The 72,089-nt window shown below is 43.8% G+C and overlaps 1 protein-coding gene and 1 pseudogene across 3 annotated transcripts; both read right to left on the bottom strand.

Annotated features, from left to right (window-relative positions):
* Window positions 1-13,356: 13,356 nt before the first annotated feature.
* On the bottom strand, window positions 13,357-70,667 carry GRK6 (G protein-coupled receptor kinase 6). Of its 3 annotated transcripts, none has more exons than XM_077265916.1 (16): window positions 70,437-70,624; window positions 68,293-68,388; window positions 63,192-63,304; window positions 63,027-63,104; window positions 47,440-47,540; window positions 47,193-47,285; window positions 46,612-46,675; window positions 40,981-41,121; window positions 39,052-39,242; window positions 36,887-36,924; window positions 36,449-36,538; window positions 36,163-36,371; window positions 25,732-25,869; window positions 24,944-25,081; window positions 24,468-24,602; window positions 13,357-16,909 (listed from the first exon to the last, which is right to left on the bottom strand). In XM_077265916.1, exons 1-16 carry the CDS (start codon window positions 70,486-70,488, stop codon window positions 16,859-16,861), a joined length of 1,728 nt encoding a protein of 575 aa, XP_077122031.1. In that variant the 5' UTR covers window positions 70,489-70,624; the 3' UTR covers window positions 13,357-16,858. The 3 variants fall into 3 exon arrangements, with proteins under 3 accessions (XP_077122031.1, XP_077122030.1, XP_077122029.1); XM_077265915.1 differs by having other exon boundaries at window positions 16,587-16,909; window positions 24,451-24,602; window positions 70,620-70,667; XM_077265914.1 differs by having other exon boundaries at window positions 16,587-16,909; window positions 24,451-24,602; window positions 70,437-70,590.
* LOC143777293 (18S ribosomal RNA) lies at window positions 48,102-48,403 on the bottom strand (annotated as a pseudogene).
* Window positions 70,668-72,089: the final 1,422 nt, after the last annotated feature.

Below are 72,089 nucleotides of genomic sequence, written 5' to 3'. Positions count from 1 at the left end.
CGCATACGAGAAAATAGTTTACAAGATTCATGAAAAGTAACAAATTTACTGCGTTCCCCAGCAAACCTTTCAGGTAAAGGAAACTTTGGCTCAGCAACTCTGCCTGCAGATTCAGCTTGCACATTAGATACTACTAGACCCTGTTGCTGAACTGCCCCCTTAAGCTCAGTGACCTGCAGGGACAGCGCCTCCAACTGGCGGTTTATGGAAGTCATGGGATCCATGGAATACAAAAAATATGGCCGATTATAATGTCACGGGGGTACTGGGTAGACTACAGCTGATTAATCGGGCCCCTGCAATATCCCTCAAACTAGGGAAACCCTGTCTGTCCCTCTCCCAGAGTTTACACTGAAGGTGTGCATGTCTGGGCTGCCAGGCCTGACTCTGAGTCCTGTTTCAGTACTAAGCTGAAATCTTCACCTGCCACCCAGTGATAAGACCTCTCACCAACCCCTACAGAAAGCACAGACAGGGAAAACTAAAAAACGCAAAACGCCGCAGACACACAGGAAAACACTATAATGTGCACAGGGCAAAACAATACAAATATAGGAAGGAGAAATATAACGCAGGATAATACACCACCAGATACGATATTTCCTCTCCTAGACCACCACTCCAGACCGAGATCACCAGGCACAAGACACACGCTATAATCGGCGACGCCCAAATCGCAAAAAAACTATTTAAAGGCAATGGGCGTGACTAAGCCTCCAACCCGAGTACCAGCCACATTAACCCCGGACAATCTGGATCAATCTAGCCAGCACCACTGAGCATATAGTGGATGAATGAGGAATTACGGCTGTCTGTCGGACGCCCTAGTGTGAACAGCGTCCGACATGACACCTAGCCAAGTATGACTTTACCATCCGTTATCGCTCTGCTACTGAAAATGCAAATGCTGATGGGCTGTCAAGAGTGACTGTGGAGACTCTAATGGGGGATCTCGATGAGCAACTCGAAGAGGAGGAAACCCCAGACTTTCGTAAGTTTAAGCCCCCAGTGGTTGCGGCCCAGTCAAGAAGGGAGGCCTGCGCATTACCCCGGTCTCTGGGGAGAACCAATGAGGAATGGGGGGACATGTTCAGGATGAAGACAAAGGGCTGAGACAGATGAAATGGTGGGTAACTCAGAACCAGAAGCCTGGCAAACAAGAGAGAGATGATCTGGACTCTGAAATGAAGAGTGTGTTACACCAGTGGGATAGACTGGAAGTGCGAGAGTCAGTGCTATATCGTAAGAGACAACAGCCAAAAGATATGAAAGTAAGGTGGCAGGTGGTCATCCCAGGAAGAATGGCTCAAGAAGTAGCTAATGAAGCACACGAATTTGGAGCTCACTTCGGGCCCACAAAGACCTACCAATGGTTACAGCGGTATGTGTATTGCCCCCGGATGGAGTCTGTGGTGGAAGAGGTTTGCCGGCAATGTCGATATGTGACCTCATTAAGAGTACCGAACAGAGGGCACCCATCCAGACCATACAAACTAAGGAGCTGCTAGAAGTCTTGATGATCGACTATCTCCTCGTGGGACACTCGGCCCGGGGGCTACAGTATTGTTTGGTGATGACCGATCATTTCTCTAAGTTCGCAGTAGTCACACCGACTAGAGATCAGACTGCGGAATCGACTTCATCCGGGTGTATGGGTGCCCAAAGCGCATCCAATCAGATCAAAGTGCATGTTTCCAAGGCAAGGTGATGGAAGAACTGTATCGTATGTATGGCATCGAGCGGTCCTGGACCACCCCTTACCATCCTCAAGGACACGGAGCATGTGAACACCTCAACCGAATCTTACTTCAAATGCTGAGAACGTTGGAGGAGGATAAGAAGGCATGTTAGCCAGACTACCTGCCAGAGTTGGTCTGGACCTACAACAATCGGGTCCACTCCACCACGGGTTATGCCCCCTATCTACTGCTGTTTGTAAGAGCTGGACGAGAGATCATTGAGCTGAATTTGAAACAGCCAGAGGAGCTGATGTAGCGAACTGTCACCTCATGGGTGAAAGAGCATCGGCAACGATTACAAACGATATGGCGGTTGGCGGGTCAGCAGCTGCAAGAAAAAGAACATACGGGCCGTAAACTGACTCAAGAGTTACCGCTCCAACCCGGAGACCGAGTATTAGTCAGAGAGAAATGCCCCAAGGGAAAAATAAGTGAGAGATGGGAAGTACAGCCTTACAGAGTAATTGTCTACAAGGTGCAGATTGAGAGTGGGGTGCCACCCCTAGAGTACTTCACAGAAATATGCTGTGGCCCTGCCGGTCTGAGATCTGTACTAAGCCATTGTTGAAGATAAGGAGAATAGAGGAGTATATTTGGGTATCAAAATGTATTAAATATACAATGTATAAATACAAACGTTAATAACATGTATTCACAACCAAAAATAAAGACAACATGTAAGGTGCACATAGGATGAGGACAGGATATCCCACTGGTGAACGGGGCCCTAAAGATGAATCAGTCTGTGCTGAGACACAGATGAGTGGTAAACGTAGCCATAAAGTGCCATGTGGCTACACAAGTACAATATAGTGACACCGGTAGTCAATAATAGAAGCCACAGGGCACACTTACCGCAGAAGTGGAAGGGCTAAACCAGGACACCAGGCTGGGACCACGAGGAAGACCCCCGACGCGCGTTTCGCTGACGCGATGTGCAGCTTTCTCAAGGGGAAAGCCTTGAGAAAGCTGCACATCGCGTCAGCGAAACGCGCGTCGGGGGTCTTCCTCGTGGTCCCAGCCTGGTGTCCTGGTTTAGCCCTTCCACTTCTGCGGTAAGCGTGCCCTGTGGCTTCTATTATTGACTACCGGTGTCACTATATTGTACTTGTGTAGCCACATGGCACTTTATGGCTACGTTTACCACTCATCTGTGTCTCAGCACAGACTGATTCATCTTTAGGGCCCCGTTCACCAGTGGGATATCCTGTCCTCATCCTATGTGCACCTTACATGTTGTCTTTATTTTTGGTTGTGAATACATGTTATTAACGTTTGTATTTATACATTGTATATTTAATAAATTTTGATACCCAAATATACTCCTCTATTCTCCTTATCTTCAGTGGTATTACGGAGTGGGTGGCCTTGTGTTAGGCCTGGGGCTATTTTTTCATTATTATGTGTTAATTAGCCCCTTCGGTGCCGGTTTTTTGTCCCGGTAATATGTTGTCTGGTTGTGTAATAACTAAGCCATTGTTGCCTGAAGGCACTACTCTTCCTGAATCTGTCATGCCTGATGGTGAAATCAATAATGAGTGGTGGACCATCCCTGACACAGTAGGGGGTCCTCAGCCGCACAGAGACGGTAATCCCATGGATATACCGGTACCGCCATGTGAGGACGAGACCAGACAAGAGCCCATGATGACTCCTGTAGCAAGTATTCCTCTGGAAGATAGTCAAGCCTTGCCTGACAGCCAAGAGCTCCAGAGATCCCAGAGGTCTAATGCAGGGGTTCTACCAGTCCGATATGTAGAACAGTGTGCTCTGTCTGTTTTTCTAACTTTGTTGCCTCCTCTATAGGTGCTGTTTCTGCATTGCACGTTCCTTCATTACACTTTGACCTTGATGCTGTGATGGCCAAGGACGACCATCATTAAGAAGGGAGGCATGTAAGAGGGTGGTGCTGTTATGGACAGAAAGGAACACACTGTCATTTTAAGAGACTGCACCCCCTTGTCTGGCGTGATGGAATGTTCTAATTCTCCCCTGCAATAGACTGTGTGAATGAACTGGACTGAGCAGAGAGTGGGGGTGGAGCCTGAACAGCGTGTGAGAACTGAAGCTGCTGCAGAGAGAACTTTGTGCTGTTTGCTGCAAGAGAGGTCCCACAGCCTAAAATGTAGTGGACTTGTGAAATCTGACAGACTTTTCCTGGTGGAGCAAGGGTGGCTGTCCTGTGTGAGTTTGAGAAGCCACGAAGATACCGAGAAAGGGATTTACAGTTTCCAGGAGCACCTCCAGGACCCCGAAGCAAGGAGAAGACCACGTTTCACGGAGCTGGCAGAAAGCCATGCGCACCACCGTATTAGACTGCTAGGGGCCCCCCGGGACTGGATCTGAGTCCCCAACATCACCGTGAGTTTGTTCCTGTTTTGTGCACATGTCAGGGCCTAGTGTAGAATTCAATAGTCAGAACACAGCAGCTGTGAGGCCTGCTTAGTAAAGGCCAGGGAGGTTATACATAGAGTAGCATTATTCTTTATTTATTGTTTGCATTTACTTGTGTGACATATATTGAGTCTGAAACAGATTGGAGCACTGTGCTATTGTACGGACAAGCTAAAGAATATAACTCTTGTAAATTATCTTTTGCCATTGCATACCCCTGTTTGCATCTTCCTCATCCACTTCATTCCTTGCCTTCCAATAAATCTACCCTTTGTTGTTTGCACCTCATCTTGTGTACGGTAGTCTTCCTGCACCGTCGTGGTCCCCCGGTCATCACTTCATTGACACCACGGGTGTGTCACAGAGTTTCATATCATTAGACAGTGGAGAAAAAATAATTATATTTTTACCACAAAAAATTAGTTTTATCTCAAGATATTGCATTTTTACACAGGCAAATGGGTACAAATTGCACCAAAATTTGTCACACAATTTCTGTTGAAATATCCCATATGTGGCTGTACAGTACTGTTTAGCCACACAGCGAAACTCAGAAGGTGCGGAGCGCTACTTGTCTCCTGAAGCACAGATTCTCCTAGAATAGTTTCAGGACTCCATATACAGATGTTGCCAAGTGAAAATTACAAATCTGCTATTTTAGTGCCCGTACATTGTAGTGCCCTGTACATTGTAGTGCATAGTACCTTATGCCTAGCTCATGCTTTTGGAAACATGCACCAGTAAAGTAGGTGACCTCTCATCATTACAGAAATGCCAAACATATCGATGCTGAATGTAGTTTAGGCACATTGTAGGGCTCAGAAGGGAGGGGGTCATTTGGGAGCTCAGAATTTGCCAAATTTATTTTGTGGGGCACGTAGCCATTCGTAATGAAAAATGCGGGCGCATGCGCAATAGTGATTTTATGCTTTGACCACAGTTGTGCAAAGCATACTGCACAGGCACTAGAGGCCAATTCAATGCGCACGTGCAGAAACTGTACAGGATCTGTGCTACTCACAGATCTTGTGTTACGTCAAGCACGCCGAGGAGCGAGGGAAGAGACGGCAAATAAGCCCCGCCTATCGGGGTAATTTACATACGAAAGTGGAGTGATTACAAAGGTATTTTATAAGCAAAGGTTGGGAATCGGGGAATATGAAAGGTACTGCTGTAAAGCAGAGCTCAGGCACAATTGAACCATATTTTTATCTCAAATCGAAAAAAAGGGGTGACAGGTTCCCTTTAACAGAAGACATTTACATGGAACAACCCAAAGGATTCAAGGATAAAAGGAAGCTAAACATGGTTTGTAAGTGACAGAAAAGTATACATGGTTTAAAACAAGCAGCCAAAGCATGGAATGATAAAATCACAAAAATACTCATAAATAAACCATTTTCAAAGAAGCAAAGCGGATCCTTGTCTATATACAAAGAGACTGACAGACAGATGGATCTATGTGCTGATATATGTGGACAATATTTTAGTTTGTTTTGAAAAAGAAAGGGATGAAGCGAAGAAAGTGAACAATTTGGATCAACACTTCGAGATCAAAGATCTGGGAAATGTGAAATGGTACCTAGGAATACAGATAGAAAGAGAAGACGGGAGTTTCCTTCTCAATCAAAATCACATTATTCAAGACAATCAAAACACTTGGATTGAAAGATGCAAAACCAGTAAAGTCTCCAATGGAAACCAACTATCTGAAGAAAATAAACAGTGAACATAATCTGTTGCTGAATAATGAACAACACAGAAAGGCAATAGGAAAATGATTATATCTTGTGACTGTTACAAGGCCAGACATTTCAGCAGCAGTGGGAATTTTGAGCAGGAAGGTGTCAAAGCCAAACAAAATGGATTGGAATGCAGTGAAGTGAGTAATCTGTTATTTGAAAGGGACTAGCAGTGTTAAACTACCTGCAAGTGAGAAATACATTTTAACTGGATACATTGATGCACACTGGGCTGGAGATCCAATTGACAGGAGATCTACAAGTGGCTATATTTTATTGCTCTCAGGTGGACCAATTACTTGCCCTAGTAAGAATCAATCTATAGTAACACTGTCATTGACAGAAGCAGGATATGTCGCCGCAGCACACGCCAGTCAAGAAGTTCTATGGTTAAGACAACTGCTAACAGACTTAGGACAACAATTGGGACCAACAAAGATGTAGGAGGACAATCAAGGATGTCTAGTTCTTGCTCAGATGGAAAGAGTTAATCCAAGCACTAAACACATTGATGTGAAGTTTCACTTCTTGAGATCACCAGGAACAAGGAATCCTAAATTTAGAGTATTGCCCAACTGAAGATATGACAGCAGATATTTTCACAAAGGCATTGAATGCTGAAAGACATCAGAGACTGATGAAGAAATTAGGCTTGAGTAAGTCCTTATTGTTGAGAAAGGGTGTTGGCAGATATGCAACAGACTTATTTGTGTGCAGAAGTTTACACTTCTCTGACAGTAGATGGCGATGTTACTGTTATATGCTTAGTTGAATGTAATGCATATACTTGTACTTTGTTTTAACTTTCTCTCTGGTAAAAAGGTCTTTTAGACTTCCTGAAATGCTGTATTAAGAAGCTGATGCATGTACCTCATGTTCTGCGTAGGTAAAATAGGGATTTTTGGTACTCACAGTAAAATCTTTCTTGGAGCCTTCATTGGGGGACACAGGTAACCACGGATGTATGCTGCTTTCGCTAGGAGGCTGACACTATGCAAAAAAAGGAAAATAGCTCCTCCTCCGCAATATACACCCACCGACAGGCACAAAGTATCTCAGTGTTAAAGCAGTAGGAGAAGCAACCAAAAAACTCAACATACTGTATGTACCAATCCAACAACAAAGGCATATAGACCAAATAATGGTACAAGATATGTACCAATCCAACAACAAAGGCACATAGACCAAATAATGGTACCAACAGTTAGGGAGGGTGCTGTGTCCCCCAATGAAGGCTCCAAGAAAAAGGTTTTACAGTGAGTACCAAAAATCCCTCTTTCTTTATCGCTTCATTGGGGGACACAGGTAACCATGGGACATCCCAAAGCAGTCCCTAGGGAGGGAAACAAAGATTCAAGGAATAAATGGACTCAGGTCGGCCAGTGAAAAACCGCCGCCTGCAGCACCTTCCTTCCCAAGGCCTGCATCAGACAAGGCATGGGTATGAACCCTGTAAAAACTCGCAAAGAAGTGCAAAGATGACCAGGTTGCGGCCTTACAATCTGGAAAGCCAAACCCTGGTAACGAACAGCCCAGGAGGCCCCACCGCAGAGCGGAATGAGCCTTCACCCCCCGGCAGAGCTTTCACCCCCAAAAGAGGATGTTTGTCCTGAGCGCGGAATGCCTCCACGGCAATAGTGAACTTAGAAGCTAGTAGCCCATTAAGATAACCCTCAGAGATGATGATCAGGGTATCAGATTAACGAAAGGGAGCAGTCCTTGAAAGGTAGACTCGGATAGCTCTGACGGGATCCAGCTTGTAGAGGGATTTCTCCAGGAGACGGACCGGAGACACAGAAGGAAGGACAATGTCTTCAATAATGAGAAATGAAAAGACCACCATGGGTAGAAAGGAAAGAAACAGGCCTGAGAACTACCTTGTCCTGATATAGAATCAGGAGCGGGGAACGGCAGGACAATGCCGCTAACTCGGAAACTCTCCTGATGGACGTAGTTTAACTAAGACAACTGTACAAGACAGGAGAAAAAAACGTGATGTCTTGAATGGGCTCAACAGGAGCGCGCTGCAGAGTGCCAAAGACTAGGTTAAAATCCCATGGATCTATCGGAAGACGATAAGGAGGTACCAGGTGGGCGACACCTTGAAGAAAGGTCTTTTACCTGGGAACGAGAAGCCAAGGAACCTCGTAGTTTATCCGCGACGCCATGAGGACGACGTCCGGAGAGCCCTATTTTAGCATATCTGGATGAAGATGGCGGGGCTGAGCAACCACCTACCCAAAGCGAGACCCTGATGGCTCAGAAAAATCGGTTGCCCGACTTTCTACCCTCAGAATGTGCCCAGCTGATATGGCGGAAATGAGACGTTCTGCCCATCGCAGAATCCTTGTTACCTCTATGTTAACTTGTTTGCTGCGAGTTCCGCCTTGACAGTTTATGTAGGCCTCAGCCGAGGCATTGTCTGACTGTATGCAGACTGGCTGGCTCAGAAAGAGAGAATGCCAGTGGCGAAGAGCAAAGAAAAAATTGCTCTGATCTCCAGGAGATTGACAGGGAGAGAGGCCTCTTTGGCGTTCCAGTGGCCCTGCGATGTGGGACTTAGAAAAAGGGCTTCCCCAAACGAGCAGACTGTCGTCAGTGGTGATGACCTGCCACTAGAGAGGAAGGAAGAACTTCCTTCATAGGACTGATGCCGACAGCGTCATGGGGTGAGGGACTGCCTGTAGCTGAGGTAGAAGCACGGGATCATCTGGGGAGACGATCAGAGGGCCAGCTGAAGAGGACAGGCATGGAACTGGGCAAAAGAAACAGCTTTCATGGCGACAATCCCTTTCCCCTAGAACTCTCATGCAGGCCCGTAGGAGGAGAGAAGCTGGACGCTTTAAAGTACGGATCCCCTGGCAGAGGGATGAAAAACCTCTCCTTTGGAAGGAAGACACAGGCTTGGGTCATGTCAAACCTTATACCTAGAAACACCAGGTGCTGAGCAAAGGTGAGGGAGAACTTCTCTCTGATATAATGTAGCAGAGATGGACCAGAGTATCCAGAGTAAACTGGTTGCAGACTCTGCGGGATGGGTCCTTGATCAGAAGATCGTCCAAGTAGGGAAATATGAAAAAAACCCTGAAGAGAAGGATGTCCATGACCGTTGCCATGACGTGACTAGTCTGGGAGCAGAGGCCAGGTCGAAAGGAAGGGCCGCGAACTGATAAAGACCCTCCTGGATCGCGCACCATAGGAACCTCTGATGCTAAACACAAACGGGAATGTGAAGAATTCTCCCGAGTCCATGGAAGTGATAACCAAATGTAGGGACTCAGTCCTGAAAAGACACAACCGAACGTGACAGGTAAACCCCTCGAGCTCCAAAAACGGAGGTAGCGGTCTGTGTTCTTTCGTGACTATGAAAAGAATAGAGTAGAACCCCGAAAACCGTACGTTTCTGGGGACGGGTACGATCACTTCTGTGCGTGGTAGGAAAAAGATGGCCTGAAGACCTCCTGGGGCCGGCGACGTACGTCTTGGCGGGCGAAACAGAAGGAAACTTCTTCCTGTGGGGGGGAAAGATAAGTCGATTCTGTAGCTGGAAGTCGCTATCTCTCGAGATTCAAACAACCGTTTCCTATTAAAAGGACATTTAGACTTGGACCGGGAAAGCGAGGTGCTGTTCCCGCCAGTGGCATCCAAAATTATTTGATCCAGCTTGGATCCAAAAGGTCTAGAGCCTTGGAAGGCAAGATCAGTGAGGCCAGAGAATGCAGCGTATAGCGACGATGTTGCTGGTAGCTGAGGCGGATCAACCAGCCTCATCAAAAGGGAGTAGTCCCGAGATATTTGCCAGCCTGGGCAATCTGATCTGCCAGATCTGGCATCCTGTACGGAGAAGCTGCCGCTAGAATACCCTGAGTAAGCATGGATTTCGACACCCAGGTGTAGGCAAATATGGGACAGAAAGGCGCCAGCTGCTTCAAAGGCTGACTTAGCAAAAGATACAATCTATCTGTAGAATCCTTAAACAATGCACTGATCAGTAGACAAGGCTGTCTTGGAAGACAGGCGAGAAGCCGGTGGATCCACACTAGGGATTCTGCCCATTTATCAAGGTCTGGGCTAAAGGCGTAGAGGATGTGTAGCTTCTTCCTACCTGGGAAGAGCTTTTCAAGGTGTTCCCAGTGTTTAGACATAATCATGACAACTTCCCTGAGATTAGGGAAAACTCCGGGAAGGACATTTTACCCCTTAGAAAGCAATGGAGTGCTCCTGAGCAGGTGCCTCGTCCTCCCTTAGGTTCACAATTTTGGTAATTTGCCAAGATGAGGCTATTGAGCATATCTTGCATCTTTCAGGTCTGGTCCGTATCAGCCTCAGACTGGGAATCCATATCTGACCCCAAAAGCCGCCTTCGAGGAGGGGGCATGGGATGAGGAATGCATCCAGGAGAAAGTAGAGGGACACGCAGCATCCTTTGCTTTGTACCCGATTTGTCCCTGTGAAGATCGTGGTCAGGTGCGTGCGAATCACTGTGAGAGGTGTTCGGAGCACTGGTGGCAGAAAACAAATGTGGAGGTCGCTCCAGGACCTGGGACTGAGACTTCAGTCAGATCTGAGACCGACTGTGATATGGCAACAGCCCTCTCCGGAGGAGGGGCGTGCTTTCATCCCGGGCGTTAGAGGGTTTCTCTGAATGCAACTTTTCTTTTACAGATGGCACAGGCGTCACGGATTATAGGGAAAGGAATGGGCCTCCCTGAGATTGGACATAAGTGATAGACTAGGGCTACGGCTGGGGAGAGCTTAGCCCTTGTAAAGAGAGACATTAACCAGTCTGTGCTGCTCTTATCTGATAAAACAGACGGCGCCGTCACTAAAGCTGCAGTGTCCCCCAGATCCAGTGCAGATTAAGTGATGGATGCCTGTTGTGCCCTTTGGAAGCGGAAGACAATGTGACTGCACGATTCTTCATACGCTTTCGAATCTTCACACACTTTGCAGGCAGATATACACTATGTCCCCCCTGCGGGGGGGGGGGGGGGGGGGGGCGTGTCTCGGGAGAGAGGGATAGAGAAAACAAACTCTCTTAGTAGGCCAGGAGACGGGGCCTCATTGTACGGCGTGCCCTAATTAGCAGAGTCCAACAAAGGGGCGTGGCTAAGCAGATGGCGACCGCTTATTGGCCGGGGCCCGGTAAGCGGGCGTGGCTACAGAGTCCGGGAGAAGGCCCAAAGCCAGGGGCTAAATTAACAGAGGTCATGCAATAATGCGAAGCCTCGGCATCCGCAAAGACAGGACCGGAAAATGCATTAACTAAGGCCCTAGTCCGTCATGAAAACTGGCCACGTCTGACGGTATTCAGGGAGTAGGGGCCCATCTTATCAGCTGTGCCTCCGGGGGACTGCACCGGGAAGTGAGAGGAGGCCCCTTGATAGGGAAAAAAGTGCGCTTAATGCGGGGGTGTGGCTGTGGCCAGGACAGGAGGGCGTTAACGAAGCACAAGCATGAGGAAAAGATGGCCACTATCGTTCAGTGACGCCATATTGTGCGGCGTTCTGTCACGGGTAAACAGTGAGGCGGGCAGGTAGCTGCCGGGGACAGACAAAGGGACATACCTGTAAAAGGTGATTCCCGAATCCCTCTTCACTGATGAGGATCACATCAGAAGCCCTCAGGGTGGGTGAGGGTCACTGGAAACCGGGATCCTACTTCCCGTACAGTCTCCGGACGGTGAAGAAGACGGCATCAACCCCTTACAAGAAGGCGGGGAGGTCACCGCTGGTGACCACAGTCTTCCTCTCAGCCCTCTCCGAAAAGAGGGGTGAGGAGGGGAAAAGGCAAGGACTGGCCACCAATAATCACACTGAAACACCAGTAAAAAGTGACAGGGGATAAAGTCCTGCCTGCGGGTCCAAGAGTGGGCGATACCACACTGCTCTCTCAGTCGCATAAATGTGGGAAAACAGGGTGAGACATTACACCCTGCTACCCTGAAGCTGAAGAACCTGAAAGACAAAGGAAAAGATTAATAAAACACAACAGGTGACCTGAAAAGGAAAAGACGGATCTGGGATCAGATCCAGGACTGCCTCCTACAGACACTAAGCTTAAACTGAGGTACTTTGTGCCTGTCGGTGGGTGTATACTGCGGAGGAGGAGCTATTTTCCTTTTTTTGCAGTGTCAGCCTCCTAGCGACAGCAGCATACACCCGTGGTTACCTGTGTCCCCCAATGAAGCGATAAAGTTGAATTACCCCATATAATCTACTCTCACAAGTTTCTTCTGCGACCAAACTATGCAACAAGTGCATTGTATGACCCCCAAACTTTTCTTTAAAGTTGGGGTTTGTTTATCTCTAATGACAACCCATCCATTCAGTTACCTGATCTTCGAGGTCACAAATTGGCCAACAGATGCCCATACATGCAGACATACATACACACTTTGCCATTCATCGAGGAAATTCCTCTTATGCATCTAGCCTCAGAGCCACTTATCGATTGTAAAAGATTTATAACAGATGCAAAATATTGCAGTATATCGTATGTTTAATTCCCTGACCTTAAGGGGGTTGCGGGGGTGTATCAATCTTCAGGAGCACACCGCCTCCCAAAACAGCTTCCTGGGAGAAGGGGGCAGTGTACTCTTGCTTGTGCAACAGTTTGGGCCAGTGCTAAGGTTGACCAGCTCACCCAGACAGTGCACTCTCTGAAGATACAAGTAGAGGCAACATCAGAAGAGAAGAGGGAACTGATCTAGGCAGGTTTAGAAGACTGTCCACAAGCTCTATTGGAAAAACCTTGTCATCACTTAACTGCACAAATACTGAAGACGAGACTGGAAACCTAGGACACAAGCGGTAAATGATAAAATAAAAATATTGTAATAACCAGATTTAATAAAAAAAAAAAATCTTAATAAAATTACACAGCTACTGGTTTTTACGAGCACTTTGGAATTTCAAACAGTTATGATGAGAAAACCCATTTAAAATAATTTTTAGGAGAAGAGTAGAATACCTTAAAAAAAAAAAAAAAAAACACCAACTTTTTTTCTCTCTCTGTATATAGTGTACTGTCAGTGTGTCAATATACTCAAAGTTTATGGGAGGGCTTATTAAAAAGCTCTATGGAGGGCTCTACGGAACTATAAATATAACAACCTCGATAGGCATTTTTTCACTTAAATGTATGTTCTTTAGCTAAAAATATTTTTTTAGAATATTATGTTTCAAGAAAAATCTTAAATCTTTTGGTTTTGTCAGTCTCTACGCTTGACTGTACATAGTAGACTGCATAATGAGTTAGTAGCGAATCAGTCACTGAGGTTTCTTCTCTTGAACTTCTCTATGCGGATTTACGATCATATCAAACTTGAGCTGAATTCTAATGTGGCCATAAATCAGCTTAGCCGGTGTTCAGGAAGAGAGCGAAAGGCTACAACAAGACCACCAAACAACTTTATTGACAGACTCCATTCATTTATTTTGCAGCCAGCTTTCAGTAAAGCACAAAGCCCACAAAACTCAAATGTTTCAACATTTTTAATGAAAGCCAATTGCACAAATTATTTTAGCCCAAAATCCATGCATTTAAATAAAAATGCTCCTGAAGGCGGCTATATATTCTAAGGCCTTCCTGCTACATGATGTCCTGTTATGTCATGGAGCTGCGCCCATTCTGTCTTGAGGCTGAAGCATTGTGTGCCGTTTTTTCATCTTGATATGCATTTTGTCAACTGTAAGTATTTTTAGTGCCTTGGATATATCTGTTGTATTTTTTGGCATTCAGTGGAGAGCTGCCCCAAGAAAGGAGTAATGCAAGGAATGTTACTACAGGGCAGATACTAGCTGTGCTGTACAGCTGACACCTGCCTCTTAAAGAGAACCTGACAGCAGGACAGTGTGTCACGCAATGTTGGCATGACATCAGCCATGTTTGTCTGACAAATTCTATGGGGAATCAGGAAGACTTACTTTTAGATGCAGCTTGGGAAAAAGCCAAACAGGGGACTAGTGACACAGGCAGGTCCCTGGCAATTTCTCCCTGCTCGCACCCTTAAAGTGACAGGTCTCTCAGAGTGTGGGTGTATAGGGAGAGATCTGTCAGTCATTGATATTGGGCAGTAATGCACCGGGGACCTGCTTGTCTGTCTAATCTCCTGTACCACTTGGTCCCATGTCTGGATTTTAACGTATGTGCTTTTTCTCTGAAGCCCCTCAAGAGTCAAACGTACATGGATAAAAATCATACAGCCAATGTCTGATACATGCCTCCCACGGATCGGGCACCATGTGTCAGATGTCAAGTTCCCTTAGGGTATGTGCACACGTTGCGGATTTCCTGCGGATCCGCAGCGTTTTTTGAGGTGCAGAAACGCTGCAGATCCGCAATTGATTTACAGTACAATGTAAATCAATGAGAAAAAAAAAATGCTGTGCACACTGAGGAAAATCCGCTGCAGAAACGCTGCAGTTTAAAAGAAGTAGCATGTCACTTCTTTTTTGGGAATCTGCAGCGTTTTTGTACCCATTCCATTATAGAAAACCGCAGGGGTAAAAAACGCAGTAAATCCGCAAGAAAACCGCAGGAAAAACGCACAAAAAACGAGACAAATCCGCAGGTGCGTTTTCTGCCAGGAGAGACAGAATCCGCACCAGAAATTCCTAAGCCTAATAGCCTTAAAGTGCAAATTCAGAACTAGCTCCAATTGCTGAACCACTGAATCTTTAACAGCGCCAGCTAAGTGGCACAATCCTGGTGGCTTGTCTGTTTTAACATTTTAAAAATTAAATACAACATAAAACTTTGAATCACCACCACTTCCCCCCCCATGCAAAAATAATTAAGTATATTTCAATAAAATTTCAAAATATAAAAGTTACTGAACTCATGCAGTAAAAGATACAAGTGAAAACAATATTGAAATGTCAGAGATGCCATTTTATGGTTGGAGCACCTCCCTCCAGAAACTGCAGCACAAAGCAACCAGTGTTGCAAGTACCAGAATAGTACCACGATCTGTTGAGGAAAACATAAAAAAATGAAAAAAAAAAAAGTTATGAAGAAGAAGAAAACAAAAGAGCAAAAAAAAAATGTGCATGGGTTTTAGGGGGTTAAAACATTTGGACTCCAGTTTGATTCCAGTCAGAGGCAAACATATCACTGGTGCAACCTGTGCATCCACACAGGGGCCCCAAGAGGTAAGGGGGCTCTTTTCTGCATTCTGATGCACTACTGGGATGCAAAGGGCCCATACACTGTCCTTGCACAGAGGCTCCGATTGTGTCTGCCAGTGATTCCAGTACATTAGGATTTACCTGATTAACAGTTTTCATTGACAAAAAATAAATATCCTAGTTGATGCATTATCTCGTATTGTAAAGTAAAATCGTTATGCAAGAAATTCACCACTAGATGGCATAAAGCTGGTGGATATGAGATGTTCTGAAGCCAATAGTAAACATCAAAGACCTCTTACTCCTCATTTAGACCCATGACTTAAAACTCAGCACTGTAATATGTATAGTCAAGCGTTGTGCTCATCACATGGTTGTATCCCAAACAGACACGGACAACACAATTTTTTGTAAGAAAACCAAAATATATAAAATCAACATGTTACAAAGAAAAAAACAAACAAAAACAATTCAGGCATTTGGTGACATTGCTGCAGTGCTGTCAAGTAGTAGTGCTGTGGGAAAAGATAACACATACACAGATACAGAACCAAACATTCTTACAGACCAAGAATAAAAGATTGAACAACCCTGGTCAACGGTTAGCTCGGTCCTTCCTCCAGCCTGCTGGGAGGACATGTAGCTAAGAAACTGTTAGGTACTAAATAGGTACTAAGAAGCTCTGCCGCATCATGCAACGGCGACCTTAACAGTGTGTGACACCATAGGTAAGAAATCGCTACAAATGACTTGTGCTACACGGGCTATATATACAATAATAGGGGAGGTGGAGTTCATGGTCTACAGAAGGATTGTAGATAAATGTGATCCTTAATAAATAAATTACTTTTTTTTTTCCTGAAAACAGAAACGATATAAATGCACAGTGCACTACAAATCTCAACCCTTCTGATGTTTGACAAAATATACTAATGTCCGGCTCTCTTAATTCCCAGTGTGACCCTAACCAACAATAAATTATTGACATTAAAATGACACATTGCACTGCTTACAGAGTCCATATCATATATAGGGGTACTAAGAGCTCACCCTTTCTTCTTTAATTTACATAGTGCTATAAAAAAAGAAAAATACAAAAAAACAAAAAACAGTATTTAGAAAGATCCTTTATGATGATATTAAAAAATGTACGGACCCAGCACCTTTATCATGTCTCCATCATCTCCTGCTTTTGTCCCAATGACGTGGTCCACACCAATAAGATTTTATATGTGTACATTGGTTTATATTCATAAAAGTCCCAATGACACCGCTGTGCCACCAGAGTATAGGTCAAGAGTATTGTACTGCTGCTGGATCAGAAATTGGGCCAGGAACTTCAATTGGTAACTTTTCACATTTCTTTTTTTCTCCATAATAACTTTTATATAGCACTTCGGAGTTCTCCTTTGAGATGCGGAGAAAGATTGCGTTCAGTAATCTGCACATTCCTCTCTAAATGTTTATATACATATTTTCTACATTAAAAAAAAATACATTTTCTTCAACAAAATAAAAACATCTCTTTGGACAAAAGTAAAAAGAGGAGGACACTTGATATTGTGGATTTCACATTAGCCAGTCCTTCCTGAGAGGCCCGCGTTGGCCTATGGCAGCAACCAAGGAGTTATTGAAGGCGGTGAGGGCAAAACATTGAAAGTATATGTTCCCATATATATATATATATATATGTTAATTTATGCATGTACAATATATTTAACACATTTTCTTTAGCAGAAGACTGAGGCACAAAAGAGAGCAATAAGTTGTAATGCCGCTCTGCCAGGAAAGTGTGGGCCAATAAATGTGCAAAAAAAGTGTAAACTCGTTTAGGTTGGTTGTCCAGTCAGGGCTATAAGCGAGTGGGTTCATCATCACTGTCGCTACAATTGCCACAACAGTCCTGAAAAAGAAAGCAAACAGATATGATTGGAAGAAAAGCCACACATTCTCACTTGTCATATGAAACCTTACCTTAAAGGGCTTGTCCACTACTAGGACAACCCTTTCTCAATATGAATGTTTCCTCACCTTAAAAATAACATTAACAGCATATCTGCAGGTTGACAGGGTAATTCCTGGTGACAGGTTCCCTTTAAGTATAATTGTGCCTTTTATCAGCTGTAAAACATTTTGAGCTTTGAATAAAATTTTGTATACTCCAATGGATGATTTTGTACATGGCAACACACATATATATATATATATATATATATATATATATATATATATACATACATACACTCACACACACACACAGTCATGGCCAAAAGTATTCACACCCCTGCAATTCTGTCAGATAATACTCAGTTTCTTCCTGAAAATGATTGCAAACCCAAATTCTTTGGTATTATTATCTTCATTTAATTTGTCTAAAATGAAAAAACACAAAAAGAATTGTCCTAAAGCCAAATTGGATATAATTCCACACCAAACATAAAAAGGGGGTGGACAAAAGTATTGGCACTGTTCGAAAAATCATGTGATGCTTCTCTAATTTGTGTAATTAACAGCACCTGTAACTTACCTGTGGCACCTAACAGGTGTTGGCAATAACTAAATCACACTTGTAGCCAGTTGACATGGATTAAAGTTGACTCAACCTCTGTCCTGTGTCCTTGTGTGTACCACATTGAGCATGGAGAAAAGAAAGAAGACCAAAGAACTGTCTGAGGACTTGAGAAACTAAATTGTGAGGAAGCATGAGCAATCTCAAGGCTACAAGTCCATCTCCAAAGACCTGAATGTTCCTGTGTACCTGTGCGCAGTGTCATCAAGAAGTTTAAAGCCCATGGCACTGTGGCTAACCTCCCTAGATGTGGACGGAAAAGAAAAATTGACAAGAGATTTCAACGCAAGATTGTGCGGATGTTGGATAAAGAACCTCGACTAACATCCAAACAAGTTCAAGCTGCCCTGCAGTCCGAGGGTACAACAGTGTCAACCCTTACTATCCATCGGCGTCTGAATGAAAAGGGACTGTATGGTAGGAGACCCAGGAAGACCCCACTTCTTAGCCCGAGACATAAAAAAGCCAGGCTGGAGTTTGCCAAAACTTACCTGAAAAAGCCTAAAACGTTTTGGAAGAATGTTCTCTGGTCAGATGAGACAAAAGCAGAGCTTTTTGGGCAAAGGCATCAACCTCGAGTTTACAGCAGAAAAAAAAAAAGAGGCATTCAAAGAAAAGAACACGGTCCCTACAGTCAAACATGGCGGAGGTTCCCTGATGTTTTGGGGTTGCTTTGCTGCCTCTGGCACTGGACTGCTTGGCCGTGTGCATGGCATTATGAAGTCTGAAGACTACCAACAAATTTTCCAGCATAATGTAGGGCCCAGTGTGAGAAAGCTGGGTCTCCTTCAGAGGTCATGGGTCTTCCAGCAGGACAATGACCCAAAACACACTTCAAAAAGCACTAGAAAATGGTTTGAGAGAAAGCACTAGAGACTTCTAAGGTGGCCAGCAATGAGTCCAGACCTGAATCCCATAGAACACCTGTGGAGAGATCTAAAAATGGCATGTTGGAGAAGGCACCCTTCAAACATCAGGGACCTGGAGCAGTTTGCCAAAGAAGAATGTTCTAAAATTCCAGCAGAGCATTGTAACCGGAAGCGGTTGGTCGCAGTTATTTTGGCTAAAGGTTGTGCAACCAAGTATTAGGCTGAGGGTGCCAATACTTTTGTCTGGCCCATTTTTGGAGTTTTGTGTGAAATGATCAATGTTTTGCTTCTTGCTTCATTCTCTTTTGTGGTTTTTCATTTAAGACAAATTAAATGAGGATACCAAAGAATTTGTGTTTGCAATCATTTTCAGGAAGAAACTGAGTATTATCTGACAGAATTGCAGGGGTGTGAATACTTTTGGCCATGACTGTATGTATGTATGTATGTATGTATGTATGTATGTATGTATGTATGTATGTATGTATGTATGTATGTATGTATGTATGTATATGTATATGTATGTATGTATATATATATATATATATATATATATATATATATATATATATATATATATATATATATATATACATATACATACATATATACATACATACACACACATAATTTATACTTTCTTTACATATATAGTTAATACCAGAAGTTTCCATGCACTATCCAAAAAGACACATTCATGTTTTTCTCAATATCTGACATGAATTTAGAATAAACCTTTCCCGTTTTAGGTCAATTATGATTACCATAATTATTAACATTTGCCAAATGCCAGAATAATGAGAGAGAATGTTTTAAGCCATTTTTATTACTTACTGCAAAGTCAAAAGTTTACATACATTTCAATAGTATTTGGTACCATTGCCCCTAAACTGAATGCCTTGGGTCAAACATTTGGGATCTCCTTCCACAAGATTCTCACAATAGTTGGTCGGAATTTGGGCCCATTCCTCCTGACAAAACTGGTGTATCTGATCCAGGTTTGTAGGTTGCCTTGCTCCCACCTGCCTTTTCATCTTTGCCCAAAATTTTCAATAGGATTGAGATCAGGGCTGTGTGATGGCCACTCCAAAACATTGACTTTGTTATCCTTAACCTCTTAGTGACAGAGCCAATTTGGTACTTACTGACCGAGCCAATTTTTACAATTCTGACCACTGTCCCTTTATGAGGTTATAACTCTGGAACGCTTCAACGGATCCTGCTGATTCTGAGATCGTTATTTCGTGACATATTGTACTTCATGTAAGTGGTAACATTTCTTCGATATTACTTGCGATTAATCATGAAAAAAACCGGAAATATGGCGAAAATGTTTAAAATTTAGCAATTTTCAAATTTTGTATTTTTATGCCCTTAAATCAGAGAGATATGTCACAAAAAATAGTTAATAAATAACATTTCCCACATGTCTACTTTACATCAGCACAATTTTGGAAACAAATTTTTTTTTTGTTAGGGAGTTATAAGGGTTAAAAGTTGACCAGCAATTTCTCATTTTTACAACACCATTTTTTTTAGGGACCACATCACATTTGAAGTCATTTTGAGGGGTCTATATGATAGAAAATAACCAAATGTGACACCATTCTAAAAACTGCACCCCTCAAGGTGCTCAAAACCACATTCAAGAAGTTTATTAACCCTATACGTGCTTCACAGGAACTGAAACAATGTGGAAGGAAAAAATGAACATTTAACTTTTTTTGCAAACATTTTACTTCAGAAACATTTTTTTTTTATTTTCACAAGTGTAAAAACAGAAATTTAACCATAAATTTTGTTGTGCAATTTCTCCTGAATACGCCGATACCCCATATGTGGGGGTAAACCACTGTTTGGGTGCACCGCAGAGCTTGGAAGAGAAGGAGTGCCGTTTTACTTTTTCAATGTAGAATTGGCTGGAATTGAGATCGGACACTATGTCGCGTTTGGAGAGCCCCTGATATGCCTAAACAGTAGAAACCCCCCACAAGTGACCCCATTTTAGAAACTAGACCCCCAAAGGAACTTATCTAGATGTGTGGTGAGCACTTTAAACCCCCAAGTGCTTCACAGAAATTTATAACGTAGAGCCGTGTAAATAAAAAATCCTTTTTATTTCCCTCAAAAATGATTTTTTAGCCTGCAATTTTTTTATTTTCTCAAGGGTAACAGGAGACATTGGACCCCAAAATCTGTTGACCAGTTTGTCCTGAGTACGCTGATACCCCATATGTGGGGGGCACTGTTTGGGCACCCATCGGGGCTTGGAAGGGAAGGAGCGCCGCTCGGAATGCAGACTTTGATGGGATGGTCTGCGGGCGTCATGTTGCATTTGCAGAGCTCCTGATGTACCTAAACAGTAGAATCCCCCCACAAGTGACCCCATTTTGGAAGCTAGACCCCCCAGAGAGCTTATCTAGATGTGTGGTGAGCACTACGAACCCCCAACTGCTTCACAGAAGTTTATAATGTAGAGCCATGAAAATAAAAAAAATCATTTTTTCCACAAAAATGATCTTTTCACCCCCAAATTTTTACTTTCTCAAGGGTAACAGGAGAAATTGGACCCCACAATTTATTGTGCAATTTATGCTGAATAGGCTGATACCCCATATGTGGGGGTAAACCACTGTTTGGGCGCATAGCAGAGCTCGGAAGGGAAGGAGCGCCGTTTTGGAATGCAGACTTTGATAGAATGGTCTGCGGGCGTTATGTTGCGTTTGCAGAGCCCCCGATGTACCTAAACAGTAGAAACCCCCCACAAGTGACCCCATTTTGGAAACTAGACCCCGCAAGGAACTTATCTAGATATGTGGTGAGAACTTTGAATGCCCAAGTGCTCCACAGATGTTTATAATGCAGTCGTGAAAATAAAAAATATTTTTTTTTTCCACAAAAATTATTTTTTAGCCCCCAAGTTTTCATTTTCACAAGGGTAACAGGAGAAATTTGACGCCAAAAGTTGTTGTCCAATTTATCCCGAGTACGCTGATGCCCCATATGTGGGGGTAAACCACTGTTTGGGCGCACGGCAGAGCTCGGAAGGGAGGGAGCACCATTTGACTTTTTGAGCGCAAAATTGGCTGTGGCGTTTAGAGACCCCCTGATGTACCTAAACAGTGGAAACTCCCCAAATCTAACTCCAACCCTAACCCCAACACACCCCTAACCCTAATCCCAACCCAATCCATAATCCTAATCACAACCCTAACTCCAAAACAACCATAACCCTAATCAGAACCCTAAATCCAACACACCCCTAATCTCAACCCTAACCTCAAACCTAACCCTAATCCCAATACACCCCTAACCCTAACCTTAACCCTAATCCCAAACCTAACCCTAACCCCAAACGTAACCCTAATGCCAACCCTAATCCAAACCCTAACCCTAACTCTAACCCTAATTTTAGCCGCAACCCTAGTCCTAACTTTAGCCCCAACCCTAGCCCTAACTTTAGCCCCAACCCCAACCCTAGCCCCAACCCTAACCCTAACTTTAGCCCCAACCCTAACCCTAACAACCCTAACCCTAAATTTAGCCCCAACCCTAAATTTAGCCCCAACCCTAACCCTAGCCCCAACCCTAACCCTAAATTTAGCCCCAACTCCTCTAGCTGCTGGCCGGCAGATCATGGAGGCGCACTGCGCATGCGCCCGCCATTTTCTTACCTAAGGAAGAAGCAGGCGGCCAGGAGGGGACACAGGAGGACCCAGGGACACCAGTAAGTATAACAGGGTCCCCGAATCCCCCTCTTTCTCTGTCCTCTGATGTGCGATCACATCAGAGGACAGAGAATTGCACATCGCTGTTTTTTTTTTTGCGGTCGCCGGTAAACAGTTAATTACCGGCGATCGCAAAACGGGTCGGTAAAAACCGACTCCGATCATGTTCTTTGGGGTCTCTGCTACCCCCGGCAGCCGAGACCCCAAAGATCTTCTGGGTGCCGGCTGGCGGGCACAGTGCGCATGTGCCCGCCATTTTTTGGCCGGAACAAGATGGCGGCGCCCATCGGGAGCCACGAGGAGCACCGGGGGAGACAGGTGAGTATCGGGGGGCGATCGGGGACCCCATTTCTCTGTCCTCTGATGTGCGATCACATCGGAGGACAGAGAAATTAAATGGGAAATCGCGTTTTTTGTTTGTTTTTTTGCGACCGCCGGTAAACGGTTAATTACCGGCCGGCGATCGCAACCCGGGGGTCGGTAAAAAAATCCCGAATCATGTTCTCTGGGGTCTCGGCTACTCCCGGTAACCGAGACCCCAGAGAAAATCCGACTCTGGGGGGCGCTATTCACTTTTTCCACAGCGCCGTTAATTAACGGCGCTGTGGTTTAAGTACCCTTAACTGCCGCCGTTAAAAGGAGTATCGGCGGTCGTTAAGGGGTTAAGCCACTTTGTTACTATATTGGCAGTATGCTTCTGGTCATTGTCCATTTGGAAGACCCATTTCCACCCAAGCTTTTACTTCCTGGCTAATGTTTTGAGATGTTGCTTCAGTACTGCCACAATCTTCTTTTCTCATGATGCCTATCTATTTTGTGAAGTGCACCAGTCCCTCCTGCAGCACAACAACCCCACAACATGATGCTGCCATCCCTGTGGTTCACAGTTGGGATGGTGTTCTTAGGCTTCCAAGCTTCTCTTTTTCCTCCAAATGTATCAATGGTCAATATGCCCAAAAAGTTCAATTTTAGTTTCATCAGACCACAGGACGTCTCCAAAAATTAAGGTCTTTGCTCCTGTGTGCATTTGCAAACATTAATCTGGCTTTTTTATATTTCTTTTGGAGTAATGACTTCGTCCTGGCAGAGTGGTCTTTCAGCCCATGTTGATACAGTACTCTCTTCACTGTGGATATTGACACAATCTTACCAGCTTCCTCCATCATCGTCATAAGGTCTTTTGCTTTTGTCCTTGGGTTGATATGCACATGTTGGACCAAAACACGTTCATCTCTGGGACACAGAACCCGTCTCCTTCCTGAGCGGTATGATAGCTGGACATTCCCATCTTGTTTGTACTTGCATATAATTGTTTGTACAGATGAACGAGGCACCATCAGCTTTCTTGAAATTGAACTCAAGGATGAGACAGACTTGTGCAAGTCCACAATTCCAAAAACAAAGAAAAGTTGTTCCAGCTTCTTGATAAAATTTAGTTTTTAATCCAACATATTAAAATCAAAAAGGACACACTCCTGGGACAATGCCATAACACATGTGAAGAGGGCTACGCGTTTCGACCTGACGGTCTTTGTCACAGCTGGAACAACTTTTCTTTGTTTTTGGGATTCCACTACGTCGTGTCAGGACGAAGTTCCGTGCCTCTTACATCTATCGGTGAGCTGGCTTTTTTCTTTTTTTGTTTGAAATTCAAGTCCACAATTCACTTTCTGATATCTTGACTGATTTCTTTAGACGTTTCCATATAGCCACACAAAGAAGCAGTGTTTCAGGTGTGTATTAAAATACATCCTTAGGTATGTCTCTAATTAACTCATATGTTGCCAAAAAAACAGAAGCTTCCAAACACAGGATATCATCATATTGTTTAAAGGCATAGTAATCTTTGTGAATGTAAACTTTTGACTTTGCAGTAAGTAATAAAAATGCATTAAAACATTCTCTCTCTCATTATTCTAGCATTTGGCAAGTAATAATTATGGCAATCCTAATTGACCTAAAGTGGAAAAGGTTTATTCTGATTTCATGTCAGATATTGAAAAAAAAAAAGTATCTTTTTATGTAGTGACTATTGGTAGTAGTCCGTACCATGTAAGATACCGATACAATGGCTTTAAGCAAAACAGATGTCTGCAACTCACTAAACTGAACAATCTGCTACTTCAAATATGTGAATGTTTTAGAGAAATAAAAATACACATGATAATATCCCCACTTCTACTAAATATTACAAGTTGAGATGGCAGTATGTCGCAAGTTAATCTATTATGAGAGCATCTTGAATTAACCAGTATCGTTGCCAATTATAAACTACAACCTTCCTTTCCCTATTACCGGTCTGCCAAAGAATCGTTGTAGCAGCCCCTTTTTTGGTTCCGGGGAAGGAAGACCCCTCCAGTCCAGGTCCGGCGGGACAGATCCATCAACGGGAATGTTACTGAGTTCTGTAAAGCAGTCTGTCTCTATCATCTACAAGAGAAGATATATAAACATGGATTTAATGGTTTTTCATTATGATTTTCTTGTTATAGTTGACACTGGAGAAGAGAGAAGCGATTTGCAGGACTCTGGTCCACAGGCCACATCAGTAATCTGTGGCAGCCGAATAGGAGGCCACCTGAATCTCCTTGCCTCCCGGCATTACTGGCTATCCTTTTGAGAAGGGTTTGTGCAATATCATGGCAAGACGCACACACCACGGCGGGAATGCTGGGCGATCAGGAGATTCGTAGGTCTCCAATGCAGCAGTCACAAGGTACTGACCTGGTTGATGCGACTTGACTCATCCAGCTGACGTTTGCACAACCTACCTCATCCTGCCAGGGTATTGGCACGCATCCCGTGGCAAAATTGCGATAAAAGTCACTATCGGTCTGCTCAAGCTCCACACCTTTTACGGTTGAGAACTGCTCAATATCCAGAACATCTTTGCAGTAGATTGCCTGAGGCTGAAATACAAGAAAACTACATTTTAAACACATTTTTAGAGATTGTAGATTGGGACAGCGATACGTGTCATTCATTGTAAATTTGTACGATAATCCTTTTAAATGAAAACGGTTACCTGGTTTTTGCTACCTCATCTGAAAGCAGCATGATAGAGAGAGAAACCCCGATTTCAATGATGTATCACTTAGTTTACTGTGTGCAGTCACCATTTTCTTTGCTACAGATGTTGATTCCTGAATAACCCCAACCCCACACCTGATTGGCAGCTTTCCGTGTACAAGCTATATTTACAGAAAGCTGCTAAATCACTGGTGGTTGCGTAGTTGGACTAGGAGGCATGAGACATCTAGTCCCGAAGCTAATCTTCTGTTTATTGAAACACACAGCCTAGTAAGTGACACATTGCTGGAATCAGGTTCTCAGACCCTACCGTATGCTGTTCTCATATTACATACATCAAAAGCTTGCTGACAGATTACCTTTAATGCCAGTCATGCCACTCTATGACCCTAGAACAAAGAACGTCAAAAGGTGTCTCCTTAGAAGAGCCACAGTCAATGCTTTGTACTCCACCCTAATCATAAAGACCTCAATAGTCCTCATCTTATACATTCTCCAAACAGGTTCCAAGATACAATGGGAAACTTACATCAGGTTTGAACGGTGGTTCTAGAATCCCAGCTTCAAGTCTCTTGAAATTAATATGCTTGAAGAGCTCGTGCTCTTTCACCTCTTGTGCACCTCGCCCACGACTCCCTAATCGTTGTTCAGGGTCTTTACACAGTAACTGCAGAACGTAAAAGTACATATACATGTATTATAGTCAGTTTTATATATATGTATATATAAAGGCTTAACAAAATTTAAAATGAGGTCACTTTATTAAATATTAGGCTAAATAATCAAATGTGCTGTATGCAAATGGTGAGGGTTGTGGATTCATTTGTGGCTGTAGAAAATAAGTACTAAACACGTCACCAGTTTTTTTTAGTAATTATATTTCTAAAGGTGCTATTGACACTAAATTCTCACAAGATGTCGGTAACAACCCATCCAATCCACACAGGCAAAATAATCAAACCACAGATGTCCATAAATTAAGTTATGTGTAATAATGAGAAATGACACAGGGAAAAAGTATTGAACACGAAGAAAGAGAGGTGCAAAAAGCCATGGAAAGTCATGGCACCAGCTGAAATCTATCAGTAATTTAAAATCAATCCTGCCACTTAGTGAAAAATAATATCAGCTGGTTCAACTGATGGCCTATAAAAAGGTATCTCATTACCAAGGTGCCACACAAGAAACATCTCATGGTGGGTAAAACCAGTGAGTTGTCTCAAGACCTTAACAACCTTACTGTTGCAAAACATACTGATGACATTGGTTACAAAAGAATTTCTAAACTACTGAAGAGTGAGCACTGTTGCGGCCATAATCCAGAAGGGGGGAAAAAAAACATAATTTCACTATAAACTAGCCATGGCCAGGTGCAGCCCACAAGAGTTCAGACAGAGGAATGAAAAGAATTATCAGATGAATTGTCCAAGAGCCAAAGACCACCTGTGGAGAGCTACATAAAGACATGGAATCAGCAGGTACCATTGTTTCAAAGAAAACAATAAGTAATACACCCAACATCCTTGGCCTGTGAAATAGTGGGAGAATATAGTCTGGTCAGATAAGACCAAAACTGAACTCTTTGGATGCCATAATGCACACTATGATTGGAGGTCAAAAGGCACTGCATATCACCCGAAAACACCAGACCTACAGTGAGGTTTGGAGGAGGGAACATCATGTTGTGGAGCGGTTTTTCAGCATGTGGCACTTACAAACTTCATGTAACTGAAGGAAGGATCAATGGACAAATGTACTGAGACATTCTTGATATAAATGCCATCTATCAGGATGATGAAAATGAAACGAGGATGGACATTTCAGAAAGACAATGATTTCAAACACACAGCCAAGAAAACTCTCAATTAGTTTAAGAGAAAAAAAATAAAGATGCTAGATTGACTCAGCCAATCCCCTGACCTAAATCCAATAAAAAAATGTATTACAGGCACTAAAACTCAGAGTTCATAAAAGGAGCCCACAGGACTTTCAGGATTTGAAGAGTGTTGGTGCAGAAGAATGGGCTAAAATCACACCTGAACAATGTACGCAACTAGCTTCTCCATACAGAAGGAGTCTAGAACCGGTCATCACTATCAAAGGCGTAGTATTAACCCCTTCCAGACATGCGCCGTATATATACAGTCCAGCGAGAGGTGCTTTCCTGCAAAGCACCGCTATTTCCGGTCACCGCACAGTCACCGGATTAAGATGGCTGCTGTCGCTGAAAGCAGGCCATCCCTGCACTTCGCCCCGGGTGTCTGTACCGCCTCCCCGCGTTGGCAATCACTGCGATTGGCTGGTTGACTGACCAGCCAATCACAGCGATGTGACAAAGTTGTAAAAAAATAAATAAATCATGTGACACCCTGTGATCGGTGCTGTCTGAGACAGCACCAATCACAGCAGTCACAATGGGTGGTGTGATTGCGACGTCACCTCTCCTGATTAACCCCTTTGGCGCTGATTGATCAAGAACTATTATTCAGCCAATCAGCGCCAAAGGATTTAATCTAAAATAGCAATCCCCACTCTGCACGCCATCTTTACCTCATAGTTGGCATGCAGAGGGGTTGTAGATGCCCTTTGCGTACCTGAGAGCGAGAATTGCACTGGTGGCCAGTGCGATCCTCTACGATCCCTGTCTTGCTCCTGCGATCTCCTGCTGTGCGCTGGCAGCTGTATGACTGATCTGTGATCATAGTAATAGCAGCAGTTCCCCAATCCCTGTCCCAGTCAAAAAAGGTGCAGAGTATGCTCCAAGAAGGGAATTCAAAAAGACAATTTACCATTATAATCATTACTACAATTATGCCGCTATAAAAAATTCCTTGAGGGGTGTAGTTTACAAAATAAGGTCACTTGTGGGGGGGTTTCCACTGTTTAGGCACATCACGGGCTCTGCAAACGCGACATGGCACACGCAGACCATTCCATGAAGTCTGAGCTCCAAACCGTAACTCCTTTCCTTTCATGCCCTCTTGTGCACCCAAACAGTAGTTTTACACCACATATGGATATCAGTGTACTCTGGGAGAAAATGGACCCCAAGAATTGCAGTGCAATTTCTCCTGTTCGATTTGTGAAAATAAAAATAAAAAATGGGGTGAAAACATTTTTTGAGGAAAAAAAGTGATTCATTTCACACATCTAGATAAGTTCCTTGAGGGGTCTAGTTTCCAACATGCAGTCACTTGTGGGGGTTTCCACTGTTTAGGCACATCAGGGGCTCTCCAAACGCAACATTGTGTCTGCTCTCGATTCCAGACAATTTAGAGTTCAAAACGTCAAACCTGTGCTCCTTCCATTGCGAGCTCTGCCGTGAGCCCAAATAGTGGTGTACCCCAACATGTGGTGGTGGTGGGAGGTATTGGTATACTCAAATTGCACAATAAATATAGGGGTTCATTTTCTCCGGCTATCCTTGAGAAAAGAAAAAATTGGGTATAAAAGCTAAATTTTTGTGAAAAAATGTTAAATGTTCATTTTTTCCTTACACATTGCTTCAGTTCCTGTGAAGCACCTGAAGGGTTAATAAACTTCTTGAATGTGGTTTTGGGCACATTGAGGGGTGCAGTTTTTAGAATGGAGTCACTTTTGGGTATTTTCTATCATATAGACCCCTCAAAGTCACTTCAAATGTGATGGGGTCCCTAAAAAAAAAAAAAAAAAAAGGATTTGAAACACTGAGAAATCGATGGTCAACTTTTAACCCTTGTACCTTTCGAATAAAAAAATATATATATTATGCTTCAATTATTGTGCTGATGTAAAGTAGACATGTGCAAAATATTATTTACTCACTATTTTGTGCGATATGACTCTCTGATTTAAGGGCATAAAAAGTAAAAGTTTGAAAATTGCGAAAGTTTCTCCAAATTTCTGATATTTTCACAGTCATATCGAAGAAATTTTACCACTAACAAAGTACAATATGTCACGAAATGAAACAATCTCACAATCAGTGGGATCCGGTGAAGCATTTTGCGTTATAACCACATAAAGTGACAGTGTTCAGAATTGTAAAAATTGGTCTGGTCAGGAGGAGAAAACAGGCTTCGGGGCGAAAGAGTTAAATATAATTCAGCAAATGTGTTTAATACTTTTTCCCTGTGTCCTTTCTCATTGTTACACTTAATCTATGGACATCTATAGTTTGTTTTCTTGTGGTTTGGATGTGTTATTACAGACATCTGGTGAGAATGTCATGTGAATAGCACCTTTAGAAATAAATTTACTTCGAAAACAGGTGACGTATTCAATACTTATTTCACCCGCTGTAGATACTATTCCCTTAATTCTCCCAAGCATAAATTATTCAACTCTACTTTTATTGCCATGATAGTGTGGAATTAACTGTAAAGTGGGAACTTTCTTAAATTTTAGCCCAGGCAGAAAAGCAAAGTATTTGATATTACCTTTTACATATCACAAAATATGCCTTTGCTGCAGACCTCGGAAAGAGATCCTTGACCTCCCAAATCCGCCTTTTTTCCTATAGTGCTCATTATTTTATAATTTGCTGTATAAGGGAGATCTCATCCCTTCTTACTCACCAACACAAATTATGCTTTAAGAAAACCACAACGTAGAGGAAATGCAGGCACTTGTCAATTAAAATGCAATTAAAAGATGAGCGCCGTTGCCAATTTATCATGTCATTAGTGAAAGTAATGGGATTTCCATTCTGCTGTACACTTCTTCATACATAATGAAAGTAGGCTGATGAAAAGGAGCCATTTACATCAATTTACACAAAAAAGGGGTAATTCAGCATTTATATCAATAAAGTAAAGAAATGGAGACAGCAGGACATGGATGATCTCACTTCATCCCACAAGACTAAGCATTGAACAGCTACTAAAAACGGACTAGCTGAATCCTTTATGCTCTATGTAAAAACAGGAGGTCAATTTTCTCGGTATAACTCATCAGTCACTGCAAAAGTGTATGGCGCAGGGATGGGCAGTGAAGAAGGGAATGATTTCTACAGGGACAAGAGACTTCCTGTTTCTACATAGAGCAGATACAAAAAGAATAAGTAGCTGGGTAGAAAGGCAAAATGAGCAATTGTCAGTACACAGTGCTATTTAATATGATGACTGCAATATAATAAACATTTGATGGGAAAGTTTTTTTAAATAGATTTCTTATACCTCACAAGACCAGTGTACTTACTGTGAAAATCCAATGTCAGCATTGCTGTAGAATAATTTTTGAAAGCTTTCCTGCCCGATATTAAAATAAGCACTAGCTGGATTTTATAAACCGCTCATCTTCAGATTAGGATTTCACAATCATACTGAAATGGATTTCCAAAGTACGTACACCAGGCTCATCGGATGTAAGAACCCTATTGAACAATGTATGCAGTTTGTATTGTAAAAAAATGTTAACAGATCCACTTCTTAGGAAGGTTCAATCCTGCAACGCTTTATTCTTAAGATTCATGGGGGTCACACAGACAGGTTGGACTACACAGTCACAAAACAATTGCACAGCGAGCAACATATCAATTTATAAGATGAGAATATAGCTTTAATGACATCTGCTATACATGTACGGTGCAGGACGGTAGCAGATGGATGGAGGGGCGTCATACACTGCAGATAATGGCCTGTGGCTAGACGGTCAATTTTACTATATGTGGCATTGCTGTATAAAGCACAAGCGATCAGACGATTGCAGGCTAAAGTTCCCCAAGGGGACTAAAATACAATAAAAAACAAAACTTAAAGTATGAAAAAAATCCTTTTCTCCTATTAAAAATAAATATAATAAAAACACACATGTGGTATTGCCATGTACATAACAGTCTTATCTATCAAAACTGGGGGGTCTGCAATACCAAGATAGATTATTACACTTGGGGCAATTTAGTTTGGAAAAACGAAGACTAAGGGGTGATCTTATTTTAATGTATAAATATATGAGGGGACAGTACAAAGACCTTTCTGATGATCTTTTTAATCATAGACCTGAGACAGGGACAAGGGGGGCATCCTCTACGTCTGGAAGAAAGAAGGTTTAAGCATAATAACAGACGCGGATTCTTTACTGTAAGAGCAGTGAGACTATGGAACTCTCTGCCGTATGATGTTGTAATGAGTGATTCATTAATTAAATTTAAGAGGGGACTGGATGCCTTTCTGGAAAAGTATAATGTTACAGGGTATATACACTAGATTCCTTGATAGGGCGCTGATCCAGGGAACTAGTCTGATTGCCGTATGTGGAGTCGGGAAAGAATTTTTTTCCCCAATGTGGAGCTTACTCTTTGCCACATGGTTTTTTTTTGTCTTCCTCTGGATCAACATGTCAGGGCATGTTAGGTTAGGCTATGGGTTGGACTATATGGACTCTTAAGGTACCTTCACACGAAACGACTTTGTAACGATATCGCTAGCGATCCGTGACGTTGCAGCGTCCTGGCTAGCGATATCGTTGTGTTTGACACGCAGCAGCGATCAGGATCCTGCTGTGATGTCGCTGGTCGCTGAATAAAGTCCAGAACTTTATTTGGTCGTCCGATCGCTGTGTATCGTTGTGTTTGAAAGCAAAAGCAACGATGCCAGCGATGTTTTACACTGGTAACCAGGGTAAACATCGGGTTACCAAGCGCAGGGCCACGCTTAGTAACCCGATGTTTACCCTGGTTACCAGCGTAAAAGTAAAAAAAACAAACAGTACATGCTCACCTGCGCGTCCCCCAGCGTCTGCTTCCTGCACTGACTGAGCCCGGCCCGAAAGTGAAAGCACAGCGGTGACGTCACCGCTGTGCTGTTAGGGCCGGAGCTCAGTCAGTGTCAGGAAGCAGACGCTGGGGGACGCGCAGGTGAGCATGTACTGTTTGTTTTTTTTACTTTTACGCTGGTAACCAAGGTAAACATCGGGTTACTAAGCGCGGCCCTGCGCTTAGCAACCCGATGTTTACCCTGGTTACCCGGGGACCTCGGCATCGTTGGTCGCTGGAGAGCGGTCTGTGTGACAGCTCCCCAGCGATCAAACAGCGACGCTGCAGCGATCGGCATCGTTGTCGCTATCGCTGCAGCGTCGCTTCGTGTGAAGGTACCTTTAGAGTCTTCATTCAACCTTAATAACTATGTTACTATGTAAAATATAAAAATAATCAACCAGATCTGTAAATACAGTAAACAAAACATTTTTTTCAAACACTCAGAAATTATGTTTGTTTAGTCACCGCAAAAAATACTGTAAGGGATCAAAGTGTCATATCTATTCCAAAATGGTATCAATAAAAATGCTGTCTTACCCCGCATCTAACACATCTCCATCAACCAAAAAATGAAATTGTTACAAGTCTTGGAGTATGACGACACAACAAAAAAAATATCATTGTGATTGTACTGATGAGGAGGATCATATCGCCAGGGCATTTTTATCACACAATGTACACCATAAAAATAATTCCTAAAAAATAGTGTCAGAACTTAGTGTACTGGAAAACAGGAAAAATAATTCTATATGGTAAAATGAATAGCGTCATTCAAAAGTACAATTGGTCTGACAAAAAACCAAGCCCTCATATGTCTATGTGGAGGAAAAAAAAAAAAGTTCTGGCTCTTGGAAGAAGGGGAGGAAAATAATGCAAAAATGGAAATTGGCCATGCTGGGCAGGAGATAATGGTTCCGGTTTCTTTCCTTAAATGGACTCTTCTTTAGATTTTTTTGTTTCAAATAGTCTCTTCCGAAAGCAAAACAACTGAAAATGATGCACTCTTCCTTTGCCAGAAGACTAAAGTAATAGTTGAAAGATAGTGTCGATGGATAATAAGTGAATCACCCAATCATTTCAAGTCATTGCCTAAATAAAAAACAGTTAGAGGACCTTTCACTAAATTTTTCATGTTGAACTAGACACACACAATGCACTAGTGGCTGCAGAGAGGAATAAAATGTTGTTGTTTTTTTGCCCAATCATACGCAAGTAGCAACACCCAATAGCCCCCATCATAGCTTAGAGCAGGTTTTTTAGTGTGCGAGATGTAATGATACAGCACCAATCTCCTGGTTCAAGATCCTACATGTGTCAGTGTGGGAGAAGGAGCAGTACAACACAGTTGACTGCTATGAAAGGAGGAGAGCTGATAGAATGGTTTGTAATGTGGCACAACTAAACTCAACTGTGCTGTCGCTTCTTCCACACTGACTTATGCAGGAGGTTAGGCCAGGAGATCAGGGCTGTATGATTATATCTCACACAGGGAGAAAGCGGCTTTAAGCTTTGGTAAGAGTGTGTTCTTCTTTCCTTTGAATGCTGATGACTGCTTATGATTATTGGAGTATTGGAGCTGCACTATATGACAAAAGCATTGGGACACCTACACATCACACCTAGAGGAACTTTCACAACATGTCATTCTAAAAGCCACAGGCATTAATATGGAGTAGGTTCCCTCCTTGCAGGTAAAGCATCTGCGGTCAAACATTGATGCTGGACATGTCTCACAATCTCCATTTTAGTTTATTTAAAAGATGTCTGCTGGTGCTAGTGTCATGGCTATGTGTGGCTGAGTCAAGTTCTTCCACACCAACCTCATCCAACCATGCATATTGACCTTGCTTGGTGCACAATCATGCTGGAACAGAAAGGTCCTTCCCCAAACTATTCCCACTATGTTAGAAACTTACAATTATTCAAAAGGTTTTGATATGCTGAAGTAGTAAGTTTTCCTTTCACTAAAACTAAGGGGCCCAGGCCAACCACTGAAAAACAAATCAAGAGCATTGTTCCTCCGTCAACAAACATTACAGTTGGCACAATGGAGGTAGGTAGGCGACAGTCTCCTGGCATTTCCCAAACACAGACTCACAAATCAGAGTGCCAGATAGAGAAGAACATTTTTTTATATTTTACTTATGAACGCATATCTAAAGTGCTTTATACCACTCCATGCTTGGTGCTGTAAGGCTTGCATTTAGCTGTTCGGCCATGGAAACCCAAGCCATGAAACTACAGGCCCACCGTTTTTGTGCCGATGGTAATTCCAGATGAGGTCTGGATTCGGCAGCTATGGGGAAAGAGTGTTGGATACTTTTATAAACTATGCACCTCATAAGTCTGTGATATCGCTCTGTAATTTCACGCAGTCTGACACTTTATGGCCGAGTTACTGTGGTTCTGAAACACTTACAATTTTCAATGATAGCACTCACAGCTGATGGTGGAATATTTAATGAGGGAAATATTTCAAACTGCAGCGGTGGAATCCTATTAGAGGACCAAGCTAGAATTCACCGAGCTCTTCAGAAAGATTCATTCTTTCACAAATATTAGTAAAGGCAGACTGCATAATCAGGCACTGGATTTTATACATTGGTAACGCAATATTTTCCTTTCACTGCATTTAAACTAGAAGTAACAGAATGAATAATGGCCCTCTAGATAAAGATTACACAATCAAGTATTCTTCCTTTTTTTGCGGTCTTCGAATGACAAAGATTGCAGATGATAGTGGTAACTAGGCAGATCGGGCTTCCTGTTAGTAGATGCTTCACTCGTGCAGAGGTCTACCACACTAACATCCTGGACAAATAATAGGTATAGTGACATCAAGCCCGGAGAAGATCTCACAGTACTCCCCAAACTGGAAGATTAGGGCCACTGCATGTTTGGTGACGTGGAAGAACACTTCCTTTTACTTTCACCTAATAGTATAGAACTGTAATGTCAGACAGTTCTCAGTGGCATGATAATGATACAGTGCCTGCAGTTTAGTGCTTATGTAATGATGGTGTGCACACAATAGGGGCTATCACCTACTCGAAAGCACCCTACTCAATTACTATATACCCCCATGTAAAATAACAGCCTGTGCTCCTCTCCTGCGCCACTCCAGCAAGGTCGGCGCCGGGGCTTACGTAACACTGTCACGTGAGCCCTGCAGCCACTCGGTGGCAGATAATGAAGAGCTTGACTCGCATTTCCTTCGGATGAGAATGACAACCAGGGGAAGTCACAGCAGCAACTAGAACATTCTTTGGTGCCAGTTTCATCTAAAGAAGAGCGAAGAAGCATCTGAATCTCATGGAGGAGTCATGTCACAGAAGAACACACACCACTTTACACATTACTTGGCCCTGGTTTGCCTTTTTTGCCCCGGGGAAGCCCACCCTCTATTCTGGACCTTTCTAACATTGAGTAAATATACTATTACAGATACTTCCGTTGCAAGGTAGCTACACAAAACGTTATATTTTTTCATACTGACTGCTGTGTAATCTATGGATATGTAAAATTGTAATTAACCCTTTCCATGAGCCTTATGGTATGCGGTTCCTTCCTTTTATTTACCGTGGATATACAAGAGCTCAGTATTTGGCTCCAAGGGAATTAGCACCCAACACAAATCCATACTGTCCATTAAGGACGTGCTACTCTACCAGTTATTTAGGTGACATAAGAACGTCACACGAACCCTGGCGCCGACATCGCCGGAATGGTGCCGGAACCGAAAGAGAGTACAGGCTGTTATTATTTTACATGGAGAAATATAGTAATTCAGAAGGGGTCGTTCAAGTAGTGGGCTACAGTTTTAAAGAGGTTAGTAATAGTGATGAGCGAGTGTGCCCGTTACTCGAGTTTTCCGAGCATGCTCGAGTGTTCTCCGAGTATCTTGGGCGTGCTCATAGATTATGTTTGAGTCCCTGCAGCTGCATGATTTGTGGCTGCTAGACAGCCTGAATACATGTGGGGCTTCCCTAACAAACAGGCAATCCCTGCATGTGCTCAGGCTGTCTAGCAGCCGCAAATCATGCAGCTGCGGGGACACAAACATAATCTACGAGCACGCCCAAAATACTCAGAGAACATCTGAGCATGCTCAGAAAACTTGAGTAACGAGCACACTCGCTCATTACTAGTTAGTAGTCAAGAGACAGAGAAAGGCTGACACTCAATTCATTTCTGGCTAGTATGTACTACTAGTAATATACTCACCATAGTACAGAGAGACTTTGCTTCTGGAGAAAACTTGGTAGAATATTCTTCTTGGCCCTCCTTTACAAGTCGCTCCACTTCCTCACGCTTTATCTTTCTCTTCCTCTGCTGGAATGGAGACTGTCCTTCAATCATCTCATACAGAAGACACCCAAGTGCCCACCAGTCTGGGCTGAACGTGTAGCGCTCGTTTCTGACCACTTCTGGCGCTAATAGAGAAAGATGCATGATGTAGCAACTCTTCAAAGTCATCAAACTCAAAAATAATCCAGCGTTTTGGCCTTACCCATATATCCTACAGTTCCTACTCTTCCTTTAATGGTCTCACCCTCTGGAATGTGCACCGCAAGTCCAAGATCTGAGATCCGTATGTGTCCTTCAACAGCAAAACAAATCAAGTATAGTCAGATAGTCATGTGCTTCACAACCTTCCTGCCAATATACAACCCAAAATGGGCAACTCTACCCAGAACGCAGCTTTTCACATCATAGATATGTATTAGAAGAAAATATCATTGTTCATCACTGATTTCCAGAAAATTCAGAAGAACAGAGATTATATTTAATGGAAATCCAGGGCAAGTAACCATTCCACTCAATGTAAATTTACTCTGATAATGTCACAACTATTCATCGCGTTAAGATCCTGATGCGTCTATGCTAGGTCTAGCCATACATTTTTGGTGGATTTTACCTTAGTGGCATATAGTATACTTTTTCTCACCATGATCATCCAGCAAAATATTTTCTGGCTTTAAATCCCTGTGTAATAAAGAAATTTTAGCCGATTAACAAAGCAAATAATCACTTGTTTGTCTCACCAGGGAAGATCCTAAAATTGTAGATCTGAACAGTAATTAGATAGTTCATAACGAAAGGTTACAGTTTGGGAAGTATTGAAGAGAAGGCTTACATTAAAGTGTAACTCATGACATAGCTGTGTTTAAAAAGAGCAGGAGTGTGATATGTGGAGTACTATTATTTAAGAAGCACTCCACCTATCAAAGTTTTTATCCCCTTAATACACTGCAGTCATTATATTACACAACACTGTGCACTCACAATTGCTCATTTTGCCTTTCTACCCAGCTATTTCTTCTCTTTTCCATTAGGTCTATGACATCACATGATTAAAAACGGACTATCTGAATCCTTTGAATCCTTCTAAGCTCTATGTAGGAACAAGAGGTCAATTTTCCCTGCACAAGTCATCAGTCACTGCAAAAGTCCCTGGAAGAGGAAGGATTTGAAGAGGGGAGTGATAAATGCAGGGACAAGAGACTTCCTGTTTCTATATATAGCAAAGCTTTATTATATGATGACTGCAAAATAAAGAGGATAGCAACTTTTATGAGAGTGCTTCTTTAAGCCCCATTAATTCCAGGGTACTGTACATGTGACCTTGTGTTTGGGGTGCTTTTCCTCAGCCCTTTCAAAAATGTTATATTGGCAGTAAATCAGGAAAACAGCCATGTCAATGAGTGCTTGGCGAAATGATCATGAACACATTAATGCATAAAAGTAAAGCATCTAGTGATCTACATAATTTGATCCCCTCAAAAATGGTTTTGTAGTTATCACTGGATATGTCTGAAGGTTCAAAAAGATTCTGACCCTGACTAAGAGGACCTGCTGGCAGAACAAAAGTGGCCAGGTATTGCTTTTACTCCAGTCTTGCTGTTCTGAGTATTTATTTTTTAATCCACCATACAGCTGCAGAGATATCGCCTTTTTATTTAGTGCTAATTTTTATTGTCTTTGTCAAGGGGGAGCGGCTCACAGGGATCCCTGGGGAGGTGTTTTGGGGATGATCTGCATTATTATCCTGAGAGCAACGTACCATTGTTAAAGATTCTAAAAATTAGTACTAAATAAATAAGGTCTGTATCTTTGCAAGGGTTTGACAGATTAAAAAAAAAAATCAAATAAAAAAAAAAACGGAATACTCAGGGACGCAGTGGGAATAAAATCAGAGCAAAAACTGGCAACTTATGATCTGGTGACGGATCCTCTTTAAAGGTAGCCATGTACAGAAGGCACTACAGGGACAGTTCCTCCTTTTGGAATGTAGCCACTTGCATACATACTCTCATGGAGGATTGGCCTCTGTAAGGGTCTGTTCACATGATGTGGCGTTTTTGCTGCTAATTTGTCACAGCGTAAATATGCAGGATTTTACAGCACCAGCAAAATCAATGAGATTTCTGAAATTTCAAGCACACTTGCCTTTTTTTACCTTGAGCATATTTAGAACTCTGCTGCATTTTTGCCGAGAAGCTACAGATCATTTTCAGCATTTTTCACCCATTCAAATGAATGTGGAAAAAAAAGAAGTATACACATCAAAAACAAGAGTATTGTATTTGGTGTTTTTCCTGTCAATATTCTGGTTTTAGGTTCAGAAAAAAAATGCTGCAAAAATGCAAAGTGTGAGCATATCCTAATCCTCACTTGCTCTTGTATGTGTGACGGTTTTCGGATAACTTTTTTTAAATTTATCTTGTTTAATCATTTTATCCTCACTGCAAATGTATAGTCATACATAGCAGGTAACCAAAATCTGCAGAACTGCGGGGATGTGGGAAAAACCAGCAGGCTGCACACATGATGCGACGGGGCGAGTCTCAGACTACCTTACCATACCTGGCAGGCACTGCAATCAGTAGTCACAGGTCATAGCTGCCCTACTGGGTAATGGGAAATACACCCAGTAAGGGTGATCTCTGGAACTTGCTTATACACTATATAATTAGTGGGGGTAATGACTGGCCGGTCCTGTAAGACTCCTACCAGCTGGACCACGGCAAGGAGAATCTGTACCTTCCAAGACACCAACACAACAGGATTTCTATGCTAAATCAAGTGATTAATGGAAAGTTTCATGATTACCTATACACTATTCGCTCTTCCTGTAGATCCTGAAGTCCGCAGCAGATTTCCGCAGCATAAAACACTGCTCGTTCCAGATCAAATCCAGCTTCCCCCATGTGATAAATGTGAAACTTCAGATCTCCACCATTCATTAGTGTTAACACCAGGCACAGGGCATCTTTTGTTTCATACGCATAGGCCAGACTGACCTGCAGTGTGAATGGGACAAGATAAGTCTTCAACTTCTTATTCTTCAGCAATATTCTAGTAAGATCTATCTGTGCACAAAGCCTCAGTCACAGGTAGAGAGCGAAGATAGGACATGCAGACTTTCACATTTCAAACAATCCATTTTGAAAGAGGTTGCCCACTTTTTGATGACATTTCGAAAATGACAAACAATCCTACACTGGAGAAGAAAACGCACTTATAGGCCTCCAGCTGCCATGGATTCAGCATTGAAGAACCAACTGGATTTACATTTCAGATGTATTTTAGATGATAAAATACTTTATTAGTTCTCCTGATATTTAACAATTTCCTTTTACTTAACACTGAAGCAGATATGCATTTTGTTGGTATTCTTAATGGAAAAAAAAAGGATCATAGAAAGAACAAAAAAACAAAAACAAAACATTTTTCCTAATCTGCCAGATTTTTTTTCTACCCCATTTCAAAGAAGCATAATGATTTCAGCGATGTGTCACTTACTGGGCTGCATGATGCAATTTTGATAAAATCTGTTTTATTTACCAGTTGACTGAACACTGAGCTCTGTATAACCCCGACCTTACCACTGATTGGCAGCTTTCTGTCTATGCATTGTGTACACAGAAAGCTGCCAATCAGTGGTGTGGGCAGGGTTATACAGTGCTCATGTATGCTCTCCACGCCGGGACTATGTGCGTGGAGAGCAGTGAATATTCATTGCTCTTTAATAGTGGGCACCGTGTTAGCCGCAGGCTTCCTGCAGCTGACAGGCGTTCACGCCTATGGGAGTGGAGAGCAGTGAATATTCAATGCCTTATCTAGGGGGCAGCTGCAGGAAGCTCATGGGCGTGGAATGCAGTGAATATTCATTTCTCTTTAGCAGCGGGCACAAGAGTCAGCCGCAGCTGCCAGCTCCTGCCTCCTGTGACCCGCTGCTCCACCACTTCCCCACCACAGCCAGAGCAGGTACATTCGGACTAGAAGACGCACCCCCATTTTCCTCCACATTTTTGGAGGAAAAAGTGTGTCTTATGGTCCAAAAAATATGGTAGATTGATCTCAAAGTGGACAATTTACATTTACATGGATGAGGTGACCATTGATATTTTTGAATGAAGACGCCTGTGATCCGATACTTGCCCAATAATCATTACTATTTACAAACTCCACATTTCCTTGGTGGTTTATGGGCATTTTCAGTGCAAGATCATGCTCTCTACTCCATGCATAGCACAGCTGAGCATAGAGTAGCTGAGCTATGGCTCAACATGGCAGTTGGGACAATGAAGGCGTAGTGATAATATTTAGGAAGTGTTTTATTAGACAGGGCAATAGGTGTACTTGTGATTATGAATTACACAGGGTCATTAGATGCAAATGCAACTGATATTAAGGTGTTACAACCCAGCTGTTAGAGGTTTTATTAAACAGTCATTAGGTGCATCTGAAAAATGTAAAATAGAATTAGTTGATGAAAGATCCAGTTTCAGCAGAGGGTGAAGAGAGCCTTGGGGGGGCCATTATTACTGGGGTAATATTTTTAATACGCAGTGATTTACAGCTATGTTGCATTGGCACACATGATCAATTCTGTATGTCCAGAAAACTAAGGCTACCTTATGTTTTGGGGAATAACCCCTTAAGTGTATGGATAATTTATACATAAACTGGAATAACGCATTGTTACTTAATGCTACCACTGCCCGCCCCTGGACCTACAGATGAATCTGTACTTACTACAAACCTGCTGTTGACTCTCTCTAGGATCTGTTTCTCATTCAGGGCCATGGATTCCCCTTTCCTTTTTTTAATACGTTTCTTCTCCAATTTCTTACAAGCATACATTTTTCCTGTTGCTCGCACTTGGCAGGCACAGACCTAGAGACAAGATGACATTTAATAAAGAAAGGCATTTTCAGATTTTCCTATTAAACAAAGCCTTGGCACACTCACAGCAACACAAAGAAAATATGGAGTTTTAATGTCCTGTTTCCATCAGCACAAGACACATTTGGTTGGCAATAAGCTGGGCATCATCCCTTCACATACAAGAATACATCTTACTCTGTTTTTTGTTTGAATGTGTGATAATGCATTAATAGCGCAAACTGTATAAAAGGGCAGAGATGGGAACAGGTATAACAATAAGTCATCGTGCTGCATTTACACACACCGGGTTCATGGTAGGATGGTAAAACAACATTCATCCATGCCAGAAAAAGAACATTCTAATATTCTTTAAGTTAACCTGTTATCTGATTCATACAGCCAAACCACAGGATGCATGAATCGGAGCCTGGCTGAACAATGGGCAGCCAAGTATTTTTTTCTCTAAAACGCTTTAATATACTTTAAAGGGGTTGTCCACTACTAGGACAATCTCTTCTTAAACTAAATGGCTGGCCCCAATAAAATAATAAAGCCTATACTCACCTCCCGTGCCAACTCCGTTCCAGCAATGTCAGAACTCGCGGTCCCGGTGCTGTGATGCGGTGTTATGACATGTGATGCCCAGCGCCCAATCAGCGCTGGCGTCACTGTCCCCGCCTTTGTATAAACTGAACATGAAGAGGAAGTCCGGGATCAGCTGCAGCCTTTGCTTCCTATTCATGTTCAGTTCGTACAAAGGCAGAGACAGTGACGCCAGCGCTGATTGTGCGCCGGCGTGATGGGTCACAACAGGGCGTCACAGCAAAGGGAGCTAGTGCCGACACTGCAGAGATGGCGCCAGCACGGGAGGTGGATATAGGTTTTATTATTTTATCGGAGCCGAACATTTAGTTTAAGATGGGTTTGTCCTAGAAGTGGACAACCCCTTTAAGATTCCTATCGGAAGACCATAGCCTGAGACAAGACTAGTCTGGTGCTGCACCAGCCCACCTCCTCCCAGCACCACTCTACAAGGCTGACCGGTCTCTGGTCATGTACCCACGAGAGATTGACAGCTCTATCACTTGCATTGGAGCTAGGAAGAGCCGTTCAGGGGATTGCCAGATTAGTCTGGTCTCTAGCTATGCTCCCAGGCTGGATCTTTGAGTACATTTTCCCTTAAGGATAGCAGAGCAAGGAAGACTTGCATCAGTGAATAAAAAGGATGTCCATGGAGCGACACATAAAGAACTAAGCATAGACAACAGCAGACAATCGGAAACTGTTGCCACATACTTGCAATTTACCACTAACATCTATGGTGAGCCAAGCCTTAAACTTTTTGTTGTCTAGGACTAGGATATTAATCTGATATCCTTCGGACAGGTCAGATGCTATTATCAAGCCCTATGACCATCAGTACAAGATACAATACAGAATCAAAGCACCACAGCACCATCCAGTGTGTAACTGCCATTCTCAGGTGATGTAGCTTGGCTACCATTCACATTAATAGGAGATGAGCTGCAATACCTAAGAAGCGCTACAGTATATGGTATAAGGCTGTGTACTTTATTAGAGTACGTGACCTGGTAGTGGTTATTCAGTTGGGATGCCAGGTGTCAGACCTCCACTAATCTGACGTTGATGACCTATACTAAAAATATCTAATTAGTGGACAACACCTTTAATAAAGTACAAGTTATATATAATCTTGGCTAGAATTACAAAATAACACATTTAATTCTTTGGTAACAAAGCTCCCCCTATTGTACTGCATCTCACTATTGCAAAAATATTCACATTTCTTTCTTCTGGAGCACACTATGTGAAATTTCTTCTTTTGCCGTCCAACTGAGTGTCTCCTCAGTCTTCTCTGGGGATATGTGCTTTCACCCCTCTCTTCCAGAATGTGACAATCCCAGCTTGGGTGGGTGTGTGTGAGATTGGCAAGTGTGATAGATGGCAATCACAGCTCATCAGCTAATGTAGCAAGCATCTGGGTGGGAGGGAGCGGTGAAAAAAGAAATGCCAAATTGATCTGCAATGCAGAATTTCACATAGTGCCCTCCACAAAACAAATGTGAATAGCTCTTGCAGTGGAATGAGAGTGCAAAACAGAGAAGAGCGCAGGGATTTTTCAAAACTATTCATATTTGTTTTGAGTAAGTGACAGATCCTCTTAACCCTAATATGTAATGTATATGTGATGTAATGAAAACTTTCAAACTTCAATCCACAATCTCTGTGACCATTAGATTTTGCGTTGGATGAGTAATATATCTGTGTTTTTCTTATTTTATAAACATGCATTTTGCTTTCTTAATTTTACTGATATTAGAGCAAAATCATAAAAAGAACTGGCAAAGATTTATTAATATCGTTCTAGAAACAAAAACTAGAACATGAGGCCAATTGCTACAATAATCATTTGACCCACCCAACAACATGAGCTGCATTTATATAACTAAATGCCCCTATGGCCATGGACTAAGGCTATGTTCACATTTGCGGTGTGCGCCGCAGCGTCGTGCGCCGCAGCGTCGCCGCATGCGTCATGCGCCCCTATATTTAACATGGGGGCACATGGACATGCGTCGCACTTGCGTTTTGCGCCGCATGCGTCCCTGCGGCGCCCGCGTCTGGGCGCAGAGGACGCAGCAAGTTGCATTTTTTGCTGCGTCAAAAATCAATGAAAAAAAGGACGCATGAGGCGCAAAACGCAGCGTTGTGCATGCGTTTTGCTGCGTTTTTGTTTGCGTTGTGCGTTGCGGCGCCGACGCAGCGGCGCACAACGAAAATGTGAACGTAGCCTAAGATTGTTCTCTACTTGTTTGCACACTGTGGTTTTCAGTTCTGTAATATAGTTCTGTTTACAGCGATAAGAAGTTTCAACTTATTAACATTTTGTAAAACTACTTTCAGACTTTTTCAGTTTTGAATGTACCCTGTGAGTGGATTATAAAGGGTCTAGTTAAAAGTATCAATCCTCCCAACATCATTTATGTGTCATGTGAAGTCACGCTAATGTACTGTTATATCATTTTGCCTGTGGTTGTATTCATGTTCTAATACAAAAAAAGTACTATTAAATAAATATTTTTTACAAGTTGAATGCCACAAGGTGAAGTATACAAAAAATAGCAAAGCTAAAATGTGCAAATGGCATAGATCTTTAAAGCGGATCTCACGCAAAGAACTTGGAAATAGAACCAAATGTAATTCTACGCAAACCTAGTAGTTAGTGATTGTGTCCAGTTACAGCTTTGACTTGGTAGAATTATGTTAAGAGACCTATGGCTACCATGTAAAATATATTTTTGTGCTGTTGTCCTCTACATATAATATTTGCACCACTTCTCTCCCTACGTTATACTACCTTTAATGTTATATCTACGCTTTATTCATGTATTGCATCCAAATTCAGCTCGTTCTTGGTAATGTTATTGCATCTTATGTAATCCATCCCCGCCGTCCACCCCTTATCATTAAGCTTATGTTCTTACCTCAGTAGGTTATTATTATTATTCAGGTAGTGCCCACAACCTTTTATATTTACTATGTATCCAAGACTGATCATGGTTTCAGGTAACCATAGACTAATATCAAGAGTAAGGCAATCAACTCGTTATGGATTCTGGAACTCTATTTATTCCATCAGCCAAATATTTCTTCCTTGATTTGATCTTTGACAGTTATACTTTACTTAGCTTGTTCTTTATGTTCTATTTATTTTTGTAGTGTACATGAGGAAGTTCGGAGCTTCTGATTGAAATGACATATTTGGAGTGCTTAAAAATAAACCTCATTCTATTTCTGCTAAACAAGTGTCACGTTCTTTGCATTATATTGTAAGGGGCAGGACCCTACTTGTGCACCATCTTCAGGAGTGTCGTATTCTCTATTTATTAAAGCAGATCTGTCACCTGAACTTACAATACAAGCTGGATACATTACTACATAGGTCTCTTAGACCTGATAAGAATGCTGCATTTACTTTGAAAATCCATTTCAGAATGGCTGTATAATCCTTCTGAAAGTTTAATTTAATCTTTGTCCACATAGCCTGATTGATAGTTTGCCAGCGTTCCTTCTCCCTGTTGAGATCTCACAATGCTCAGTACTAGCTGCATCTGTCAGTCAGGCTGGGTGGGAGGCGTGGGGAGACTGAACATACTTTGGATTTTAGGTATTTTAATTTATAACTGGAGTCGGTAAGCCAAACCTCTGACTCCTCACTTTCCCTGACTCCCGACTCCACAGCCCCGCCTCACTACTGAGCATGTACGTAAACTGCAGCACAGATTCATCTCAACTACGACCCCACAGCCCTGCTTCACTACTGAGCATGTACGTAAACTGCAGCACAGATTCATCTCAACTACGACCCCACAGCCCTGCCTCACTACTGAGCATGTACATAAAGTGCAGCACAGATTCATCTCAACTACGACTCCACAGCCCTGCCTCACTACTGAGCATGTACGTAAACTGCAGCACAGATTCATCTCAACTACGACCCCACAGCCCTGCCTCACTACTGAGCATGTACATAAAGTGCAGCACAGATTCATTTCAACTACGATTCCACAGCCCTGCCTCACTACTGAGCATGTATGCAAACTGCTGCACAGATTCATCTCAACTACGACCCCACAGCCCTGCCTCACTACTGAGCATGTACATAAAGTGCAGCACAGATTCATCTCAATTACGACCCCACAGCCCCGCCTCACTACTGAGCATGTATGCAAACTGCTGCACAGATTCATCTCAACTACGACACCACAGCCCTGCCTCACTACTGAGCATGTACATAAAGTGCAGCACAGATTTATCTCAACTACGACTACACGGCACTGGTCTCTACTGAGCATGTGCATAAAGTGCAGCACAGATTCATCTCAACTACGACCCCACAGCCCCGCCTCACTACTGAGCATGTATGTAAACTGCTGCACAGATTCATCTCAACTACGACACCACAGCCCTGCCTCACTACTGAGCATGTACATAAAGTGCAGCACAGATTCAGCTCAACTAAAAGCCGAGATTCTTAGATCAGGAACACAACGGACATTTATAGGACATTTCAGAACTTTCCAAAATTATCAAAAAAATATTACAGCACATCCCGCACTGAACTACTGTACCCAATTTATTATATATTTTAGAAGTAGGTCCACTTTATACCGACTCCACAGCCTTGGTAGGAGGTGCCACCAGACACTTATCACTTATTCTGTGAATAGGTGACAAGTTGCAATTCCGGGAACACTCCATTTAAAGCAATGGCATTTTTACTGTTAACAAAATGAAATATTTCACATGACAACAATACCAGGTTTGCATATACAAGCAAAACAAAGAAGTAGTCTTTCCTGGGTATAACTAGTTAGACTAGTACAATTAATTAAATAATTCTAGAAAATTACTGATTACTGTATAGAAGTGACACATGAAGCATAGGAAAAAACAAAGCAAAGAGGAGCAACTTACCTCTCCAAAACCACCTTTGCCAAGAACTCTGTACTGTCGAAATGTGTTTTTTGTGACTGGTTCCCTGTGTATAGTAATCAAGTAGTTAAATATAATATGTGCAGATCCCAACGCAATGAAAAAATACACACACACTATAAATAATTGTATATACGCATACATATGAAAATGATACTTGCTGAGAAATTATGTATAATATATATATATATATACACATACACACACACACACACACACACACACACACACACACACACACACACACACACACACACAATGTCACCCATTTGACAAGACATATAGAGTGACTGCTTGCTAAAAGAGCCTACTAAGATCTCACCCAGTCCAAAAAAATGAAGAACCGTAAGGAGGGTTCATGTAAAAGGGAAATAAAAGAAGAAAAAAAAAAAAAATATTCAGACATAATTGTGCTATTGTTTCAAAATGAAAAATAAATGAGTATGCAACAAAACAAATGCAATATATATGTACGGTATATATTTCTACCTGTAGCATATGATATATGTGCTGTGATTTTTTTCTGCCCCACTTATCTAGATTGTTATATCCTCCTTGCTCACCTCTCCAGCGATTTCCATTGTAAGAAGCGGTTGTAATACTGGCTGTCCAGGTAATCTGAAAACGGAGCCATACTAAGGAAGTCATGGACAAGTCTGAAAGAAATGAAATGTTCGAACCATAGAAAGAAGGCGCCATGCTTAGTTTTCACATGACCATCTTATCTGTTTGTGGCTAACTTCATTTTATGCCTCGGTCATGCTATGAAATAAATGACATTAGCCTGGAATTATGTACAAGTTCACTTACTTGGAACAGTCTTTAAAAAGTTCTTTACAGGGATTGTTTTCTAAGCTCTCCTTACATTTGCTGACTAACTGCTCAGGGACCTCTGTGATATGGTTGTCACTCTGAGGGGACAAGAAACATCACCATCAGGAGATATGGTAGGTACAGTAACTGGAAGCAATTACGTAAAGCCTGTGTCATTCATTACCAGTGGATTCTAGAAGACGTATAAAATGAGACACTGAGGCTGAAGAACTTGGAAAAGTGAGGACGGAGGATGCATATGATGTGTATTAAAAAAATAACCAATAGTATATATACACACATTTACAGTATACTACATGTATTCTCACCCATCCCTTGTAGATTGTGAGCCTTCGCGGGCAGGGTCCTCTCTCCTCCTGTACCATTATGACTTGTATTGTTTAAGATTATTGTACTTATTTTTATTATGTATACCCCTCCTCACATGTAAAGCGCCATGGAATAAATGGCGCTATAACAATAAATAATAATAATATACTATATATACACATTCAGTAAGAATCAAAGCATCAGTCCTTCTAGGTACACTTGTAAACAGTTTGAGGGAACGCGGCAGGGAGGTTGTTCCAAACATGTTGGAGAACTAGCCATAGATCTTCTGTGGATGTAGGCTTGCACAATCCTGTCTCATCATGTAATCCCAGATAGACTCAATATAGATGGGGGTAATTTGCGCCCCTGCTGCCTTCCTTGGATGTGGTAGCCGTTTCTCAGGCTCCCTCTCCAGAATAGCACCCTGATTCTCCGTACTTGCCCTCCAATAGATCCTCGTTAAAGGATTTAAAGTGTACTCATTCTAATTACAGAGCTTTGAAAGAGTCCTGTATTGTTATTTTTCGGAACTACCTCACTGGGTCGTGAGGTAGTGACGAAACGGCTACCACATTCAAGGAAGGCAGCAAATCCCCACCTCCATTATATTGTTGTGCATAGTTGAGTCACTTGGCCTTGTTTCCATATCGAAGATGACTTTTTGGCTGAAATTCTTCCATAAACACCACTTCTGGCCAGGCTTGATTTGGTTTAGATTTCTCTTTGGTTCATTTACTTTACATTTTTATTGATAAAACACTTCAATTTTTGAAAGCATCCTTACTTTGTAGCATTTTTTTCCTCACTTGCCTAAAACAACAACTTGGGGCACCTCGCACTGAGGCTGGGCTTAGAATTTGGGAACCACAGAAATCGGCCAATACTAGATCTGCGTGTGCTGGGTCATGTCGTCCTAGCTTTGGATATATACTGGATATTTGGTATATACTTTTGTGGTTTCCTGATGAAATAGTCATAGTACTCCGAAATGTGTTGAATAAAACCACTTTTTCATCTGAATATCCATTTGGACTTCTATCTTCCAAGCAGCGCGGAGTTAATCCACCTTTTTATCCCTTTTTTTTTTTTTACTCTGGCTGGTCACAAGGACACCGGTGGATCTGCAGCAGCTAATATTTCTATGAGCCTGTGTTTGGGCTCTAACTGGTGAGTAAAATCTGATTAGAGGTATCTCTTAAAACCCAGATAAGACCCTATTGTCCTTTTAACTTTCCTTCCAGCTTTTTATTCAGCTTTGGATATAGGAATACTGCGTATTTTGACCATTTAACTGTTGCACTTCAATTGACCACAAATAGAAACATGAAATGCTGCTTGAAGTGGGGAAAATTAGAACATGTACTCAGCAGAAATTCTAGTTTGGAGTGTAATGTGGACAGTGGTCTTCATGCTGAAAACATTGGAGTCTGATCATTGGGACACAACCCCTTTCATATAGAACATGTTCATTTATTTGTGCAGGACAAAGTGGATCAGGAAGATCTTTGCTTAATGGCTTCTTCATATGGCGTCTAAATATATGAAATATGGATGACATTTACAAGCGTTACACAAAGAGGTTTCGCCTGGGCACTCCATAAAATAAGCAAATGCTATTTACACAGCTCATCCCCAAATCGGAAACAAACATTATGCAAGAAAGAAAGGCAAAGAGAACATTACTGCAATCACGACCCTATGTAGGCAAACAATAGTAACAGATAAAAACTCTTCAAAAGACCCGATACATGTTATAAAAGGCTATATATCCCTCCACCTATGTATGGCATAGGTTCTTGTATGTTTCATCTACATTAATTCAACAGTTTTCACCAGTCAATAATGTGACAAATTTACCATATTATTAATGGTTGGTGGTCACTGATGTGGAATATCAGGCTATGTGCACACGTTCAGGAATTCTTGCAGAAAATTCCTGAGAAAAACCTGAATTGTTTTTGGTGCGTTTTTTCCGGACATTTCCCAATGCATTTTATACTGGGAAATCCGCAAAAAAAAACGCAAAATTAATGTACATGCTGTGTTTTTTTTACAGCGATGCGTTTTTTTCACGGAAAAAAAGCATCATGTGCACAAAAATTGCGGAATTCATTCTAAATGATGGGATGCATATTGTATGCTGTTTTTTTGCGGTTTTATAGCGTTTTTATCATTGAAAAAAACGTGAAAAATCAGCAACGTGTGCATACAGCCTCAAATGGGTCCCTCATATTTCTTGTCCTTTCACATTTCTACTCTTGTATCGTTTCCACATTTTTAATCTTATGGAAAATATATGGCTTACTGATCTTTTTTTCTATAATATGTTATCCACTGGTAGATATCTATATGGCTGGACATTGACATGTGTCAAGGCCCATTATACTCTCATCTCTTTCTACACTAATACAAGTGTGATATCTTTCTCGTCCTGGTGTAGGTTACCATTTCTCACTACAAGGACTTTTTGATCTCTTCCCATTCAGACTCTGTTCTCTCCTCCGTGTAAAAAAGTCTATAGACAGGGAGATGCTTATCAAAGGAGGGAGCGTGGTCAGATGACTAGGCACAAGACCACTACACTGGGCAATGATGTCCTAGTGAGGAAACCTTCATTGTAAATAAACAGCACACAATTGTTGAATTCAGTGTGTTAACCCCTACTTCATGCTGTCTTCAGATTACATAGTAAAACTTGCTGACAGATTCCTTTTAATGAACGACATAAAAAAAGAACTCTGCTTGAAGTCTAAGCTGTCCGAATTACATTGCTCACCATTTACATACACTGTAGTAAATCCTCAGCAGCGAGCAGGACTAGAACCATACAAGAATTCGGTATCTGGAGCTAAACAGCAATGGTTTTCATTCACCGAATGCAAACAGAGAATTTGGTAAAAGAAATAATTAAAAAGGAATTTGACACCACATTCAACCTATTTAAACTATTAATGCAGGTTACAGAATGCTGGAAAAAGTCATTCCTGTATGTCTCATATCAGATGCCTTTTTGAGAAATCACCATTAACACTTTATGTACAGGAGCTCTTCCAGGCTCTGGGGTGGACGCTGCCTGTAAGATAACTCTGCCTCCAGAGCTTATTTTACATGAAGTGAGAGTTACCAGTGTGAGACAAGAACTAACACAGATCAGTATAAATGAAATATGTCTTCTTGCAATCACAGTTTTTGCTACTCTCTTGAGCTCTGCTGTATTATAACAATACTAGATGGTGGCCTGACTCGAACGCATCGGGTATTCTAGAATAGCTATGTAGTTTATTTATGAAGATTTAAGAATAATGCAATGAATACACAGGATTTTCCGGGTAAAATATATACATTATCATTAAATTTCAACTTAATACAACTGAACGAAATTATTAAACAGATCATCAAAATATATAAATCGTTACATGAATATCTAACTGTATTGAAATAAATCATAGGACGAAAGAAATACATCGACATTATATTTGTGCGTGACACTGACTGACAGAACTTGTTCAGTAAACGTGACAACTACGTGGCACTGACTGAACTTATTCAGTAAACGTGACTGAACTACGTGGCACTGTGACTGACAGAACTTATTCAGTAAAAGTGACTGAGCTACGTGGCACTCTGACTGACAGAACTTGTTCAGTAAACATGAGTGAACTATGTGGCACTATGACTGAGAACTTGTTCAGTAAACGTGACAACTACGTGGCACTGTGACTGACAGAATTTGTTCAGTAAACATAACTAAACTACGTGGCACTGTGACTGACAGAACTTGTTCCGTAAACGTGAGTGAACTATGTGGCACTGTGACTGACAGAACTTGTTCAGTAAATGTGACAGCTACGTGGCACTGTGACTGACAGAACTGCACCTGTCGCTGATTGGTCGCGGGCGGCGCGACCAATGAGCGACGGGGGGTTTCCGTTACAGACAGACAGAATTAGACGATTATATAGATTACAACCCTGTCTGCCTGTGAGATGGATGCTGAAACTAAGAGGACCCTGCAGATGTGTCAGGTATAATCACACACAGCCCTGCGGTGAGTACAGCAGAGAGCGGCCATTACACATCACACTGGTAACACTGAAAACCATCTCACTTGTAACTTCCCCTTCATGTAGAATAAGCTATGAAGGCAGAGTTATCTTCCAGGCAGCGCGCTCCCCATAGCCTGGAAGAAGTAATTTATATAAAGTGATAAAAGAGGATTTCTCAACAAGACATCTGATATGGAGATCCACAAGTAGGACTGTTTTCTGCATTCTATAACCTGTATACCCATATTAATAGTCTAGATAGGTAACATATCCCCTTTAAAACGCAAATAATATTGAAAAGTTAAAGGGATTTTCCCACAAAGTTAATTTTAAAGTATATTTTAATCAATAGATCTTGGAATAATAATAGTAATAATAAGCTGCACAATTGGATGTGATTAAAAAAAATGTTCCTGCGCTTAGATAATCTTCTAAATGTGGCCCTGCTGTGTACAGTGTAATGGCCGCGTCTGACCGTACAGAAACATGGTCTGATCATACCACAGCTCCTGGGAAGGGGAGGAAAAGCGTATACACACACATTACAGCATGGGATCACCGCTGATTCTGTGAGGTAAAACATTGTTTAAAAACAGATGGTGAAATGTTTTACCTCACAGAATTCTTTGTGATCCCATGCCGTAATGTCTGTATTTTTATGGTACATTTGTGCAACATTATTTCCCCTTAAAATCTGAGTACATAACAGTAAACTCTGCTCTTCAAGAAATTCCTTAAAGAAGTTGTCCACTACTATAACCTTTTTTTTTTTTTTCATGAATCTTGCTATTATGTGCCACTGAAAACATCTACTGTGCTTATTTTAGCAATATTACCTTTTATCATGCTGTAGCAGCACATCTTTAGTGCTGGATCCAGCTCTCATGGGGTTAATCGACAACTTCCTTTCTCCTTAGTTATTGTGCTCTAATACTACAAGTTCCATGATGCATTGCACTCGCCTGTAACTCTGCACCTGGCACACCCACTCCAAAACACACCCCAACCCCTCCCTCCTCTCCCCCCTCTATCTTCAAAAAGATTTGTGATGTCATTTCTGTCCAACCTCCTCTTTTACATTTGTCCAACCTACACACCATTACACATAGATAGATAGCTAGATAGATAGATAGATGAATACATACAGATATATCTATATATCTATGTCTATTTCCATAGATATGTCCATATCCATGTTTCTAAACCCCTTCACCCCTGGAGCTTTTTTCGTTTATCGCTCCCCTTCTTTCCAGGGCCATAATTTTTCCGTCAATATGGCCATGTGACAGCTTATTTTTTGAGGGACAAGTTCTACTTTTTAACTACACCATTAGTTTTACCATGTCATGTAACAGAAAATGTGAAAAAAATTCAAAGTGCAATGAAATTGCAAAAAAAGTGCAATCCCACACTTGTTTTTTGCTTGGCTTTTTTGCTAGGTTCACTAAATGCTAAGGCTGTGTGCACATGTTGCGAATTTAATTGCAGATGCGCAGCGTTTTTTGCCGCACAGAATTGCATCAAATCCGCAGTGTAGTGCACAACCAATGTAAGTCTATGGGAGCCGCAGACTTGTTGTGCACATGCTGCGGAAAAAGCTGCACCGAAACGCAGCTTTTTTGTCTCGCAGCATGTCACTCCTTTTGTGCGGATCTGCAGCGTTTCTGCACCTTTAGACTTTCATTGATTCGGGCACATCCGCAGCAAAACCGCAGATATAAAAAAGATCTGAAGTTTTGCTGCGGATGTGGGTCCGGGAAACGCTGCAGTTCGGGAGGAGGGAAGTGTGTGGGCGGAATGTGGGCGGTGACTGTGTGCGTGTATGTGTGTGCTGGGTCTGCGGGCTGTTCGGATGTGTGCGGGACTGTTCGTGTGTGTGCGGGGCTTTTCGGGTGGGTGCCTGGCTGTGCGGGGGGTCTTTTGGGGTGGGTGTGCAGGCATCATCCGATGGGACTACAAGTACGCAGCATCCAATCTGCAACTAATTCTGATGTAATCCGGACAGTGGACACACACCCTACGCTATCCATACATCAATAGATATATCTATCCAGATATATCTGTAGATAGATATATGAATAGATAGATGTATGCATCTATAGATCTATCTATATGTAGATCTGTCTATCCATTTCATCTATCATCTATCTATCTGTGTGTGTAATGGAGTGTGGGTTGGACAAAAGTAAAAGAGGAGGTTGGACAATGACATCACAAATCTTTTAATTTTTTGTTCAATAATACATCTTTATTGAGCTTTCAAAAACGCACCAAAGCACATAAAAACCGCGCAAAAACCACACCAAAAGCGAATTAAAAAATGCATCAAAACCGTGCAAAAAAAACTGCATAAAAAACGCATCAAAACTGCACCAAAACCAAACCGAAACCGCGCAAAAACCGCACCAAAAACTTTTTTTGGTGCAGTTTTTGGTGCGGTTTTTCCGCGGTTTTGATGCAGTTTTTGGAAATAAATAAATAAATGGAAAATGTGCATGATTTGAAAGGAAACATGCATGAAAAAACGGATTCCGAGGCCGGATTCATCATTTCACATCTCAGTTTCATATGTTTTTTGCCTGATCCGTCGCTGTGCGTTTTTTCGCCGGACAGAAAAGACATTCCTCTGTATGTGTTTTCCGTCCGGCGGAAACAGCTTTTTTGACCGATCCGGCAAAAAACGATGAAACGTGTGGCCATAAGGCGCAATCCGGCGCTAATACAACTCTATGAGAAAAAAACGGATCCGGCGGAAAAAAATGGATCCGTTTTTTTCAAAACTCGCCGGATTGTGCCTGATGGCAAAAACCTGATGTGTGAAAGCAGCCATATATATGGATAGATACATCTATGTCTCTATAGATATATCTATCTATAAATATATCTATAGATAGATATATCCATAGATATACAATAGAAAGGCCGATGTTTCTAAGGCTACTTTCACACTTGCATTTTTAGCAATCCGTCTTTTTGGGAAAAAAACGGATCCTGCAAATGTGCTCGCAGGATGCGTTCTTTACCCATAGACTTGTCTTAGCGATGGATTGCGACGGATAGCCACAAGTCGCGTCCGTCGTGCAACGGATGCGTCGTGTTTTGGCGGACCGTTGGCACGAAAAAACGTTCAAGTGAAAGTTTTTTGTCCGTCGCGTCCGCCATTTTCTACCGCGCATGCGCGGCCAAAACTCCGCCCCCTCCTCCCCGGACTTCAGAATGGGCAGTGGATGCGTTGAAAAACAGCATCCGCTGTCCACGTGCACAAATTTAACAACGTGCGTCAGTACGTCGGCCCGACGCATAGCGACGGACCCGTACCGACGCAAGTGTGAAAGAGGCCTTAATGAGCGTTTAATTTAATTAAAAAAACGGTGTGGGCTCCCGCACAATTTTCTGCACCAGAGGGGGAAAGCCGACGGCCGGGGGCCAATATTTGTAGCCTGCTATATCAGCCCTCAGCTGTCTGCGTAGCCTTTACTGGCAATTAAAATAGGGGGACCCCCCAAAAAAACGACGTGGGGTCCCCCTATATTTTATAGCCAGGAAGGCTATTGGTCCCCCCCCCCCCCCGGCTACAAATACCAGTCCGCAGCCGCCCCGGAAATGGCGTATCTGCAAGATGCGCCAATTCCGGCACTTAGCCCCTCTCTTCCCACTCCCGTGTAGTGGTGGGATATGGGGTAATAAGGGGTTAATGTCACCTTGCTATTGTAAGGTGACATTAAGCCGGGTTAATAACGGAGAGGCATCAATAAGACGCCTATCCGTTATTAATCCAATAGTAATAAAGGGTTAATAAAACACACACACACACACACTGCATGTCATCGCATGTCGCATTTAATCGCATGTTGCATGTAATCGCATGTCGCTGCATGGTGCATGTTGTCGCATGGTGCATGTCACATGTTGCATGTCGTCGCATGTAATCGCATGTCATCTGTCATGGGGATACAAGGAGGGCGAGAGCTAATAACCCGGGCCCCTGCAATTTCCCTCAGACTAGGGAAATCCTGTCTGACCCTCTACCTGAAGTTTACACTGAAGGTGTGCATGTTCAGGCCTCCACCCTCACCCTGACTCCTGATTCAGCCCTAGACTGAACACCACCGCCCACCACCCAGTGAATGCAATAGACCAATACCCACAATTATAACAAACAAGGATAAAGGAAAATATACACCACGCCGCAGTCAATCAGGAATACACTATAAAGGTGCAAGGCATAAATAAATACAAATAGGAAGGAGTAAATAAGACAAAGGAAAATACACCACCAGCAACGATACTCCAACAACCAGCTCTCCACTCCGGACCGAGATAACTACGGATAAGACAGAAGCTATAATCGGCGACGCCCAAAGATCAGGAGAACCATTTAAAGGAAATGGGCATGGCCCAGCTGCCAACCCGAGGATCAGATAAATTAACCCCGGAGCAGCCAGACGAAAACTAGCCGACGCCAATGAGCAAACAGTGATCAAATGCGGAATTACCGCGGTCTGTCAGACGACCTGGTCTGAACAGTGTCCGACATGACATCATCGCATGCTGCATGTCATCGCATGTTGCATGTCGCTCCATGGTGCATGTCGTCGCATGGTGCATGTCGTCGCATTTAATCGCATGGTGCATGTCGCCCCATGGTGCATGCCGCATGTCACATGTTGCATGTCGTCGCATGTAATCGCATGTCGCATGTCATCGTATGTTGTCGCATGGTGCATGTCACATGTTGCACGTCGTCGCATGGTGCATGTCGTATGTTGTATGTAACATGTCACATGGTGTGTGTTGTATGTATGTACTGTACATGTGTATGTGTTGTTTTTTTTTTCACATTCAACACATTAGCCGGATGATGGGACTACTACTGTCCCATCATTGGCTAATGTGTCACTCACTGTCACTGTAGCAGGCAGAGCCCGATGGGACTTGTAGTCCCATCGGACGATGCCTGCACACAGAGACACACACACACACACACACACACACACCAATTACCACCCCCGCAGCAGACCTCAGCACCGCCCATAGCAGCGCCAGCATGCAGAGCCCCGCACATCACATCGTGGATTCCCTGCCTAGCCCCGCCCACCCCCAGCACAGTCCCGCCCGCCCCCAGCACAGCCCCGCCCACCCGCAGCACAGCCCCGCCCACCCCCAGCACAGTCCCGCCCGCCCCCAGCACAGCCCAGTCACTCTTGATGAGTGACTGCTGACTGTGAGGTTGGCTCACGCCTGCTGCTGACGTCACGTCCATTTCCAGAGTCTGGAAATTGATGTGACGTCGGTGGAAATAAGTGGCGGCTGCAGCCTGGGGGTCACCCATCGGAATAGCGCCGCTCACAGGCGAAAACGGCAACGAAAGGTATTTGCACAATTCATTAGGGGCCCCGGGGGGATACATTGGGGGGTTAATTGAAAGTAGTGGACAACCCCTTTAAGTCTTGTACAACTGAACACTTATTAAACCTGTTAGTCTTGTTTGCTCTAAACAGTTACGTTTGTTAGGAAGGGTCTATCCTATAGAAATGCCAAAATCTCCACATGAGGTTTAGGCTCTGTTTACATCTTTGTTGGAGGTTCCACTTGTCACCTCTGTAAAATAATCTATTTGATGTAGCATCTAAGGGGTAACCTTTCTTATTGTGGAGAGTGACATGCCTGGCCTGACATGCCAATGTGAGGGAGCTTATAAGTCATGCAATGCTCCTTTGGGAAATTAAATATGCAAATTGCCTCTTCAGAGAGGAACAGGACTTGAACTCTAGTGCTACCTATCGGAAGTAGCAATCTAAAAAGTCACTATCAACGGGCTTTGCCACATGACTTAGTATAAAAGCAAAACTAAACTCTCAATTTGCAGACAATGTGAAGAGTGGCAGTGCCGTATGTGTATGGAGGACACTGGGTCGGTACCTTGAGGCTTGCACCTGTTTGCTATATCAGTTTTGTGTAATGCTACTTTCTTTTGAAAACATTTAGGACAAATTATGCTTTTTTTCCTCATATATGGAGTAAGCGTAATTTGTGTGAAACCCCTTAAATGTATTGTCATACTGCCTTAAAAAATAAATCCACGTGAAGGGTGGAAAAAACATGAGAAACTACAATGTAGACTATAAACTAAAGTGCAAGTGACATTTTTTTCTTGAGCTGTATAACGATCTTGGCACAACATTCTTGCTTGTAAAGTTCTTCTCGTCAATTTACAAGGACATTGCCTGTTATTGAGCGCCTGCATATGCTAAACACACAGTGAAAACAGGAAATGGCTACTTTTACATTATGCCATATGTAGAATAGTGGCCTTTAAAGTTCTGCTGGTAATACAACTTCCAGCATGCAAATGAAAAAGAGAAGGAAATGCTGGGCGAACCATGTGCGCAGAGGAAATGGCTGTATCTACTGTGGATTTGTGTCCTCCTCGCAGAACCTGTCACTGATTTTATTTGAACTGGTAATTTACTAGTGTACTACGGCTCCCCGCAGCAGCGCACCACCGGCTGTAGGGCTCCATCCTATACGAGAACTGCATAATAGGACTTATGGTCATATTTCCAGCATGACCAAATATCCACAGGAGGTGGGCCACTGCGGACGACGGGCCACTGCGGACGACGGGCCACTGCGGACGACGGGCCACTGCGGACGACGGGCCACTGCGGACGACGGGCCACTGCGGACGACGATCCGCAGGTGGCGGGCCACTGCGGACGACGATCCGCAGGTGGCGGGCCACTGCGGACGACGATCCGCAGGTGGCGGGCCACTGCGGACGACGATCCGCAGGTGGCGGGCCACTGCGGACGACGATCCGCAGGTGGCGGGCCACTGCGGACGACGATCCGCAGGTGGCGGGCCACTGCGGACGACGATCCGCAGGTGGCGGGCCACTGCGGACGACGATCCGCAGGTGGCGGGCCACTGCGGACGACGATCCGCAGGTGGCGGGCCACTGCGGACGACGATCCGCAGGTGGCGGGCCACTGCGGACGACGATCCGCAGGTGGCGGGCCACTGCGGACGACGATCCGCAGGTGGCGGGCCTCTGCGGACGACGATCCGCAGGTGGCGGGCCTCTGCGGACGACGATCCGCAGGTGGCGGGCCTCTGCGGACGACGATCCGCAGGTGGCGGGCCTCTGCGGACGACGATCCGCAGGTGGCGGGCCTCTGCGGACGACGATCCGCAGGTGGCGGGCCTCTGCGGACGACGATCCGCAGGTGGCGGGCCTCTGCGGACGAAGATCCGCAGGTGGCGGGCCTCTGCGGACGAAGATCCGCAGGTGGCGGGCCTCTGCGGACGAAGATCCGCAGGTGGCGGGCCTCTGCGGACGAAGATCCGCAGGTGGCGGGCCTCTGCGGACGAAGATCCGCAGGTGGCGGGCCTCTGCGGACGAAGATCCGCAGGTGGCGGGCCTCTGCGGACAAGATCCGCAGGTGGCGGGCCTCTGCGGACGAAGATCCGCAGGTGGCGGGCCTCTGCGGACGAAGATCCGCAGGTGGCGGGCCTCTGCGGACGAAGATCCGCAGGTGGCGGGCCTCTGCGGACGAAGATCCGCAGGTGGCGGGCCTCTGCGGACGAAGATCCGCAGGTGGCGGGCCTCTGCGGACGAAGATCCGCAGGTGGCGGGCCTCTGCGGACGAAGATCCGCAGGTGGCGGGCCTCTGCGGACGAAGATCCGCAGGTGGCGGGCCTCTGCGGACAAAGATCCACAGGTTGTGGGTAGAGATGGGTGACCCCGAACAGTAAAGTTCGGCGTCCGTACCGAACACCTACTGTTCGGGCACGGACACCCAACACGGACTTCACCAGCAAGTCTGTGTTACTGTTCGGGTTCGGCTGCCTAAACACCGGGTGTTTGTCAAGTGCATGGCAGAGCGGCAAACACTGCTTCTGATTGGCGGGGAAATCATCCCCGCCGGTCAGAGAGCCAAGGTTCCCACGCTGTCAAAAGACAACAGGAGCACTCAGCTGTGATCGGAGGTATAAAATTTACCTCCGGTCACTGGTGTCAGCTGATGGGACTACTGTTCCCATCAGCTGACACTTGCTACTGCTAATAACAGCGAGCGCAGGGGCGGTGGATGGCAGTATTCATTAGCCGCTCCTGCGCTGTAAATAATAATTAAAAAAAGGAAAAAAAACAACGCTAAACAGGTTCCCCTGTATTTTTGCTAACCAGACAGACAAAACTCACAGCTGGGGGCTGCAACCCTCAGCTGTCAGCAAGGCAGGTTATCAAGAAAACAGGGGTCCCCACGCTTTTTTTAAATTATTTAAATAAATAATTAAAAATAATTAAAAAAAAACAGCATGGGGTCCCCCCATTTTTGACAACCAACCTTGCTAAAGCAGACAGCTGGGGGCTCGCATTCTCAGGCTGGTAAGGGGCCATTGATATAGGTCCCCCCAGCCTAAAAATAGCAGCCCGCTGCTGCCCAGAAAAGGCACAACTATTAGATGCGCCAATTTTGGCACTTTGCCTGGCTCTTACCACTTGCCCTGTAGCGGTGGCAAGTGGGGTTCATATTAATGGAATGTAATGGAGAGGCATCTGTAAGACACATGAAAGACTCTCACGGTGCCAGCAGGGATGTCACGAAGTCACCACAGTTCAGCATGGCTGGGAACTGAATCTCAGTGACCAGACGTAACCTCAATGAAGTCACCGCTGGACACTGCGGCTGCGCTGTCAGCAGCTCATTCACCAGTGGTTTTCAGCCTGGATGGTCGCATCTTGGCACCGTCCAGGTTGAAAACTGTTTCTCCCCCAGTATGGGGGAAATTATGGTTTATGTATGGTTTATGGTTAAGTATGGTATGCTTAAGTATGGTATGGTTAAGTATGGTTAAGTATGGTTTAATTGAGAATAATAAAGGTGTCTGTCATTTTTTTCCAATTAGAGGACTTTATTTTGGCTGTGTCTTTATTTACCATAGAACTATAAGATTAGTAATGGATGGGTGTCTTGTAGATGTTTCTCCATTACTAAGCTGTGGGCTTAATGTCACCTAACCATATAAAGGTGACATCAACCCCACTTGCCGCCGCCACAGGGCAAGTGGGAAGAGCCAGGCAAAGCGCCAGAATTGGCATATCTAATAGATGTGCCTTTTCTGGGCAGCTTACCAGCCTGAGAATACCAGCCCCCAGCTGTCTGCTTTAGCAAGATTGGCTGTCAAAAATAAAGGGTGGACCCCACACCGTTTTTTTAAATAATGTATTTAAATAATTAAAAAATACGGAATTGGGACCCCTCTATTCTTGAAAACTAGCCTTGATAAAGCTGACAGCTGAGGATTGCAGCTCCCAGCTGTGAGTTTTGCTGGCTGGTTATCAAGAATACAGGGAAACAAATGCAGGTTTGTTTTTTTTTTATTATTTATTTACAGCACAGGAGCAATGAATACTCCCATCATCCGCTCCTGCTCTCACTGCTATTAGCGGCAGCAGATTTCGGATGATAGGATCAGTAGTCCCATCAGCTGACACTAGTGACTGGAGGTAAACTTTATACCTCCGATCACAGCTGAGCTGAGCATGCTATCTTTTGACAGCGTGGGAACCGCGGCTCTCTGACCGGCGGGGATGATTTTACGGCCAATCAGAAGCGGTGTTTGCCGCGCTGTCATACATATGAGAGGGCAGCAAACACTGGATGTTCGGGTCCCCCATTCAAGTAAATGGGCTCCGGGTTCGGGTACTGTTCTGGTACCCGAACCCAAACTTTTTGTAACTTTTCGTCCGAACCCGAACATCCAGGTGTCCGCCTATCTCAGTTGTAGGCCACTAGAGATGAAGATCCACAGGTTGTGCAGCTGTTTTCCATGAGTTTACAGAACCATGTAAACCTATGGAAAACAAAATCCGCAGAGCACATGCTGAGGAAAAAAAACGCGCGGAAACATAACGTTGTTTATTCCACAGCATGTCAATTCTTTGTGCGAATTCCGCAGCGATTTACACCTGCTCCATAATAGGAATCCGCAGGTGTAAAACCGCAGGTGGAATCTGCACAAAAATCATGGTAAATGCGCGTTAATTCGCAGTGCGGTTTACCTGCGAATTTACCAAAATCAGTCCGGAAAAATCCGCAGGACTTTCCGCAACGTATGCATGTAGCCTAAGGCAGCTACAGTTGTACGGCCAATTTACAATGAGTTAAATACAGTCTACAAAGAATAGAAAGACTTCCCAAAATGAGAGAAACATGCCAAGAAATCCCAAATCCTGACAAGACGCCTGCAGCGGTTCTACAGACCTGTTCCAGATAAAGCACTCACGAGTGTCTTTCTGGACAAATTTGAGGGCTATTTTTTTTTTTTTACCTAAATGCATACAAAAAGCATTTTTGCCATATGGGTTTTTTAAAAATGTTAGACTGTCTAGCTTCCTTGTATCATCGTGCATAGCAAAACAGACTGTACAATAATTTAAAGGGGCAACCCCACCTTGTACTATGATGGCAAAATTACAGCATACGCCATAAATGAATAGATTATGCAACTTTCTTGAAAGCGAAGCCCTGATTTACGTTGTGGACAGTGTATGCTTTGTAGCCAAACAAAACATGCATTTAAATGAAATCTGTCAGCAGGTTTTGCTATGTAATCAGAGAGCGTTGTGATTTTGTGAAAGACAGCTTGATTACTGCGATGTGTCACTTTCTGTGCTGTTTCAAAACAATCTTTTATTAGCAGAAGATTATCACTACATGACTACTGGCCTCGTGCTTTCCAGTCCAACCACGCTCACAGCAACGCTTAGCAGCTCTCAGTCACTATACAATGTACACAGAAAGCTGTGGTGTGGGCTGGTTATACACAGCTTAACAACTTTGCTTTGCTAGATCTGAAGCTGAGAAAATTGTGTTTCTATCGAATAGTATTGCAGCAATGTAAAATAAGTGATACGTCGCTGGAATCAGGGTCTCTATCCCTACCCCATGTTGCTGTCTTCAGATTACATAGCAAAAACCTGCTGATGGATTACCTTTAAGTAAAAAAACGGAAATAAAAATAAATTTCCAAAAAAAGTTTCCATATCCTTTAACTGCCCCCAATTATCTGCTGGCTCTACCACATCAAGCAGAAGCCCCACTAATGTGGAAAGATGACCAGGCAGATCCCAACAAATACTGAAACTCCTGGAAAATCTGGTGATCTATAGGTCCTCACAATTCCTAGAAAGCTTACCGTACTAATGAGATACTGTTCAATCAGCTGATGTCCACATTCTTTGCGCTTTTCATCTGGGGACACCTCATACTCCACCTAGAGACAAACAGAACGTGGTTCAGAAACGCGTACCCCTATGTGGCTCTTATGGCGTCATATATGATGGTCCCACTAAAGTCCTACCACAGCATCCAGAAAGTGGACACAACGCAGCAGCTCAGGCCGAGTCTCACAGAACTGGCGAAAGAGGAGACGTCCAATTGGTTGGCGGTCGCAAAGACTGTGATAGTCCCGCTCTATTGTACATAGAAAGAAATCGTGAGGTAAAACATCAGCGGTGTAAAAGACATGAGACAACCTCTATCTTCTGCTCTACACAGTGATGGTTTTCATCAGGCTCAGACTGGCCCACAGGAGAATTCTCTGGTGGGCCCCTGTGCAGCAGTGGGCCACCTCCCTCTCATATGAGCAGTACTTGGCACAATATACATGAATCACTATGTACAGACATAGCCAGCATCTTACTCATTTACCAATCTACCCAGTACGAGGACAATGTCACATTTGCATGTACCGTAGTTGAAAAGAGGGGCCTTGGAGTTGGTTACTGGTGGGCCCTTGGCACCCCAGTCCAACACTGGGTTACATAGCATGTAGAATAACAGGCCGATAGAAAACAGGGACAATAAGTGCCAATAAGCCATGTACAGAAAATATCTGCAGGTCGGAGACTGCCTACACATTATGGTAGAACTGTGATCGGTCACCTCAGATGGCTGCCAGCGTAATACCCATCACTGGATATTTTTCCATACAAACCATATTGCCTATATGGTACTTTTCGTGTCAAATTTCAAATGAAACATCCACCTTTTTTAACCATTTTTTAGCACTCAAATACGTGTGTGTGTGTGTGTGTATGTGTGTCTATAGGCTATTCCTGTGGTCGCCATAGTAACAGACTACAAACAATCCCTGTGCAGTCTGATTTTGCAGTCACACTCCCTTTCTTCTTGCTTATGCTTATGAGCTCACGCTTGAGTTGAGTTAGCAAGCAGTGAATAGCTTTACTCACCATCTCCAGGTCCAACATAGAGCCTCTGGTGCTGATCGTGGTTTCCAATATTGGCTATGGCCTTGACATCACATCCACAGCACGACAGTCAATCAGTGAGCTCAGCGGATCTAAGCGGGGGTGGGGCTTTCAGTCTAAATGGGCAGAGCCACCGAGTTCATTGGTTTACTGCCGAGCTGTTCATGTGATGTCAGCGCCACCGCAAACACTGAATAACCAAAAGAAGCAACAGACTCACTGTGGACCCAAGGACGGTGAGTAAAGCACAGCTTGCTTGGTTTTTTTAAGAATACACTGCATCCGGGGACCAAGATTTTCTCAAAGCGGAAACCCCTGTAGCTGAGCTGCCTGATTCATCCTCAGCTATGGACAATGACTTACACAGCTTTCCTTAATCTGCCATCTCCAAACTACTCTCCCAATACCTTCCCACACAATCTCCGGTCCACCCTCATGTTCCTCAACCAATCGCCTCCAAGATCTCTGCTTGGCATCCATTAGGAGTATTGTACTTTCTTGTATGTAAAACCCTTTTCACAGGTTTCGCCCCCCTGGAATTAATGGCCTGGTCTACTACTGGAAACCCCTACTTAATTACTAGGGGTTATTATTACCATAGTCCTATTTTAGCAATGGCTAGGTCACTTCAATGATACATTAATAACATATTCTGATATGGTAGGTACCATAAAAGAAAGGAAGTGAAAGGTGCAATTTAAGAATAAATATTTACGGTATTTGTAAATAAGTAAAATAATATGTTCATACATAAAACAAAAAACGGGGGAGGGGGGGGGGGAAACCTCCAAATACAGGGGGAGATTGCCCAGCACTAGTCTATGATTGTAAACAATAAAGAGTAATCAATTACACTATAGTTGATCATAAGCATTACAATAAATAGACTGCACAGTGACAGTGTATTTAACCAGCAAAGGCAGGTAGCTGACACATAAATCATGGAATTCTATGTTTCCTAAAGGAGAAGGCAGACTGAAGTCTACCCAGCAATGCAAACCTTTTGCTAAATGATACTGAGTGGTGCTGCATGCACTAAACAACCTATATGTCACCCTAACAGGGGGCGCCACCTCTTGAAGAAGCCATTTGCGAAACGGCGCTCGTCGGGCGTAGGGGAGTAGCACCAGCACTCTTCACACAGCGCACAGATCTGTGACATCAGCAGCTTTACGACAGGTAATTGCCTTATACCATGCCCTGCTGTCTCCCTTTCTGTTGTTAAGGTGACATATAGGTTGTTTAGCGCATGCAGCACAGCTCAGGTTTGCATTGCTGGGTAAACTTCAGTCTGCCTTCTCCTTTAGGGAACACAGAAATCCATGATTTGTGTGTCAACTACCTGTCTTTGCTGGTTAAACACATTGTCACTGTGCAGTCTATTTATTGTAATGCTTATGATCAACTGTACTGTAATCTGATTACTCTTGATTATTTACAATTATAGACTAGTGCTGGGCAATCTCCCCCTGTCTTTGGAGGTCCCCCCCGTTTTTTGTTTTATTTTGTTTTATGTATGAACATATTATTTTAATTATTTACAAATAAACATGTATTCTTAAATTGCACCTTTCACTTCCTTTCTTTTATGGTACCTACCATATCAGAATATGTTATTAATTACTAGGGGGCCACATTTAGGGTACGTTCACTCAGGGCATTTTGCTGCGTTTTTTTCTGCAGCAAAACCTGACCTTCTTGGCAGGAAAGAAGCTGTGCCAAAAACGCAGGTGTAGGTGCGTTTTTTTTTCTCTTTGTGCATGCCAATAAAGTTGAGTACCCAGAGGAAAAAAAACAACTTCCTGTAGATAGATAGAATGAATAGATTGATAGAATAGATACATTACCTGCGGTATCCTCTTCCCCGGCATTTTCCCATGGTGCAGAGGTTACCTCAGGTCAGGCTGTGAGGGAGCACAGGCTCGGTGACGTCACCGCTCGTTCCTGAGCCTGCGCCCCTCCATCTCATTAATTCCTCAGTCGAATACAGCCGGGAGTGGTGGCATTAGCAGCGCTCCCGGTTGTAAGCTTTATCTCCCCCAGATACTGCGTGGGGCACTCGTTATATCGGACTGCGACAGATTATGGAGTACATTGTTGGTTTATTATTTTATTTTTATTTCAGAAGATCGAGGGCTTCGCTTGGAATGGAAGAATAATATAATGGTAAAACCGCGTGGTGTTTTATTTCATTAAAAGACTTTTTTCTGCATGTGTGTGTGTTTGTTTAACCCTTTAATTACTATAGGATTAGTAATGGATAGGTGTCTTATTGACACCTCTCCATTACTAAACCAGCTTAATGTCACCTTACAATAGCAAGGTAACATTAACCCCTCATTACCCAGCTTGCCACCTCTACAGGGCAAGTGGCCTGCCCCACTATGGCCTGCCCCATTATGAGAATGCCTTGGCGTGGCGGGGTGGCTCAAAGAATTGATCAATTGTTTGCTAAATGTCTCATTTTGTAATACAGTTAGAAATCAATATGTGCACTTTATGTATCGCGTTCTGACCATAAGCAGCGCTGGCTTCTCCCTTTTTTATATTTTGATACAGTGCATGTGGGAAGAGCCAGGCAAATCGCGAGAACTGGCGCCTCTAACAGAGGCGCCTTTTCTGGGCAGCAGTGGGCTGCTATTTTTAGGCTGGGAGGGCCTATATCAATGGCCCCTTACCAGACTGAGAATACCAGCACCCAGCTGTGAGTTTTAGCAAGGCTGGTTTTCAAAAATTGGGGGACCTCGTGCCGTGTTTTTTTAATTATTTATTTAAATAATTAAAAAAAAAAAAAAAAAAAAAGCATGAGGACCCCTCTATTCTTGATAACTAACCTTGCTGAAGCTGACAGCTGAGGGTTGCAGCCCCGGCTGTGAGTTTTGACTGGCTGGTTATCAAAAATAAAGGGGAACCCCTGCAGGTTTTTATTTATTTATTTATTTATAGCGCAGGAGCGGCAGATGAAAACTCCCATCAGCTGCTCCTGCTCTCACTGTAATTAGCGGCTGTAGGTGTCAGTCGATCACAGCTGAGCGCTCCCGCTGTCTTCTGACAGCGTGGGAACCGCGGCTCTCTGACCAGCAGGGATTATTTGACCAGCAGGGATTATTTCCCCACCGATCAGAAGTGGTGCTTGCTGCGCTGTCATGCATATGACAGCGTGTCAAATACTGTATTGTCGGACCCCCCATTCAAGTACATGGGGTTCAGGTCCGCTCTGCTGAATGACAGACTGTATGGACGCATCATGCAGCCTGCCATCTATAGGTAGCAGAGCCGAGTGTGACGTCACATCCATCTCTCCTTGACTTTTCTGCAGCAAATAAGCTAAAAGAAAAGTCAACCTGTCTATTTGCAGCGTGTTTTTTTTTCTTCACCATCCATTCAAGTCAGTGGGTGGAAAACGCTGAAAGAAGTGACATACTCTATGTCCAAAAAACGTTACAAAGCACAAAATACTGATCACACAAAAAACCAATGTGTGTGCATGAGATTTCTGAAATCTCAGGCTTTGCTGGTACTGTAAAAAGCAGTTAAACCTAGCATAAAAAATGCAGCAAAAATGCCCTGTGTGAACTTACCCTTAAAATAAGTCCAATGACCTCCCGCAGCACTGCAGTTCCTGCAATGCAATGTCAGCATTGGTATGTGCCATTTTGTGTCACATGACCGCTGCAGCCAATCGTCAATATTCCATTTTAGCTAAATAGTAAAAGCTACAGCCAATCACGAGCCACTGATTGGCTGCAGCAGTCACGTGACACAAAACCGTCATATGAGCCGCCAGGAATTGCAACGTCAACATAACTAGAACAGCGAATCTGTGGAGGCGAGTATCCATCATATTTACTATTTAACCCTAAAGTGTCTAAGCTCCAGAAGCCCACTAGACCAGGACCACGTCTGTTTCCCCGGATCCATCCCACAAGGCTGGAGCAGAAGGTTCTCCCTCCATCATGTCATGTGAACACTACGCCCGGCAGAAGCATCTTCTCTTCTTCGGTTACTTGTGAAATCCGTCCGCGCACACATTTACACATTTGTGCAGGAAGTGGTAAGAACCCCACAGCAAGAGGAAGCGATGAAATGATATTGGCCAACCCCACCTGCGCTGGAGACGTCTCACGATGTCATGGTGTGGGCGCAGGCGGACATTTCCTGGGCACGTCACACATGACCTAGCGGACTCACCTACGGTACGCCTTAACTCCTCGCACTCACTAATGTGAGGAAACTGCAGCATCTGTCGCCATTTCTTGCTCTTTCCCTTGCGGTTCCCGCCACCACCTGTAGAGAAAGGTGAGAGATGTCAGATGGCGTCCCGCAGAGCAGATGCTCCATGCCTCTAGGCAAATCCACCGCCACGTTTGAATAGGCCTCGCACGCTTTTCAGGAAAAATATTGCTAACATGCAAAAGAGATGGAAATGACTTGTTTACTCACACGGCACTGGTCACCCCGACACGTCATTGCCTGTCCATTTACCTCAAGGCTGTGTGCTAACAGGACTGAGGGAAGGCACAAGCTGTCCAGCTACAAGAAGCCCCTGTCAGTCAGCCCGCTCACACTGGTCACCCCGACACGTCATTGCCTGTCCATTTACCTCAAGGCTGTGTGCTAACAGGACTGAGGGAAGGCACAAGCTGTCCAGCTACAAGAAGCCCCTGTCAGTCAGCCCGCTCACACTGGTCACCCCGACACGTCATTGCCTGTCCATTTACCTCAAGGCTGTGTGCTAACAGGACTGAGGGGAGGCACAAGCTGTCCAGCTACAAGAAGCCCCAGTCGGTCAGCCCGCTCACACTGGTCACCCTCACACGTCATTGCCTGTCCATTTACCTCAAGGCTGTGTGCTAACAGGACTGAGGGGAGGCACAAGCTGTCCAGCTACAAGAAGCCCCAGTCGGTCAGCCCGCTCACACTGGTCACCCTCACACGTCATTGCCTGTCCATTTACCTCAAGGCTGTGTGCTAACAGGACTGAGGGGAGGCACAAGCTGTCCAGCTACAAGAAGCCCCAGTCGGTCAGCCCGCTCACACTGGTCACCCTCACACGTCATTGCCTGTCCATTTACCTCAAGGCTGTGTGCTAACAGGACTGAGGGAAGGCACAAGCGGTCCAGCTACAAGAAGCCCCAGTCGGTCAGCTCGCTCACACTGGTCACCCCGACACATCATTGCCTGTCCATTTACCTCAAGGCTGAGTGCTAACAGGACTGAGGGGAGGCACAAGCGGTCCAGCTACAAGAAGCCCCTGTCGGTCAGCTCGCTCACACTGGTCACCCTCACACGTCATTGCCTGTCCATTTACCTCAAGGCTGTGTGCTAACAGGACTGAGGGGAGGCACAAGCGGTCCAGCTACAAGAAGCCCCTGTTGATCAGCCTGCTGACGCTGGTAATGGAGTACTAATATACGCTGCGGGTCTGTGCCCGACACAGAACAGGGATTCCTGTCTCCGTAAGTGACCAGTACTGTGCATGAAGGGGAACACAAATAGGCAAGCCAGCCTCCTTATGTCCATACACTGACAGGAACAAGAAGGGGGCTGGCTTAGGCACTAAAATGATCAGCTGGCCAGACCCCTTCTCAGTCTATTCATAGACTGTGATAAGAGAAGAGGGCTGGAAAAGCTATTGAAATGTTCAGCTGGAGGCTGGCTTAGCTATAGTAATGATCGGTCGGCCAGCCCCTTTAGGTCTATACACTCACTGTGATAGAGGAGGCTGGCTTGGCTACAGTAATGATCAGTCAGTCAGCCAGCCCCTATTTCTCTATACAGTTAGTGTATAGACCTTAGGGGCCTGGCTGACTGATCATTGCTATAGCCAAGCCAGCCTCCTCTATCACAGTCAGAGGAGGCTGGCTTCGCTATAACAAAGATCAGTCGGCAAGCCCCTTTAGGTCTATACACTGACTGTGACAGAGGAGGCTGGCTTGGCTATAGCAATCATCAGTGGGCCAGCCCCCTTCACATGTCCTATGCCAGGCACCAGCAGAGGAGCTGAGCTTACAGTAGAATATTGGACACATGTGATGTATATAGTCAGTGCATAACGCAATTCAGTCGGGTTGGTCTCCAATGGTTCTGGCTGGAAGCCTCCATACCCGTCCCCAGTGCTGATCAGCAGCTGATGACAAGCGATTGCTGTGAGTGATGCCTTGCCCCAGTGCCTGGCAGCTCCTGCCCTCCTCCCCATTACACCCAGCATACACTACATTCATCCTCACCCATGGCTGCACATCCAGGCTGGTACACAACTATTGCAGTGTAGCCCGCCGCCGAGCTGCCCACATGCAGACATGTAACTGTCCCCGGCGCATGCACATACACACCTTCCCTGGCTTTCAGCAGCACGGTGTTGGCTACTATGTTCTCGAGCTCCATAGGTCGGCCTGGCCGGGCACTCCGAGCCTCGGGCGGCCACTCACTTTCTGCCAGACTCCCAGCACCCTGCTGCCAATGACAGGCCCCACCCACTCCAACCAATCACCGATCAGCCGCACCCCCGGACTTACCGCTCATTGGTGGAACCTTACAATCGGCATTAACTGTATTCCCGTTCACACGGCCGTAGTAGTAGCTGTCATTGAGCTCTTACGCTGATTGGGAGAACAGCCCTGAGTGGGCGGGATTATTATTGAGATCTGGAAAGTGATTGGCCACCGGGATTGTCACTTAAAGTCTCCCTTAGTTATGGGAATCCTAGGCGATGCTACATAAGTCTGTTCAAACCAGCGTGACGTCACGGCGGCCATGTGTTGGCTGGCGGATGCTGACTTGTTTGGGGTGTGATAGTGGTTGGCATGATGACGGTGGTACGAGCAGTGCTCTGCATCGTCTGTCTCCTGCTATGTGCAGTGTGGCCGGCCTGGCACGTAAAGCAAGCTGGGCCCCTTCTCCTGCAGCAGGGCTTCATTGCACCAAGTGTTGGAGCCAGTGTAATGACTATTACATAGAAGTGAGGAGCTCAGTATCACAGCAGGCACAAGTGGCTGTAAATAATAGATTATACATTATTAGCATGGCCGGATAAACGTTGGCTAATAATGTATAATATATTATTTACAGACAATAGTCAGAAATTCGAATGAGTAACACGTGTTTTTAAAGGGTTAATTCACCTTGGGCCACGGATCTTACATCAGCAGCAGAATGGAGGGGATACCCCACATAAAAGTCAGTTCAGTCAGGGGCTGGCTGGCAATTTTCAGCCTGGGGGGCAATCACAAGGCGGTGGCCCTCGAGTTGCGGTGGCCCTCCTTTTCCCTGCTTATATCTGGCCACTGCATTAGGGTACTGTCACACAGTGGCACTTTGATCGCTACGACGGTACGATCCGTGACGTTCCAGCGATATCCATACGATATCGCTGTGTCTGACACGCAGCAGCGATCAGGGACCCTGCTGAGAATCGTACGTCGTAGCAGATCGTTTGGAACTTTCTTTCGTCGCTGGATCTCCCGCTGTCATCGCTGGATAGTTGTGTGTGACAGCGATCCAGCGATGCGTTCGCTTGTAACCAGGGTAAACATCGGGTTACTAAGCGCAGGGCCGCGCTTAGTAACCCGATGTTTACCCTGGTTACCAGCGTAAAAGTAAAAAAAAAACAAACCGTACATACTCACATTCCGGTGTCCGTCAGGTCCCTTGCAGTCTGCTTCCCGCTCTGACTGACTCCCGGCGGTAAGGCAGTACAGAGCACAGCGGTGACATCACCGCTGTGATCTGCTTTCACTTTACGGCGGCACTCAGTCAGAGCGGGAAGCAGACGGCAAGGGACCTGAAGGACACCGGAATGTGAGTATGTTTGTTTGTTTTTTACTTTTACGCTGGTAACCAGGGTAAACATCGGGTTACTAAGTGCGACCCTGTGCTTAGTAACCCGATGTTTACCCTGGTTACCCGGGGCCTTCGGCATCGTTGGTCGCTGGAGAGCGGTCTGTGTGACAGCTCCCCAGCGACCACACAACGACTTTCCAATGATC

This window comes from Ranitomeya variabilis, chromosome 5 (genome assembly GCF_051348905.1).
Source record: "Ranitomeya variabilis isolate aRanVar5 chromosome 5, aRanVar5.hap1, whole genome shotgun sequence".
In the NCBI taxonomy this organism is placed as follows: domain Eukaryota; kingdom Metazoa; phylum Chordata; class Amphibia; order Anura; family Dendrobatidae; genus Ranitomeya; species Ranitomeya variabilis.
Note: the sequence above shows the minus strand (reverse complement) of the source record. Positions and strands in the feature narration are given on the sequence as shown.

Coding starts and splice junctions, on each gene's coding strand:
- GRK6 (XM_077265914.1), bottom strand. CDS start 70,488: ATGGAGCTCGAGAACATAGTAGCCAACACCGTGCTGCTGAAAGCCAGG. Junction 25,870..36,162: donor CAAAGTCTCTCTGTACTATG/GTGAGTATATTA, acceptor TACGTTCTGCAG/TTACTGTGTAAAGACCCTGA. Junction 24,603..24,943: donor CAATACCCTGGCAGGATGAG/GTAGGTTGTGCA, acceptor CTTCTCTTGTAG/ATGATAGAGACAGACTGCTT.